A 72,089-nucleotide genomic window follows, 5' to 3' on the forward strand; every position below is an offset into this window, starting at 1 on the left:
TCCTGGATAGACTTGCTGATAATTCCAACCGATATGCCACATTTCCTATTCATTGAAGAATTTTGAAAGACCCCACATATCTCGGTTGAAACTTCTTTCCTTTTCCCGCCGTGAAACTTCAAAGTGGTGCAACCTTTAGAAATACCTTGTCCCCAATTTCAAACTCCAAATCCTTTCGTCGATTATCCGCGTAACTCTTCTGTCGGCTTTGCGCTGTTTGAAGCATTTGACGTATCACCTTCACCTTCTCATAAGCATTTTCGATCTATGGCACTGCAATTGGGTCTAAAACCATTCTTTCTAATATTTCATCCTAGTATATTGGTGATCGACACTTTCTTCCATAGAGAGTTTCGTACGGTGCCATTTGTTTGGAGGAATGATAACTATTATTGTATGCAAATTCAACTAACGCCATTTGTCCCACCAAAATTCAAAATACAAGTCCTTAACATGTCCTCCAGTGTTTGAATGGTTCTTTCTGACTGTCCATCAGTTTGGGGATGATAAGTGGTACTAAAGTTCAACTTGGTCCCCAAAGCTTCTTGTAACTGTTGCCAGAAACGAGACACAAACCGCAGATCTCTGTCAGAAACAATGCTTACAGGGAACCCATGCAATCTCGCTATTTCGCCCATGTACAGTTGGGCCAATTTTTCCAAGGAGTATCTCATATTTACAGGCAAAATGTGAGCAGACTTGGTCAACCTATCAACTATTACCCAAACGGCGTCATGACCTTTCTGAGTACGAGGTAATCCTGACACAAAATTCATTTTAATATGTTTTCATTTCCACTCAGGGATTTCAAGAGGCTGTAGAAGACCTGAGAGTTTCTGATGTTCAACTTTCACTTGTTGGCACACTAAACACTTTTGGACAAACTGAGCAATTTCCTTCTTTATTTTATCCCACCAATACAGTCTCCTCAAATCCTAGTACATTTTACTACTTTCGGGATATATTGTATACTTAGGTCGATGTGCCTCCTCCAAAATCTCTCTTTTTATCACTTCATCTTGCGACACCATTATCCGATTCCGAAATTTCAAAATACCCTCGGAACTCACATTAAAGTATGAGATTTTTCCTTTTTGCACCTTTTCTACCCATTTTTGTACCATTTGATCATTCTTCTGAACTTCCTTAATTCGGTCCAACAGATTAGATTTTACCGTGATATTTCCCAAGATCACTCTCTGTCGGTCCAACCGTGGATTCCATTCACTCACTTTTTCCAATAAATTCCATTCCTTGACCATTAATCCAGCTACTTAAACTTTCCGACTTAAAGCATCCGCTACAACATTGGCCTTCCTTGGGTGGGTAGTTAATTGTACAGTCATAATCCTCAAGAAATTCCACCTATCGACGCTGTCTCAAGTTTAGTTCCTTCTGAGAGAATAGATATTTCAGACTCTTATGGTCGGTATAAATCTCAAAAGTCACCCCATATAAGTAATGCATCTACTTCTTTAGGGCAGGGCAAAATTACTGCGGCCAATTCCAAATCATGAGTTGGGTAATTCTGCTCATGAAATTTTAATTTTCTAGAGGCATAGGCAATCATACTTCCATTCTGCATTAGAACACATCCCAATCCTTCTCTTGAGGCGTCAGTATATACAGAGAAACTGTCCTTTCCATTTGGTAAGGCTAAGACTGGCGCCGAAGTTAACCGTTTCTTTAATTCTCGAAAACTAGTTTCACACTTAGAACTCCAGACAAATTGACTATGCTTTTTCGTCAGATCAGTTAAAGGGCCAGCTAATTTGGAGAAATCTTTAATGAACCGATGGTAGTACCCGGCTAAACTTAGGAAACTACGGATCTCAGTTGGTGTTTCTGGCTGCTTCTACTCAAATACGGCTTCTACTTTCACTGGATCTACAGAAATGTCATTTTTAGATATTACATGCCCTAGAAAAGAAATTTGCTCTAATCAAAACTCTCACTTGTTAAACTTGACATATAACTGGTGTTCTCTCAAGGTCTGCAAAACTATCATCAAATGTCTTTCATGATCCTCTCGAGTCTTAGAATATACCAAGATATCATCTATGAACACCACGACAAATTGGTCCAAATAAGGTTTAAAGACTTAATGCATTAAATCCATGAATGCAGCCGGAGCATTTGTTAAACCAAAAGACATCACTGCAAACTCGAAATGTCTATATTTGGAATTAAAAGTAGTTTTCGGTATGTCCTCCTGCATAATTCGTAGTTGATAATAACCTTGCCTCAAGTCCAACTTAGAGAAAACCACTGCTCCTTGTAACTGATCAAACAACTCATCAATGTGCAACAAAGGATATTTATTTTTCACCGTGACATCATTTAAGCCGCGATAGTTGATACACAGTCTCAAACTACCATCCTTCTTTTTAACAAATAGAATAGACGCTTCCCAAGGTGATTCACTTTTTCAAATAAACCCTCGTTCTAACAAATCTTGTAACTGCAGTTTTAGTTCCAAAAGTTCGGCGGGGGCCATTCGGTATGGTGTTTTTGCAATAGGAGCGGTTCCAGTACCAAATCGATTTTAAATTCTATTTCCCTCTCTGGCGGCATCGACTTCAATTCATCGGGAAAAACATCAAGAAATTCATTTACTACTAACAAATTCTCCAGTTTCACTTTATCTCTAGAAGTATTAATCAAGAAGGCTAAGTAACCCTGCGCCCCTTTATTCAATAATTTCTTGACTCGAATTCCCGAAACAAGTGCAGACGAAACTAATCTACCTCTCACATCCAATCTTAGAATTGCTTCCCCAGGTATACAGAACTCTACCACCTTAGTCTTGCAATTCAGCAGAGCATTATAACAAGCGAACCAATCCATGCCTATAATCACATCATACCCCTTGAGGTCTAAACTTATCAAGTCTACAACCAACTTCCGTTCTCCTACCCAAATCTCACAATTTTTGTAAACCATGTTCGTAATTAAGTTTTGATCCCCAATAGGTGTTCTAACCTCCAAGTCATAGGGTAATTTAATAGGACTTATATCAATACCACATATGAAGGCAGGATTCACAAAAGAATGGGTTACTCCAAGGTCAATTAAAAGCTTAGTTAAGCGGTGGAATACAAGGATCGTACCTTCCACTACCTCGGATGATTCAGGGATTCGCTGATGGTCCAAAGCAAAACCCTAGCACAGGCTTTTGGTCTACTCCCACTGGCAGTAGGTTGTTTAGAGTTTGACTTCTCTGGCTGCACACCCTCATTCCCTTCACGGAGTTAACAGGACAGGCTGCGATCTGATGCTCGGAACTACCGCAACGGAGATATTTCTTCATTTTTCGCCAGCAAGTATCCTCGGTGTGGTTCGTCTTACCACAATACCCACAGTTCACTCGAGGAGTTGGTGTAGGACCTTCTTGGGAGACAGTCCTTTGTTGTCCTTTCCCATTGTGAGCTGCTCTGGATGGAGCTCCTCTTGGTGTTCCTGAGATACGAACTCCACTCGTACCTCTTCCAAACTTAGGAGGTAGTACATTCTAATCTCCTCGCCCGGTAGTACTGCTAGATGCACCTCGTCTCTTTGCTTGAAAAGTCTGAACCTGAAATCAGGCCTGCTCCACTCGTTGAACTTTCTCCAGCGCATCTTTAAACGTATCAATTTGGGCTACAGCTAAGTCTTTTTGAATTTTCACATTCAATCCATATACAAAGCGCCTTATGCGTTTCTGCTCATTAACCACCAGTTTCGGAGCAAATTTAAAAAGTCTGGTGAACTGGGTCTCATATTCCGTCACACTCGAAGTGCCTTGGCGCAATTTGATAAATTCATCATCTCTTTTCTCCAGAATTAAGGGCAAAAGAAACTTCTCGTTAAATTCCCTTGTGAAGTTAAACCAAGTACGTGGAATTTGCTCCCTGTCCTATTTTGCCCTTACTACATTCCACCAGGAACGGGCTGCACCTTCCAACTGAAAAACTGCGAAGGTCACTTGTCTCTCCTCAGTATAGTGCAATGCAGCAAATATATCCACTATTCTTTCAAACCAGTTTTCGACAATTTCGGGATCTGGTTCTCCAAGAAATTTTGGAGGAGCAAACTTTTGGAATCGTTTCAAGGCCCTGTCTTCACCTACTTCAGGGTCCCTTTGCTGATTACGAGGTACTTGACCTTATTGGTCAACCAGTCGAACTAACAAGTCAGTCATACAGTTGATAGCCGTAGTTATCTGGTCCCTTTTTTCACCTCCAGGTCCCTGGTTCTGATTCACCATAGATCCTTGTTCTCTTCTTGCCTAGATCCACGTCCACGGCCTCGACCACGTTGTTGTCTACACTCAATTATTTCTCACCGGTCTAGGGTCCATGAATTATAACTAATTGTGTAAGCAAGTATTGGTATATAATAGGTATTTGTGCTTAATCAAAAGTCAAAGGAAAATAAAGTCAAAATCACGACAAGCAAGTGAAAACACAAAACAGTTAAATACCAAATCGAAATAAAATCAAAGTCAAAGTCAATATACATTCAAGGGCTAATATTAGTTATTTACAAGCCAACAAGGCCAAAATATCAAGCACAAGCCCCAAAATTACAGACACAAATCATCAAGTCATGTCATACAACCACCGAGTCAAACACATCCGCCAACGTTACTATGTACAATGGTCAAAATCACCCAAAATAGTAACCTAGTAGTCAAGACTTAGTTCGTCGGTGGGACTAGCTGACCTCCCATCCTGGGCAGGTTTAGCTCCTGCCTCGCCTCCTATATTAGAAGCCTCATCGCTTAAGTTCCCAAATAGGTCATCACAAATATTCAGGATCGACTCAGCTCTAGTTCTTACTTTTATGGTTCCCCAAACCAGTCGCTCCTGGGCCTCCACAACTTGGGGAGGCCCAGGAGCGACTGGTTTGGGGAACCATAAAAGTAAGAACTAGAGCTGAGTCGATCCTGAATATTTGTGATGACGCAGAGATCATCGATCATTTCTTAACCCTCGATTACATCATCCTCAAGTTTCTTAATCCGGTCGGCTTGCATTTTTATAGTTTCCCTTAGTTGATTCACTTCAACTTCAAGCCTAGCATTGTCCTTCGCTAGCGCCTTCCTTTCCTCCACCATAGCCAAGACTACTGGGTTAGGATAGGCGTAAGTATGGCAGCACTCGCAATGCCGATGGCGGTTAGCTGGACTCTAGTGTATGATAGCTCCTCCGGGCCTGATCTGGTACCTAATCATCAAGAGTATCCCACGGGGCGGCTCGCCAACCTGATTATCACTAGGGTCACTAGGTCCGTCCGTCCTACACAAAGTATAGATAAAACTTAAGTACTCTTCAGGAAAAATGATCAAATGTAATCTTATAGTCAAAAATTTCTAATACGCCTAGGCCAATTCAAACCTAAGTTCTGATACCACCTGTGATAGCTCTACCTCTCTTCAGGGCGAACCCTAAGAATTAGCGAACTGCCTGCCCAACTCTCACCGGGACTCAGTTGACTAATGAACCAGAAATCCAAGAAAACTAACGAAATATCTTCAAAAGCAAAGGGTACAACCTTTTATAAAAATATAATCGCCTCGCCAACATTCCAAACTTAAATATAAAGCTAAAAGTCAAACTTACCAGTCCACACTTAATTTGTATAATATGCGGCAAACTTACAAATTCAAACTTACAAGAAGCAAAAGTAAAGTCTTCTAACAAAAAGGATACAAGCCAAAGTACAAGTTCAAAATAAAAGTGAAAGTTATGAAAGTTCTCGACCACAGTTCCATCCCAAATCTGTTAAGGAAAACAAAAGGAGTGGGGTGAGTTAAAACTCAATGAGGTTCCGAATAAACAGGTAAGCACATAGCCAATTAATGGCGTAATATAAACAAGTAACCACCGTATTGTACTATAATAATTAAATCACTGTTTAATTCAAGGATACGGGTGGCTTCCAACAGCCAAATCTACTTGAGTTTGATCATAACAAGAATTCGCTGACTCTCCGCCAACGTTTGCGTTCAAAGAATATAATGTCCATAGAACACCACTTACTCCAATTTTTGTCCACCAGTCAACCCCCTTACCAGGCCCAAACACCACAAACAGTAATCAGGTAATACTCGAGTATACCAGATCCAGATTCAGTAAACAGTCCTCAGGGTTTATCGGCCTTCTCGACCAAACCCTTGCTGGTTCGATACAACCGACTCACTTATGAGGTTGGGTACCCAAACAGTCACAGTAGTTGATGGGATGTCACCCAAACAACTCACATACAGTCAAATATAGAGAAATCACATCTTATAATAGCAGTATACAGAGCCTCAATGGAATCGAAGGAGATCGAGTGTGATAAAGTACGCGCTTGCCTCAAATTTGTCAAAACAATTATTTAGCTCAACCAATCACAGATCAAGTATTTAGATATTTCACATAGACAGTTAATAGGCAATAGAACACTCACCTGTCAAGCAAATGCAGAGTTCAAACGTCAAGTTCCTTGTTACGTTCACCTCCGTTTCCCAATCCTAGGGCAACGAGTGAAATCGTTAACAGTCTAGGTTCATTTCCAACTCAAATGTAAGCTCATTAGGTGACCAAGTAAGTGGTTAAATCTACTCAATTCAACATGTAAGTTAGGCCCAAATGCAGTAAAAGGTCATAAGAAAACAAGTTTGATAAGTGCAAGAAAGTTGAGCAAAAAAAAAATCTCATTCAAGTTCAAAGTAGTCTTCACGGGTAAAACAGTCGCGCCCGCGCAGTTTCAGGAAAACGGTCATATCTCACTGTAAGAAAGTTGAAATCATGTGCTGTTAATGGCATTGGAAACTACACTCGAAGGGCTTTCCAACGGTATAAAATTCAAACTCTAGTTCCTCTCCTATCAATACCAGTGATTCGGGGAAGTCGGCTGATTTTTTAGTTCTGATCAGCTTGGAGCCCTAACAAAGTCACTCTATTTCTTCTTGCCAACTTCATTTGTTTTAGCTCAAATTCACCCAATTCAATCTCCTAGTTTTTATATACAGGGGATCAAATTATCTAGCACCATTGGAGCTCAAAATACAACACACATAATGATCAAGTGAACCAAAACAGTCTATCTAACAAAAAGAACCAAAACAGTCCACTACTTGCCCAAAAACCACCACTTTACTTGCTTCATTTCCATCTCAACTCACACATAAACTTAACCAATGTTTAGCCAAGTTTCCTAGGCTTAATTAAGGTGCAAATGAGTCACAAAATCAAGGAGAAACCTCCCACTTCAAAGCCGATCAGCCAAGAGAAACAAAACAGTCCACTAGTTCACATGCAACTCCAACTTCCATCCTTTCATTAAGACTAACTCAAACAACAATCCAAGAGTTATCCCTAACTTGAAAAGGATTCAAAACATGTTAATACATCAAGAAAACCATAAACAAAGGTTAAACAATTAATCAAACACATGGCATGCTAACCAACCAACCCTACTACCACTTGTTTAGTTCAAGAAATTTAACCACAACTATCATCCATACAACTCCTAGTTTGCTATCAAAGCTTTAAACACTTGATATAACACCATAAAACTAAGAGTTAAGGATCATATACCTCTCTTATATGAAGCTTGAATCACCAAAACAAACCACCAAAACTAAGGCTCCAAGTTTGAATCACACACTAGGGTTGAAAGTTGTTCACTCCACTAACTCAAGTCCTTCACTTTTGATTTTTTGCTCAAGATCAAGCTAGGGTTAGAAAGCAAGAAAAATGGAGTTTCTCTCTTCCCTTGGAAGCTTCAAAGTGGCCGGCCATAGAGGAGAAAAATGGAGCTAAGTTTGGTTTAAATTTCCTCTAATACTTTGGTCAAAAAGGTTGAATGGCTAGGGTTTTGCCACTTGTGTCAATCTTGGCCATTCTCCCTCTAAACTTTGCCAAATTATGTTTCTATCCTCCAAATGTTTCCAATGTCTTACTAACACCCCTAAACTATCATATAAAGTCTCAACCACAATAAAAAGGATATTTGGTCATAGAGTATGTGGTGAAATAAAATAATACCAAGTTAGGGAAATGTTTTAATTCAAGTAAAAGGTAATGAAATGCAATGCAAGGGAAATGTTATAATACATGTAGAATGCAATGCAAGGACATGTTATAAGTGATTTAGTCTTTGGGTAATGCAAGTAGTTTAGGAGAAATTATATTTTTAAGTGAGGGTTCTCACAGCCTCCCTAATTGGTTGGTTGTTCAAACTTTCTATAATGGATTCAACTACCCAACCAAGATCAACACAAATGTCACCGCTAGTGGAATTTTAATGAAAAAATCAACTGATGATGGTTGAGTTTTGATAGAGGAAATGGCTTCTAACAATCATCAATGGGCAAATGAAAGAAATAATTCAAGAACATCGGCCGGTTTATATGAAATTGATAATTTCAACTTTTTAAGTGCTAAATAAAAAAACATGTTTAATTCTCATATGGATAATATTGAGATGTTGTTAAATAAACAAGGGGGAGGTGATTCGAATTCTCATGTAAGTGTAGTTTATTATTCAACATGTGGTAGTAATCATGATAGTGCTAATTGTTTTCATGTGGAGCAAGTTTATAATGTTAACAACCATAATCGGCCACCTCAAAATAATCCTTTTTCAAACACTTACAACTCCAGTTGAAAAAATCATCCTCATTTAGGGTGGAGAATCACATGCATAAAAATCTATCAATCCATCAGATTTTAAAACAAAGCCACTTGAATCATGTGTTTCAACTTTAAAGGCCAATTTTGAAAAATATGTTCATGAAATAAAATAAATATTTGATGATATTAAAATAAGCATGAATAACATGATGACTGTAATTAGAGATATGCAAGGCCAATTAGGTACTATTGATAATTGTATCAATTTGAGACAATTGGGTGAATTTCAAGTAAAACGGAGGTAAATCTTAGAGAACATGTGAATGCAATCACTCTTAGAAGTGGTAAACAAGTAGAGGATAATCACCTTGGTAAAAATTAAAAAAATGATAAAAATGAGGGTAAAAATGAACAAGAAGGTGAAAAACATTATGTTCAAAATGAATTTGATATGTTTTCTTCTCATATTTCTCATAAGAATGCTACTAACTCCATTCATTTTTCCGATAAGATGAAGCAAAGCAATAAGGAGAAGGAATTTGAGAAATTTGTTCAAAAGTTTAACCAAATTAGAATTAGTTGATGTTATTTACAAATTCCCTCTTATGCTCGTTTCTTGAAGGATATTACGTCAAGAAAGAGGAAAATTGAAAATCATGTGACAATAGCATTAACGGAGGAATGTTCAGCATGCATTCAAAACAAACTTCCAACAAAACTTAAAGATCTAGGGAGTTTCACTATATTTTGTACTATTGGACATTTGAATTTCACTAATACTTTATATGATTTAGGTGCAAGTGTATCATTGATGCTACTCTCTATTGCAAGAAAGATTGATTTGAGGGAGATGAAGAATATAAATGTTACTCTTCAATTGGTGTATAGATCCATAAAGCGTTCGATTGGTATAATTGAAAATGTCATCATTAAAATGAAAGTGAAATCATTTTTTATACCGATTGACTTTATTGTGTTTGATATGGAAGAAACATGCATTTACCTATTATTTTAGGTAGACGTTTCTTAACCACCGCTGGAACTTTAATTGATGTTCAAGAAGGTGTAATTTAATATTTAGAGCAAATAGTGAAGAGTTAACCTTCAATTTTAATGAAAGTAAGGATCTTGATTTATGGCATGAAAAAGTTTTTAAATCTAAATAGCTTAATGTTATACAAGAGTGGCATAAAGAAAGTTATCATATTTAAACTCTTGATTCTCATACTTATAACATGCCTAATATGAAGAATAAAGGAAAAAAATCCTTAATCCTAAAGTTCAAGTGGATAAGGCAAGAAATCAAGTAGACTTTGGGATTGTTTAAAATATTTTTCAAGAAATGCTCATACATATTGTGATCATGCTAACTCTTCTTTGTTTAATGATGAGGATGATTTGGAGATAGGGCAAACTCAAAACATGATGAATTGAAAGAGAAGTTTTAGTTCTTGGGAAGAAACTAGTTCCTTTTCCCTTCCAAAGTGAAGTTCAAGAAGAAACACTTTTGAGTCAAGCCAACAACTATAAACAAAAGCGCTAATTGGGAGGCAACCCAATGTTTTAAGTCATTTCTTTTGTTTTAGTGTGTTTTAATGTTAATTAGAAGTATTAAGTTGTGTTTGTTATGTCTCTTTTATAGGTTTCAAAAGTTAAGGCAAAAGTTACTTTTTGAAGGTTAGCAAGAAATAAGAAAAATGAAGAACTCAATCCCTTATTTTGCATTTTAGATGTTTTTGATTCATTATGAAGGGTTAGATTGGATGTTTAGACCATTTGAAACTTGTTTGAGGCGTTACATTTCACAAAAAATGGTCGGAATCATGTTTCTGCAGAGGTTGGAAATGAATGAAACAATGAAAAAGTGCAGTTTTCTGTACTTTAATTGTAGAAACCCAGAGATTCGTGAGCCTTGCGGATCCTTGGTACCACGCGGATCCTGAGGAGTTCTTTCTAAAAAAATAATTTTTCCTCCTTTCTCCTTTCCTTTCCCTTCTTAGCCACACTTCAAGTTTGTAACTTTTGCATCATTTGAACCTTCAATTAGTTTGTTTACCATTTTCCATGATAGAACTCTATTACTAATTACTAATGGTTATTATAAGGAACTTTTGTACTCCTTAACTTTCATTTATGTAGGGAATGGTTGCAATTCAAGAAAGATGAAGTCATGGAAGGTTGCAAGCAAGAGGTCAAGTCACTATAGAATAAGTATTTCTTTTCTTCTTACTTTTCCTTTTCACACATTGAGGATAATGTGCACTTTAAGTGTGGGAGGGAGGTTTATTACCTTCTTAATTGTGAAAAATGGTTCAATCCCTTCTTAAGTGTGAAAATGGTTCAAATTTTTTCAAATTTTGTCAATTTTAAAAAAAGTTTCGTAACCATTAGTAGTCAATTCTCCATTTGAACTGAAATTGATGTGTCTTGAGAATCTTATTTCTTATTTGACTTGAAAATAACTACTATATGACCAAGATTTTTGCTATGAAGAAAGTATATCTTGTACCAGGCTCGTCTCCGCCCAACAGAGTGGTTTTGTCAAGGGGCGACAGATCGCGGACAACTTTTTGCTGGCGCAAGAGTTGGTGTCGGATATCGGGAAGCCGTCCCGCGAGGGAAATGTGGTAATTAAGCTGGACATGATGAAAGCCTATGATAGAGTGTCATGGTGCTTTCTTTTGCAGGTGTTGCGGCGGTTCGGATTTTCTGAGACATGGATCGATGTTGTTTGGCGGCTGGTTTCCAACGTTTGGTTCTCGGTACTGATCAATGGGGTGCCGCAGGGGTTCTTCCGATCCACGCGTGGGTTGAGGCAGGGCGACCCATTATCTCCAGCCTTGTTTGTCATTGGGGCTGAAGCCCTCTCTAGGGCTTCGAACGCTTTGGTTGAGCAGCCCCAATTTCACCCATATAAGGTTCCCATTGGCTGCCCGATTGTCACACATTTGTCTTTTGCCGATGACGTGGTCATTTTCACCAGCGGGTTGAAGTTTTCTTTGAGTCTCTTAGTGAGGGTCCTAGAAGATTATTGTGCAGTCTCGGGTCAGAAGATTAATAAGCAAAAGAGCTATTTTCTAGTGCATCCCCAGCTCTCCCCGCACCGCTGTAGAATTATCAGGCATTTAACTGGATTTCAGAGGAGGGGCTTTCCGATCAGATACCTGGGTTGCCCGTTATTCATTGGTCGACGAAAGAAGGAGTACTTTGGAGAGATTTGCAAGGGCATTGTCAACTGAATCTTATCTTGGAAGCAGCGAATTTTGTCGCCAGGGGGAAGAGTGGTGCTTCTCAAGCACGTTCTATCCTCTCTGCCAATTCACTTATTGGCGGTAGCGTCGCCTCCCAAGGGAGTCTTGCGGGAGATGGAGAGAGTTATGGTTGTGTTTCTGTGGGGTGCGTCAGAGTTTGGCCCGCGGTTTCATTGGATGAAATGGGCAGACCTATGTCGGCCATATAGCGAAGGGGGGTTAGGCCTCCGGCGGCCAACTGAGGTTTTTCTAGCATTCTCCATGAAGCTATGGTAGAGTTTCAGATAGGGTCGCTCTCTTTGGGCCGCCTTTCTTGCGGCCAAGTATTGTAGAGGTCAGCACCCTTGCCTGGCGGAGGAGAGGATAGGGAGTTCGTACACTTGGAGACGGATGTGTGCAGTCTAGGGTTTAGTGGATGACAACATCGGTTGGATTGTTCGGTCAGGGACAATGTGTCACGGCCCCATTTTCCCCTAAGGCGAACCAGAGGGGTCAACGGGCTGCCTGCCCGGCTCTCGCCGGGACTCAGTCGATCACTACAGTTCTCAATTGAATTTCAAGATATAAATATCAAATATACATCCAAGGTTCCCAAACTTTACATATCAAAAGCGAAGCGTCCACGCTTCCGCAGCGCCACTCTGATCCTTGATCACAATTAGTATACAGGAGGAAGTCCAAAACTAGTCTATTACACATCCAATCAATTCTAAACGTTCTAAACGTTCAATACAATCCCAATATGACTGATTACACAAAAGGAAATCCATGTTCAATCCATACATGAGCTAATCCATGAATAAACACTACAAGCCCTTCCTTCGCCTTGAGCCCTGTGGAGGGGAATAAAACATTTTTGGGGTGAGCTAGAAGCTCAGCGAGTAACCAGTAAAATCAGTAATCAAATCTGTTTAACAATGGTTCATTTCAGTGATGTCGTAAATCAAAGGATAAGTCTAGAAACAATTACAAAGTTTACAAAACATTCAATATGGGTATCAATAATTCAAGAAACATGTACAATGGAAAGAGATAGTAACATTCGTGCAAAGGATACATTCGTTCTCCTGTCATTTCATTGCATTTTTGGTTTCATTCGTGCATTCATTCACCCCGTCCCTGGCTTTTGGCCAGGCTCCACCAACCTACAAGGTAATACTCGAGTATACCGAAACGTTCACCCAAGTTCCTAGTCGCTCGACCGAGTCCGCTTCTGGCTCGAGACGACCGGTAACAAGGGGCAATGGCCAGTTCAGCCCAAAAGGCTTACATTCATGCGCAAGTAGCATTTAATCACTAATCATTGAAAATTTCATATTTATTAAGGTCGAGTGCGATAAAGTACACACTCGCCTAGAAAACTCGTTTTAACAATCATTGAAAGCAAAATCAATAATAACAAGACACTAATATGCAAGCACACATGATATGTAAGAAAACAGTTCCAAAAGTAACTTTGAAAACAGTTCAAAAGTAGATAATGCAGGAAAGCGGTTCAAAAGTAAATTTGGAAACAGTTTGAGGTCACTCACCTCAATGGCTCAGAAATCATCCATCATATAACATTGCCTTGCTCAAATCCAAGTCTTATATCACAAACTCAACGCAAACGAGTTCCTTCAAAGTTCGGACAGCACTTCCCCTGAATTTATTAACTTTTCCAGCCATCATGGCTTCATTACTTCCTCAAATCAGTCCCAAAGGTACACACACAACAACAAGTTCATCCAATAGCCATTCAACAAGTAGTACTAGTACAAGTCCAGCTAGGGAAAAGTTTGGAAATGAAAGTTAAGCTCAAAACCAGAAAAACAGTTTTGACGTCATTTTGCGGTAATGGTACCAAAAGCACTACGATGGTCGGATGAAGGTGCAAGATCCACCGTTTCGAAGCTAAAAGACAGGGCTACAACAATGTAGAAGGCCACTCAGTCCAAATCCCAGCACAACTAAGTCAAATATGCCAAATAACAAACCAGAACCGTAATTGCAGGTTTACAAATCACACTATGCTGTAATTAGTCCAACTCAGTCTATACAGGTCCAAATGCATTGATTCCAAAGGCATGCGGTAGCTAAGACATCAAGCTACATTTCATCAGAAGAAATAAACATCCAAATCCAAAGAAATTCCAGTCAAAACAGACGATTACAAGCGCAGTTCGCACATTCTGATCACCCAGATCAGCAACAGTAAAATTGACATATCTCACTCTACACTACTCCAAAAGACCTGAAATTTTACAGGCATCTCAAAAACATCAATACCTACAACTTTCATGTTTTAATAAAAGGCCAATTCGGCCTCTAACCATATGATCCAAAACCGGACAGAAAAGGGGGTTATGAAACCCTAACTTTTCACAATTCAATCCAAACCCAAAATTGGTTGTAATTTCCTACCATACACATCCACTAGAGTCATAACCCCTTATTACCAACCATCATAAACATCCACAAGACCATGATCACATTAAACCAGAAAATTCCTCAAAAAAATAAAAACTTCACCAATTCATTCCAAACCAAGAAATAAACCACAATTTCCAACACTATAGCCACCATTAGGCACAAATTAAACATCATTAGGTGTAAGAGGAAATGTAATCATCACTTACCTAGTAAACAAGAGAAGAGGAGTTGTAGACCACCTTAGCTCTTCCAAAAACTTCACCAAACTCACCACTAACACTAAATGGAAAGATTGTATGGAGTGGAAACTAGTTTGTGTGATTGATTTGGATGATTTGAGCTAGTGGAAAGCTTGAAGATTGAAGAAGTTTTCTTCCTTCTTGGCAAGAGAGAGGGCCGGCCACAAGGTGAAAGAAAATGGTGATTTTTTGTGAAATTTTTAGATATTTAACCAATTTTGGTCAAAAGTCAAAAAAAGGTGAATAGTGTTCTTACGTCAAAACCAATCACCAAGTGACACGTGGCACTTCATTAATGCATTCCTATCCTTTCTTTTCTCTCTCATATCAATCATTCACACACTCTACTTATCTCTTAACACCCGATAAATTTTACACAGTATCCGAAACTTAACCTTATTGGCCGAATTTTTCTGAACTTTTCACACTAGTAGGTCCCACGTCCATTATCTATTCTTAATTTCTCAAAAACTCTCCAATACTAGAAAAATCATTTGAAAACGATATTTGCTCATAAACTTTATCTGGGGAATTTTTTCTAATCAAGAAAATGTAGAAAAGCGGGCGTTAAACAAATAAACCCTAGAAAAGTAAAAAATTTCCGGGTTCTCAAACTCATTTTTTTTCGGGGCGTCACACAATGGACTTCTGGCATGATAACTGGATAGGGTCCGGCCCACTGTGTCACCGAGTGGAGGTCTTCCAGAACTAGCGGGTAGCGGATTTTGTTAATGGAGGGGAATGGAATGTCCGGTTACTCTCCCAAGCTCTGCAGCCGGAGTTGGTTTGGCTAGTGACAGCGATCACGCCTCCAACACTTCAAGGGGAGGATAGGATGGTGTGCATGTTAACTCCCAATGGGGAGTTCTCGATTGCCTCAGCTCTGTCGCTTGTTCGCTCTCATTCTAATAGGTCTCTCGGCGCCGCTTGCATTTGGCACAGGTCCTTGCCAATAACAATCTCTTTTTTCATGTTTCGCCTAGTTTCAGATAGGCTGCCCCTACTTGAGCAATTACGACGCTTTGGAGTCCAAGGTCCTTCTCGTTGCTGCTGCTGCATCGATCCCCAGGAGGAACGATTGAACCATATGTTTTGCACAGGGGAAGCTGCCCGACAAGTGTGGAAGGTGTTCGAAATTCAGGAAGGAAGGTCTTCTCGTATCAGCTCGGCTCGCCATATGGCAATCGCGTGGTGGATACAACCTGCTCCGCATCGGTATTTTGCATTTGTCTATCGCCTCTTGCCTTCTCTAATATGCTGGGAATTGTGGAGAGCAAGAACTAGTGCTTTAATGCAAGGGGGTGGTCAGATGGGGGAGTGGTGGTAGCACGGACCTTGTCTCGGATCAGGGATCTGTTGCACTTATAATTTTCTTCTCTATCATGGGCCCATGGCTCTTGGGGGAGCTTGCACGCCGACTTGGAAGGTCGACCAAAACGGATGATCATTAGGCCTGTAAAGTGGGTGGTCCTGTCAGCAGGTTATAAGGTTAATACGGACGGGTGTTCGCTTGGCAATCCAGGGATGAGTGGAGGGGGAGGGCTGTTGCGGGACTCCCAGGAGGGATTTCTCTTCGGCTTTTCCTGTTTCTTTGGTGTCATCACTAGCCTGCACGCCGAGTTACAGGCCTTGGTGTATAGGGTAAAATAGTGTGTAGTGCAGGGCTATATGAATCTGCACCTGGAGGTGGACTCCCTAACTCTGGTTTAGATCATATCAGGGGATTATGCGTGCCCTTGGCGTTTGCAGGTGGAGTTGGATGATCTATTGCGGTTTCAGAGTTTGTTTCAGTCAATAACACATTGCTTTAGAGAGGCAAATAAACCATCAGACAGGCTAGCCAAGATGGGTGCGACCCGGGGAAGTGATGCATTGTTTGATTCCTTTGTAGAGCTACCCCCTATGGCTCGCGGTGATATACGGATGGATAGGTTAGGCTTTCCAAGCTTTTGGAGAAGGATCTTGTAGCTTGCTCTTTTTGATGCTCTTTTTGATGTACTCGTTTCTGGTATGAAAAAAAAAATAAATTTTGCATAAAACAAAAAAAAAAGTATATCTTGTAAAGTGGAAGCAATTATGTCTTGAATTTTGCATGCTTGATAAGTTTTTTATTTTAATTAAATTTCATATTTTGAATGATGAATATGGTCAATATTGGCATTACTTTGCTATGATCATTCTATATTAGGGAAGCTCTTAAATAAAGAAAAAAAAGAAAAAAATTATTAAATAAGTATTTACTCTAATGATTCTTAAATCTTAGTAACCAGGAGTATTCATCTATAAATATCGACTTTCATGTAAAATGACTCTTGAATTATGAGTATGCAAAGCAATTCTAGTTAGTGATGAAATTATGTAACTGGGGTGTTTATCTACCAATGTCGATTTTCGCATCAAAAGATATTTTCACTACTTGAGGAAACTATTTGTTATGGATTAAATAAATCTCTCTTTTTTAATAATAAAGATTATCATGGAATTTGTATGCTTTGACTTGACCATATGAGTTGTTAAGAGTGAAATTGAATTGAGGAGAGGAAATGAGTTGATAAGTCTTAATTCTTGATATAATTATCACTCCTTTACTTGGTAATATGAGTATTTGTGGTCGAATGAATGGTTGTATAATGGAGGTTTACCTTGTTATTGAGGAATTGAATTTGAAAGATATATGAGCACAAAGGAATATATTTGAACTATTGTGACGGTCGGTAGTTCTTAATTGCTTGAGGACAAGCAATAGTTCAAGTGTGGGGGAGTTTGATTAGCCATTATTTTACCTATTTTTAGTTAGGTTTTAAATTATGTTTTTGGTTTGTTTTAAGTTAAAATGGAAGAATTGAATTCCTTTATAAGTTACTTTTTATAAAAGTAGTATTTCTTAACCAAAACATGCAAAAGTGTGGGATGATATGCAAAATTGTGTTGTTTTGTAGGTTTTGGTATCATAGGAAGAGATTCAAGTCAAAGAAGTTTGGTCTTCCAACAGCTTCCGAGGGATGTTAGAGCTACTATACTTCTAGATAGTAGGGAAATTCCTTTTGTTCGAACACAAATTGTGAGAGAGTAGAACCCTGGGTTCTACTTTTCGCTACATCAGTGTAATTTGGTCTTCTTAATAAAAAAAAAAAAAAGCACATTTTGTGGCCAAAAAAAAAAGTCAAAAGGAGTTTCACACCTTTGACACACTTTGGTATTTTGGGCTACGAGTATCTGATTGAGGCGATTCTTAAACCATTTTGAAACTAAGACATAGCTCTACAATTCATGTGCAGATATTGAAATCCAATTCTTTGAGTTTCCTGGTCAAAAAGTCAAAATACAGAGATCCAAAAAGTCAAAATTTATGTCAAAAGCTGAAATAGTACATTTACCAGTCAAGGGTATTTTGATCATTTTTCCGCTTACAGAGATCCAAATGAAATGATTAGTGCATTAGAAAGTTAACTCATAGAGTTATAACTTTCATGTTTTGAGAAAGAGCTAATTTGGTGTCAATCATCAAGAAAATTGCAGTTGAAATTGGACCAAAAACAGAATAAAGTTGAGTTTTTAACTGAATGTGCAAAACTGAGCACAAAGAAGATTCATGAGGCAAATCCGCGAGGTGTAGGTCGTGGATCCACCTTGCAGATCCCCGAATCGCAGCTGCAATTTGCTCTGCAACTTGCATTCAATTCACACAACATTTTTGACCAATTTGTCTGCAAGAATTCCGACTCGAACCAGCCAAATTTGAGTTGGAGAAGTAAAAACAAATTTGTGACTACATTATGTGCTTATCTTCTCAACCAAAAAGATCTATCAATGCTCCTTGTGAGGACCCGTAAATTTTTCCTAGTTTATTTTATTTTATTTTATTTTATTTTCGCATGAATTTTCTTTATTTTACTTTACTCTATTAAATTTTCAAAGATTTTTATAAGTGAGTATAGGTTTTAAATCATTTTTCTAGTATAAGTTAGTTCATGATAAGTTTGAAGTGCATTACAGACGTGGGACCCGTTAGTGCGCTAAGTGCGATAAATTTTTGCCGATTAACTGAAGTTTTGTAAAAAGGAATATTACTGTACAAGATGCTAGGAGACAATTAGAGGTTAGCTAGATAGATTAACCATTGGGAGAAAATAAATAAGTTTAAAACCTAAAAGGTGCCAAGCGTCGCGACCCGATTGGAGTAGGACTTTGACAACTTTCTTCACCTTTACTAACTACAAAATTCGACCAACATCATCTTCATTTATTGCTTAAGCTGGCCGAAATATTGAGGAGAGAAAAGAGATGAAAACTTCATCTTGTTTTTCAATTCCAAGCCCAAATCTTGAGTTCCAACCATTAACATCTCAAAGTACTCCATAAAAACTCCTAGCTAGGAAGGATTAAAGAGGTTGGTGGAGTGGTTTTGGGAAGGGAAGCACTAAGCTATCACTTTTCTTGGGGTTTTAAGGTATTTTGCGAAGAACTTCCCCTTTACTTCAATTAATTGTTAATTAGTGGATTATAGTTGTTAAAAATGTTGTTTTGTGGAAGATTTCATGGTTTGAGCTAGAGTTAGGTTAAATTTCAGTTTTTATGGAGATTTTTCTGCCCACATGTGATGAGTAATGGTTGGTCATAGAATGATAGCTTTATATTGTGTAAAATGAAGCTTTGGTATGCTAGTTTTGGTTGCCTAAAGAAATTTCAGCTAGGGTGCATAAATTTCAGTTTTAGGGTTTCCAATCTGCCCTGTTTTTACACTGTATGTTCGTCCATGTTAGAGGCCGAATCAGGCTTAGGTCAAAATATGAAAGTTGTATTAAATGATGTTAACTAGTTTCCTAAAAAATTTCACCTCAATCTGAACACTGTATCTGTGAAATGACCGAAATACCCTTGACTGCCCACAAGCCTTGTTTCACGGACAGTTTTCTGTTTTCTCTGAAATTTTGATTTTTGACCATGAAAATGCATGATTTTGCTTTGGAGGTCTTCATAAGAAATGTAGGTATATGTCTTGGCTTCGAAATGCCATAAGATTCGTCTCAATCCAATAAGTGTAACTTTAGTTGTGGTTATCATGCCGAAGTGTGCGTGGAACTTGATAATTATAGAATTTCCTTAACTTGACATGATATTCGTAAGCTAGGGCTTGGACTTGAGCAAGGAAACAATTTTTTATGGATGTGGAGCTTAATTGTAATTGGTTTTGGAGCTATCAATTGGCTCAAATTGAAGGGTATTGTGGCCCTAATTAGATGTGTTTTACAACCTATGATTTGTACGTGAAATTGTGGTTGATTTGAGATGAGTTGATGTCGATTGTAGGATGGAAAAGTAAGGAAATTTAGGGGAAAATGCTGTCCAATTTTCTAGGCCATTTGGTTCCTTTAAGTTTGAAGTTGCATTTTGGTAGAATGAGGGGTTTTGGGGTTGTTCGTAACCCTAGCACCCATTGTTATCCTTTTGCTCAAAAGTCACATTTTATTCTTTTGTACTAGTAATTAACTCGGAGAGACACCCGACTTGTAGTCGAGCTTCATGTATGTATTCCATTTACTTGGGTGTGGTTGTGGAACCATAATTGTTTTACCTTGGTTATTTTAGGGTTTCTTGGCGATTGAAGCCACTTTGGGTGAAAACTTTTGAAGTATCTGTACTTGCACTGGTGAGTGTACCACTCCCCTCATTTGTTGCTAAACTGGGTTTCTGTACATGTAATCTATGATTTGAATGACTGTACTATCTGTTCATTCTGATTGAGACGAGCGTGTATTTTATCACACTCGTTCTCGTATCTGTATGCCAATTTACTGTGTACAATTGACTCTGTCATCTGTGCTTAATCTGTTGTCTTTTGAAGGGTTGAGTCCAACGACCATTGTGTGACCTCTGAGCGCAAATCCTGTGGCTAGTTATTCGAGTCAAGCCAGCAAGGGTCTGGTCGATTAGATAACGAACCACGGTAGTCTGTTTCTAGGAAATCTTTGGATATTGGAGACTCCGGATTTCTGATATACTCGAGTATTACCACTTCTGTTTTTGTCGAGGTGTTCGGACCCTGTAAGGGGTATGTTTGGTGGACGAAATTTGGTGTAAAGTGGGGTCTACGGACATGATTGTTCCCTATACGTTGACGGAGAGTCAACGGGTTTGGATCAAGCACTGCAATGGAAATTTTGGGCTCCCGAGAGCCACCTGTATCCTTTCTATCTAAGGTATTTGTTTATTTCCCTATGTCATATGCATATGTGACAAATTGAACATGAAGTTCCATGATTCTTGATTGCTATTGTTTTGGTACCTCATTAAGCGTAAGCTCACCCCCTTCCCGTTATCTTTGTTTTCCTTATAAGGGACAAACTTTGAAATCATGGTTTTGGAAGAAAGAGGTCGAGCTAGTGTATATGTTATTTTGTGAAGCTCTTTTGCAGCCGAAACCCTAATTGTATTTTGTGTAGTATGAATACTTTGGCTTGTACTTAGTTAATTCGTTCAAAACTTCGATTGAAATACATGTATAAGTGTGTAATCTTATCTATTGAGTGTATTCATTTGAGATGTTACGCTTCTATGGCTTTGGTGAGTGTTTCTTATAACCGTTGGTGATCGGGCGAGCGCGGCATTTGAAAAGGAAAAAAAAAATTTTGGCAGAAACTGTTCGTGAAATCCGGCCAAGTATTCGGCCATTTCTTGGCCAGATTTGCAGGGGAATTGGAAAAAAATTTGGGCTTGAGCTACTGCCTCCAATCTGGCCAGGAATTCGACCGGATTGTGACGTGGCGGTTACTGTTCATTTTCAATTACATTTTCGTTCTTCATTATTTGCGGTCGTCGCAGTGTTTGAATGCTGTAATATCATTCAGAATGTTGTAGCTTGTGTGTTTTCGGCTTGTAAGTCCCGGCGAGAGCTGGGCAGGCGGTCCGTCGAACCCTTTGGTTCGCCTTAGGGGGAGGTGGGGCTGTCACAGTTGGTATCAAAGTTGCTTCGCGTGGTCTCTGCGCGGAGTGAGCTTGGGCCAAGTGGTGTTTTGGTCCTAATTTTGGTGAATGTGTTTAAATGATTAAGTGTTCTCCTTGGGTGTAAGTTGTGAACCATGCATGTTATAAGTGTAAAAATCTTTATCATGGAACTTGAGGAAGATAGATATGTATGTCGGGTCGGAATCTTTAATATGGATGATTTACTCTTGGGACCGGCCGGCTCGAGTTGTGAATTATCTTATTTGAGATTCTTGTACCCGGCTACTAAAGAGATGACAGCCTAGGTTAGAAGGGACTTGGGCGAACTAGAAATGTGATTCTATGGAACTTCGTGTGATTTGTTCGGGTGTCATTAAGTATGATTAATCTTGAATAAGATATAAATTGTATTATTCTCGTAGATTATGGACGGAACCCTAGAGGGGGAAAGTTTTTCGTTGGTTGCTTTTGTATCTTTGGCCTAGTTGGTATATAGGACTTTGATGACCCTGATACTTTCAAGGAATTTCCTTTTGCTTGTATCTGACTGACTGCTACCGTTTGATTTGTTTGATAAAGTTGTGTTATATATATATACTTTTGATCTGTGTATACCTCTTATTACTTGCTTATGCATATAATTATCTTGAATGGTATATTCACGCTTCGACCCTAGATTGATTAGACGAATTGAGGGTACTCGTAGTGGACGTGGTCGTGGGCGTGGACGTAAGCAACTCTCGAATGAAAGGGGTAACCGAGAACCAATATCTGAACCAAATCCTGAACCTAGGCTTGACCCGAATGCTCAAGTAGCCGCTGCTATCCAGCATATGACCGATCTGCTAGCCCATGTAGTGGAACACCAGGGCCAAAACCCTAATCCTCAACCTGGAAACCCTGGTAACAATGTAGAGGGCGAGGATAGAGCCCTCGAAAGGTTTCAAAAGTTCTCCCCACCAAAATTTCTTGGAGGATCCGATCCAGATGTGGCTGAAAGGTGGTTGGAGAAAATGATAGACATGTTTGCGGCTTTACACTATACGGAGGTGAGACATGTCACTTTTGTTGTCTTCTAGTTGGAAGGGGCCGCCCGTTCTTGGTGGAACGTAATTCGAACGAAATGGGAAAGAGAACAAACCCCGAGGTCGTGGGCGAATTTCATGAGAAAATTTAACGCCAAGTTTTTCCCTCCTTTAATCCAAGAAAAGAAGGAAGATGAATTTATTCGGCTTCGCCAAGGAACTCAGACCGTAGCCGAGTATGAGAGTCAATTTATTCGGTTATCTAAGTTTGCACTCGAACTAATTGTAACTGAGCAAAGGAGGATAAGGCGTTGTGACGGCCCCACCTCCCCCTAAGGCGAACCAGAGGGTTCGGCGGGCCGCCTGCCCAACTCTCGCCGGGACTCAAAATTTCAAAACAATAAAATTAGATAAACCCACAAGCATACTATTCACAATATATCTAACGCCAAAAGAGTTCTATTTACATCTTCAAAAGTATCGAGTCAAATCACTCTAATACATTAAAATAACAACCAGCAGAAGGTAGACCCTATGGAGGGTTCTTATACAAACCACCAAAACAAAACAAACATCCCAACTGTCCGACTGTTACAATCAAACCTAACTATACTAATGTGTGTGACAAAAGTCCCCGCGTCGGCCCCTGCTAAGGAAAACAAAAGGAAAGGGGTAAGCTATATGCTTAGTAAGTAAACAGGGGCAAAAGCGTAAATTCCACGTATTAACAATTGCACAGTAAGAGTAAAGCAAAAGCAGAAAAGTCATCACATAATAAGGATACAAGTGGCTCCAAAGCCAAGTCATTTGCCATGCGTGATCTCCTGTCGACACTCCGTCGACCATAAATAAGGTCCGTAGAACTTCACTTGTACACCCACCGTACACCTTATCACTCTCTCTGGCCAGGCACCTCACAAACTTGCTCGAGCGAACGAAATTGAGCTTGGTTCACAAGCTCGGGTCACAAACTTGGTCCACATAATCGGTGAACCGGATTAACAAACTTGGTGACATCAAACCAGGTTGGACTAACTTCGACCAAGCCCTAACCGGCTCGAATAGTCCATCTAGGTCATGAGATCGAGCCCCAAACTCACAAACTTCACAAAATTTATTCAAAATTTATTCAAAAGTCACCCCGAGCCACAAGCTCAAGGGGTTTAGTTTCAAAATGATTCATATACATATGTCATGTACAAATGTGTACGCAAATTAGGGTTTAGGTCGAGTGCGATAAAGTACACCCTCGCCTAGGTACCCTTTTCATACATATCGAAACACATAAGAAACTAACACATAAGAGCGGCCTGAATACTTACACAACGAACAAAAGAGCAAAAGTACGAAATTCGTGCCGCGAGGAGTAGCTAGTAGGCCCCACCGGCTCCACCTAGCTCACCAACGTCTGAAATTGAAGATTGTGTCACAATATATCACAAACGGCTACTAACATACTTAAAACAAGCAAAATGGCAAAATTGGCACATGCAAGTGCGGAAACGGCAAAATGGGCGCACGCGCCCGCGCGGAACGGCAAACGGAAATGGCCAAATCTGCCTTCTCAAACCGTTTTGATCAAAAGTTAGACTAGGAATGTCGGATCAAGGTACATGAGGTACCGTTACGAAGCTAAGAGGAAGGGATACAATTTTCATGAAGACACCTAAATCTGGATCTGAACAGAAATAGGTCGAAAGTATGGAAAATCGTTCCAGAAATTTGCACTTTAGAGTGACGGACAGGGTATGTTTACTGGACCATAACTCCCAGCTCACAAATCCAAATCAGGAAATTCCAAAGGAATTAGAAAGCTGAGACATAAGGCTAAAACTTTGATGTTTTGGTCAAGACCTGAATCCACTCAGAACAGAACGAAAATTAAGTGCCAAAGTACCCGTCAGAACTGTCCAGATCAAAGGCAGTTCTGACGATCAATCTTGTTTTAGTCATAACGGAAACTACGGAACTTGGATTTCGACGCACTTTATACTATTTCGAAGCTAAAACCAAGATCTACATACTACCAAAACAGGGTTCCCTAAGCATACACAAACAATAGAGGAAACCAGAAAAATCCGGAAATGATTTAGCTTTAGCCCTGAAACAAAACAGTTTTTGTCCTCATTTTGCGGTAATGGTGCCAAAGGCACTACGATGATCGGATGAAGGTGCAAGACCCACCATCTCGAAGCTAAAATACAGGGATACAACATTGTAGAAGGTCACTCAACCCAGTTTTGAGTGGAACCATGTCAAAAATGCAAGATACTACATCAAAAACGTAAAACAGATTCACCAAAATGCATTCTAGCGGGAACATCATAACTCAGGCTCTCCAAGTCCAAATCCAGAAATTCTAAAACCAGATGAAAGCTAAGAAAAAGGGCTAAATATCATCAGAAGGCCTCAACAACCAATTCGGAAGCAATTCCAGCCAAAACAACCCATTACAGACGCACTTCTCAATTTCGGGTAAAACCAGAACAGCAATAGTAATTTCGACTTATCTCATTCTACACTACTCTGATTGACCTGAAATTTTTTAGGCACCTCTAAAATTTCATTCCCTACAACTTTCATGTTTTGAACTAAGGCCAATTCGGCCTCTATCTAGGACCTAAAAATTCGGACAGAATGCTCCCTTAAGAACCCTAGGTTTTTCAATTTTCTTCCAAAACAGAAATTGGTTGCAATTAATCACTTTGTCCACCTCCTAGAGTCAATATAGACCATTTCCAATCATCATAGATAGCCACACAATCATGCTTATAGTAAAACAGAAAAATCCCCAAAAATAATAAAACTTCAAATAACCCATAAATTTGCATCTTATACAACCACTAAGCATGATTTAAGCATCAATTAAAAGAGGAGGGTGGTTCTTCACAACTTACCTTTAAAACAAGAGAGAGAGAGCTATTGGTCACCTTATCTTTCCAAAAAACTTCACACAACAACTCACTAACACTTCCTTAAGTGGTTTTATGGAGCAAAATCAAGGTTGGATGGTTGGTTTTGAGGATTTGGAACAAGATTGAAGTGTTTTCTTCCTTATGCTTGAAGTAAGAGAGAGAGAAAGAGAGCAAGAGAGGGCCGGCTTCTTCTTGATGTTTTTTGAAGATTTTTGGTCATTTTTAAGCTATATTAAGTCAAATGGTAAGAATAAGAATAGTGGTCTTACTTCAAGACCAATCCAATGGTGACACTTGTCACCTTTAATTAAATATCTACCTAACTTGTCTCTCTCATATCAATTCAAATTGCAACCTCTACTTATCTCTTAACACCCGGTAAATTAATTCCAGTATGCAAAACTTAATCTAGTTGGCCGAATTTTTCTGAACTTTTCGCACTAGTGGGTCCCACGTCCAGTATACGCTCTTAATTTCTCAAAATCTATTCGATATTAGAAAAATCATCTAAAAACTATATTTACTCATAAAAAATTATCTAAAAAATTTTCCGGATACAGAAAGTGCAGAAAACAAACCATTGAAGATAAGAAAACCTAGAAATATAATAAAACCTAGAAAATGGAAAAATTACGGGTTCTCACAGGCGTTTTGTCCAGGGATTAAATGTTGAGATTCAGAAGGACCTGGCTGTAGCCCAACTTTGTGCCTTTAGTGATGTTGTGGAGAAAGTCCAGCAGGTTGAAAATGCGAGGTTACAGGTGAGAAACTTCCAAGCCAAGAAAAGGAGCTTCCCTGGGAGTAGCTCGGAACAAGAAGATAAGAGTACACCCCCTAAGATTGGAAAGGAAAACGGGGAAGTACAACAACCGGGGGTGTCGAGTGGTGTCTCACAGGAGGGATCGGTCTCTGTTACTCGTAGTCCATGTGGATATTGCAGAGGGCTAAATCACACGGAGGCAAATTGTTGGAAGAAAGAGGGAAAATGCCTGCGCTGTGGGAGCGCCGATCATCGGATTGCTAACTGTCCAACTCTACTGCGCGAAGGGAAAGGGATCCAGCAACCAACTAAGACTAACCCTGGACAGTCGAAAGGGGAAGGGACTGGATCAAAAGTACCGGCTCGGGAGTATTCCCTAGAGCACCATCAGGCCCCTGACTCGTCTGAGAACGTAGAAGGTACGATCCACTGGTTACCTTAGATTTTAATAGATCCCGTTGATAAGAAAATTTCGAGAACGAAATTTCTTTAAGGAGGAGAGAGTGTGAGAACCCGAAAAGTTTCCCTAGTTTTTTTATTTTCGCATGAATTTTCTTTATTTTACTTTACTATATTAAATTTTCAAAGATTTTTATAAGTGAGTATAGGTTTTAAATCATTTTCCTAGTATAAGTTAGTTCATGATGAGTTTGAAATGCATTATAGACGTGGGACCTGTTAGTGCGCTAAGTGCGATAAATTTTTGCTGATTAATTGAAGTTTTGTATAAAGGAATATTACTGTACAAGATGCTAGGAGACAATTAGAGGTTAGCTAGATAGATTAACTATTGGGAGAAAGAAGATAAGTTTAAAACCTAAAAGGTGCCAAGTGTCGCGACCCGATTGGAGTAGGACTTTGACCAACTTCCTTCACCTTTACTAAATACAAAATTCGACCAAGATCATCTTCATTTTTTGCTTAAGCTGGCCGAAATATTGAGGAGAGAAAAGAGATGAAAACTTCATCTTGTTTTTCAATTCCAAGCCCAAATCTTGAGTTCCAACCATTAACATCTCATAGTACTCCATAAAAATTCCTAGCTAGGAAGGATTAAAGAGGTTGGTGGAGTGGTTTTGGGAAGGGAAGCACTAAGCTATCACATTTCCTGGGGTTTTAAGGTATTTTGTCAAGAACTTCCTCTTTACTTCAATTAATTGTTCATTAGTGGATTATAGTTGTTAAAAATGTTGTTTTGTGGAAGATTTCATGGTTTGAGCTAGAGTTAGGTTAAATTTCAGTTTTTATGGAGATTTTTCTGCCCACATGTGATGAGTAATGGTTGGTCATAGAATGATAGCTTTATATTGTGTAAAATGAAGTTTTGGTATTCTACGTTGCCTAAAAAAATTTCAGATAGGGTGCATAAATTTCAGTTTTAGGGTTTCTAATCTGTCCTATTTTTACACTGTATGTTCGTCCATCCTAGAAGCCGAATCAGGCTTAGGTCAAAACATGAAAGTTGTATTAAATGGTGTTAACTAGCTTTTTTCAAAATTTCAGCTCAATTGGAATACTGTAGCTTGTGAAATGACCGAAATACCCTTGACTGCCCACAAGCCTTGTTTCACGGACAGTTTTCTATTTTCTCTAAAATTTTGATTTTTGACCACGACAATGTATGATTTTGCTTTGGAGGTCTTCATAAGAAATGTAGGCATATGTCTTGGCTTCGAAACGCCATAAGATTCGTCTAAATCCGATAAGTGTAGCTTTAGTTGTGGTTATCATGCCGAAGTGTGCGTGGAACTTGATAATTATAGAATTTCCTTTGCTTGACATGATATTCGTAACCTAGGGCTTGGACTTGAGCAAGGAAACAATTTTTTATGAATGTTGAGTTTAATTGTAATTGGTTTTGGAGCTATCAATTGGCTCAAATTGAAGGGTATTGTGGCCCTAATTAGATGTGTTTTATAGCCTATGATTTGTATGTGAAATTGTGGTTGATTTGAGATGAGTTGATGTCGATTGTAGGATGGAAAAGTAAGAAAATTTAGGGAACAATGCTGTCCAATTTTCTAGGCCATATGGTTCCTTTAAGTTTGAAGTTGCATTTTGGTAGAATGAGGGGTTTTAGGGTTATTCGTAACCCTAGCACCAATTGTTATCCTTTTGCTCAAAAGTTACATTTTATTCTTTTGTACTAGTAATTAACTCGGAGAGACACCTGACTTGTAGTCGAGCTTCATGTATGTATTCCATTTACTTGGGTGTGGCTGTGGAACCATAATTGTTTTACCTTGGTTATTTTAGGGTTTCTTGGCGATTGAAGCCACTTTGGGTGAAAACTTTTGAAATATATGTACTTGAACTGTTGAGTGCACCACTCCCCTCATTTGTTGCAAAACTGGGTTTTTGTACATGCAATCTGTGATTTGAATGACTGTACTATCTGTTCATTCTGATTGAGACGAGGGTGTACTTTATCACACTCGTTCTCATATCTGTATGCCTATTTACTGTGTACAATTGACTCTGTTATCTATGCTTAATTTGTTGCCGTTTTGAGGGTTGAGTCCAAGGACCATTCTGTGACCTCTGAGCTCAAATCCTGTGGCCAGTTACTCGAGTCGAGCCGGCAAGGGCATGGTTGATTAGATAACGAACCACGGTAGTCTGTTTCTAGGAAATCTTTGGGTATTGGAGACTCCGGATTTCCGGTATACTCAAGTACTGCCACTTCTGTTTCTGTTGAGGTGTTCGGGCCCGGTATGGGGTATGTTTGGTGGACGAAATTTGGTGTAAAGTGGGGTCTACGGACATGATTGTTCCCAATACGTTGACGGAGAGTCAACGGGTTTGGATCAAGTACTGCAATGGGAATTTTGGGCTCCCGAGAGCCACCTGTATCCTTTCTATCTAAGGTGTTTGTTTATTTCCCTATTTGATATGCATATGTGACAAATTGAACATGAAGTTCCATGATTCTTGATTGCTATTGTTTTGGTACCTCATTGAGCGTAAGCTCACCCCCTTCCTGTTATCTTTGTTTTCCTTACAAGGGACAAACATTGAAATCATTGTTTTGGAAGAAAGTGGTCAAGCTAGTGTATATGTTATTTTGTGAAGCTCTTTTGCAACCGAAACCCTAATTGTATTTTGTGTAGTATGAATACTTTGGCTTATACTTAGTTAATTCGTTCAAAATTTCGATGTAAATACATGTATAAGTGTGTAACCTTATCTATTGAGTGTATTCATTTGAGATGTTACGCTTCTATGGCTTTGGTGAGTGTTCCTTATAACCGTTGGCGATCGGGCGAGCGCAACATTTGAAAAGGAAAAAAAGAATTTTGGCAGAAACTATTCGTGGAATCCGGCCAAGTATTCGGCCATTTCTTGGCCGGATAGCTGGCCGGATTTGCAGGGGAATTGGAAAAAAATTTGGGGTTGAGCTACTGCCTCCAATCCGGCCAGGAATTCGACCGGATTGTGACGTGGCGGTTACTGTTCATTTTCAATTTCATTTTCGTTCTTCGTTATTCGCGGTTGTCGCAGTGTTTGAGCGCTGTAATATCATTCGAAATGTTGTAGCGTGTGTGTTTTCGGCTTGTGAGTCCCGGCGAGAGTTGGGTAGACGGTCCGCCGAACCGTTTGGTTAGCCTTAGGGGGAGGTGGGGCTGTCACAGTTAGTATCAGAGCAATTTCACGTGGTCTCTGCGCGGAGTGAGTTTGGGCCAAGTGGTGTTATGGTCCTAATTTTGGTGAATGTGTTTAAAGGATTAAGTGTTCTCCTTGGGTGTAAGTTGAGAACCGTGCATGTTATAAGTGTAAAAATCTTTATCATGGAACTTGAGTAAGATAGATATGCATGTCGGGTAGGAATCTTTAATATGGATGATTTACTTTTGGGACCGGTAGACTCGAGTTGTGAATTAACTTATTTGAGATTCTTGTACCCGGCTACTAAAGAGATGACAGCCTAGGTTAGAAATGACTTGGGCGAACCAGAAATGTGATTCTATGGAACTTCGTGTGATTTGTTCGGGTGTCATTAAGTATGATTAATCTTGAATAAGATATAAATTGTATTATTCTCGTACATTATGAACGGAGCCCTAGAGGGGGAAAGTTTTTCGTTAGTTGCTTTTGTACCTTTGGCCTAGTTGGTATATAGGACTTTTGATGACCCTAATACTTTCATGGAATTTCCTTTTGCTTGTATCTGACTGACTGCTACCGTTTGATTTGTTTGATAAAGTTGTGTTATGTATATACGCTTTTGATCTGTGTATACCTCTTATTACTTGCTTATGCATATAATTATCTTTAATGGTATATTCGCGCTTCGACTCTATATTGATTAGACCAATTGAGGGTACTCGTAGTGGACGTGGTCGTGGGCGTGGATGTAAGCAACTCTCGAATGATAGGGGTAACCGAGAACCAATATCTGAACCAAATCCTGAACCTAGGGTTGACCCGAATGCTCAAGTAGTCGCTGCTATCCAGCGTATGACCGATCTGCTAACCCATGTAGTGGAATACCAGGGCCAAAACCCTAATCCTCAACCTGGAAACCCTGGTAACAATGTAGAGGGCGAGGATAGAGCCCTCGAAAGATTTCAAAAGTTCTCCCCACCAAAATTTCTTGGAGGAGCCGATCCAGATATGGCTGAAAGGTGGTTGGAGAACATGATAGACATATTTGCAGCTTTACACTGTACGAAGGAGAAACAGGTCACTTTTGTTGTCTTCCAGTTGGAGGGGGCCGCCCGTTCTTGGTGGAACGTAATTCGAACGAAATAGGAAAGAGAACAAACCCCGAGAACATGGGCGAATTTCATGAGGAAATTTAACGCCAAGTTTTTCCCTCCTTTAATCCAAGAAAAGAAGGAAGATGAATTTATTCGGTTTCGCCAAGGAACTCAGACCGTAGCCGAGCATGAGAGTCAATTTACTCGGTTATCTAAGTTTGCACCCGAACTAATTGTAACTGAGCAAAGGCGGATAAGGCGTTTTGTCTAGGGATTAAATGTTGAGATTCAGTAGGACCTGGCTGTAGCCCAACTTAGTGCCTTTAGTGATGCTGTGGAGAAAGTCCAGCGGGTTGAAAATGCGAGATTAAAGGTGAGAAACTTCCAAGCCAAGAAAAGGAGCTTCCCTGGGAGTAGCTCGGAACAAAAAGATAAGAGTACACCCCCTAAAATTGGAAAGGAAAACGGGGGAGTACGACAACCGGAGGTGTCGAGTGGGGTCTCACAGGGGGGATCGTTCTCTGTTACTCGTAGTCCATGTGGATATTGCAAAGCGCTAAATCACACAGAGGCAAATTGTCAGAAGAAAGAGGGAAAATGCCTGCGCTGTGGGAGCGCCGATCATCGGATTGCTAACTGTCCAACTCGACTGCGCGAAGGGAAAGGGATCCAACAACCAACTAAGACAAACCCTGGACAATCGAAAAGGGAAGGGATTGGATCGAAAGTACCGACTCGGGTGTATTCCCTAGAGCACCATCAGGCCCCTAACCCGTCTAAGAACGTAGAAGGTACGATCCGCTGGTTACCATAAATTTTAATAGATCCCGTTGATAAGGAAATTTCGAGGACGAAATTTCTTTAAGGGGGAGAGAGTGTGAGGACCCTTAAATTTTTCCTAGTTTATTTTATTTTCGCATGAATTTTCTTTATTTTACTTTACTATATTAAATTTTCAAAGATTTTTATAAGTGAGTACAGGTTTTAAATCATTTTCCTAGTATAAGTTAGTTCAAGATAAGTTTGAAATGCATTATAGACGTGGGACCCATTAGTGCTCTAAGTGCGATAAATTTTTGCCAATTAATTGAAGTTTTGTATAAAGGAATATTACTGTACAAGATGCTAGGAGACAATTAGTGGTTAACTAGATAGATTAACCATTGGGAGAAAGAAGATAAGTTTAAAACCTAAAAGGTGCCAAGTGTCGCGACCCGATTGGAGTAGGACTTTGACCAACTTTCGTCACCTTTACTAAATACAAAATTTGACCAAGATCATCTTCATTTTTTGCTTAAGCTGGCCGAAATATTAAGGAGAGAAAAGAGATGAAAACTTCATCTTGTTTTTCAATTCCAAGCCCAAATCTTGAGTTCCAACCATTAACATCTCAAAGTACTCCATAAAAACTCCTAGCTATGAAGGATTAAAGAGGTTGGTGGAGTGGTTTTGGGAAGGGAAGCACTAAGCTATCACTTTTCTTGGGATTTTAAGGTATTTTGCCAAGAACTTCCTCTTTACTTCAATTAATTGTTAAATAGTGGATTAGAGTTGTTAAAAATGTTGTTTTGTGGAAGATTTCATGGTTTGAGCTAGAGTTAGGTTAAATTTCAGTTTTTATGGAGATTTTTCTGCCCACATGTGATGAGTAATGGTTGGTCATATAATGATAGCTTTATATTGTGTAAAATGAAGATTTGGTATGCTAGTTTTGGTTGCCTAAAGAAATTTCAGCTAGGGTGCATAAATTTCAGTTTTAGGGTTTCCAATCTGCCCTATTTTTACACTGTATGTTCGTCCATGTTAGAGGTTGAATCAGGCTTAGGTCAAAACATAAAAGCTGTATTAAATGGTGTTAACTAGCTTCCTGCAAAATTTCAGTTCAATCAGAACACTGTAGTTTGTGAAATGACCGAAATACCCTTGACTGCCCACAAGCCTTGTTTCACGGACAGTTTTCTGTTTTCTCTGAAATTTTGATTTTTAACCATGAAAATGCATGATTTTGCTTTGGAGGTCTTCATAAGAAATGTAGGTATATGTCTTGGCTTCGAAACGCCATAAGATTCGTCTCAATCCGATAAGTGTAACTTCAGTTGTGGTTATCATGCCGAAGTGTGCGTGGAACTTGATAATTATAGAATTTCCTTTGCTTGACATGATATTCGTAACCTAGGGCTTGGACTTGAGCAAGGAAACAATTTTAGATGGATGTGGAGCTTAATTGTAACTGGTTTTGGAGCTATCAATTGGCTCAAATTGAAGGGTATTGTGGCCCTAATTAGATGTGTTTTATAACCTATGATTTGTATGTGAAATTTTAGTTGATTTTAGATGAGTTGATGTCGATTGTAGGATGGAAAAGTAAGGAAATTTAGGGGAAAATGCTGTCTAATTTTCTTGGCCATTTGGTTCCTTTAAGTTTGAAGTTGCATTTTGGTAGAATGAGGGGTTTTGGGGTTATTCGTAACCCTAGCACCAATTGTTATCCTTTTGCTCAAAAGTCACATTTTATTCTTTTGTACTAGTAATTAATTCGGAGAGACACCCGACTTGTAGTCGAGCTTCATGTATGTATTCCATTTACTTGGGTGTGGCTGTGGAACCATAATTGTTTTACCTTGATTATTTTAGGGTTTCTTGGCGATTGAAGCCACTTTGGGTGAAAACTTTTGAAGTATCTGTACTTGAACTGGTGAGTGTACCACTCCCCTCATTTCTTGCTAAACTGGGTTTCTGTACATGCAATCTATGATTTGAATGACTGTACTATCTGTTCATTCTGATTGAGACGAGTGTGTACTTTATCACACTCGTTCTCGTATCTGTATGCCTGTTTACTGTGTACAATTGACTCTGTTATTTGTGCTTAATCTGTTTCGTTTGGAGGGTTGAGTCCAAGGACCATTCTGTGACCTCTGAGCTCAAATCCTGTGGCCAGTTACTCGAGTCGAGCCGGCAAGGGCACGGTCGATTAGATAACGAACCACGGTAGTCTGTTTCTAGGAAATTTTTAGGTATTGGAAACTCTGGATTTCCGGTATACTCGAGTATTACCACTTCTGTTTCTATTGAGGTGTTTGGGCCCGGTAAGGGGTATTTTTGGTGAACGGAATTTGGTGTAAAGTGAGGTCTACGGACATGATTGTTCCCTATACGTTGACAGAGAGTCAACGGGTTTGGATCAAGTACTGCAATGGGAATTTTGGGTTCCCGAGAGCCACCTATATCCTTTCTATCTAAGGTGTTTGTTTATTTCCCTATTTGATATGCATATGTGACAAATTGAACATGAAGTTTCATGATTCTTGATTGCTATTGTTTTGGTACCTCATTGAGCTTAAACTCACCCCCTTCCCGTTATCTTTGTTTTCCTTACAGGGGACAAATTTTGAAATCATGATTTTGGAAGAAAGAGATCGAGCTAGTGTATATGTTATTTTGTGAAGCTCTTTTGCAACCGAAACCCTAATTGTATTTTGTGTAGTATGAATACTTTGGCTTGTACTTAGTTAATTCGTTCAAAACTTCGATGTAAATACATGTATAAGTGTGTAACCTTATCTATTGAGTATATTCATTTGAGATGTTACGCTTCTATGGCTTTGGTGAGTATTCCTTATAACCGTTGGCAATCGGGCGAGCGAGGCATTTGATAAGGAAAGAAAAAAAAAATTTTGGCAGAAACTGTTCGTGGAATCCGGCCAGCTATCCGGCCCTTCTTGGCTGGATAGCTGGCCGGATTTGTAGGGGAATTGGAAAAAAATTTGGGGTTGAGCTACTGCCTCCAATCCGGCCGGATTGTGACGTGGCGGTTACTGTTCAATTTCAGTTTCGTTTTCGTTCTTCATTATTCGCGGTCATCGCAGTGTTTGAGCGCTGTAATATCATTCGGAATGTTGTAACTTGTGTGTTTTCGGCTTGTGAGTCCCAGCGAGAGTTGGGCAGGCAGTCCGCCGAACCCTTTGGTTCGCCTTAGGGGGAGGTGGGGCTATCACACTCCTCATATCTCATTCATATGAGCATCATTTTAGCAAGAGATAGTACCTTATATAGTAGAGTAGAAGAAGAGATAGAAGTAGTTAGCTCTAGTTTCATAGTGAGAGTTTCTTTTTTTTTTTTTTGTTTAAAAAGCTTTGAGAGAGAGGTGCAAACACTCTTGTATCAAACTTATTTGAGAGATCAACTTGTGAAGGAATTTAAGAATCAAGGTTCAAGATATTGAATAAGAATTCTTCTTCCTAAAAGTTGTCTCTTCTTCTTATTTGCCATACTTTGTTACAAGTTTGTTTCAAGCTTAGATGTTCTTAATATGATATCCAGCTAAGTTTTTTCATATCTTAGGGTGAAGATGAACTTGTTATAGTTTTGATTTGAAATAATTAGAGGATGATTATGCTTTTTTCATTATTTGTTAGTTTGAGAACTTGTGCTTATACTTTATAGTTGTTTGGCCATCAACTATGAATGATTTGACACTTGTTGAGTAATGAAAGTTGCCTTCAATAGATCTAAAATCTTAAACACTAGCTTTATTCTCACAAACGTAGTGAATAATGTTTGGTTGAATTCATATAATAATTTCATTGAACTTATTTAAGTTGTTTCTTACTTTTTCTCTATGAACATAAGTGAAGGATGATTGAAGAAATTAAAGGAATTGGTGAAAGAAATTACTAGAGAAACTAGTCAAAGCGATTTCTATTAAAATTTCCATTGGCGAAAGCAAGGACATGCAATTGGAAGTTATTTCTTGACAATTTATGAAAGCATAAAGTACAATTACCTTAACTAACTTCTAATCTTGATATAACAAGAGATTCCAATCCTTAGGATCCGCTTACTTCATCTTTAAACAATTATAATCTAACTTGTTTTTATTTTTATTTACTTTCTTGCAACATGCCACCTAGATGGTTGGTTCTACCACCTAATGGCCGGTTTTACATTTATTCCTTATGTTATATGATCTGTTGTACTGTCTAAGCTAACTTCTAACTTTTATAGCTGGTTCTACCGCCTAAACTAACATATTTCATGGCCGGTTTTACTGCCTAACTAACTTTCTTAGCTTTTACTTCTTTATACTTTGATTGTTTAGATAATAAAACAAGTGATTAGACTCAAGTGATTGTCAAATTCTAAGTCCTTGTAGGATCGACACCTATTATCCTTATACTCAAGAAACGAGCCGTGCAGTTGCAGAAATAGGGTAATAAAGTTTTAAAATTTGTAAGGTAGTGAAATACCCTATCATTATACTTGCAAATGTAACTTATATTTATGAAGTAATTGTGTAGCCTAAAAATACCCAAGTAGTTTCAAGAATTATTAACTTTTCTCCTAACTACAATTCTTTGTACAACTAATATTTTTCTATTATTCCATAATTCCATTTTTTGAGGGCAAAGTAAGGTTTTTGGGAAACATCTATTTCTCTTGATTGTTCAAATTAGAGGGAAGCAACGGCCTTGAGTTCAATTGTTATGTCTTGGGGTAACACACTGAGACATTGGGCATTGAAATTTATAAAAAAAAAATCCACAGGGACGCGAATCATTTTAAGAAGACCATTTTTATGCACCTCAAGCTTATTGGATTCTCAATTGGTGCTAACTTTATGGTCACCACCTTGAGGATTAGAAGATTTTGTCTACTCTCCTTCGACACTATCTGTATTGGAACTAATCTCAACATTTCATGGGTACTAATCTCATGTGACTCAACCTATAAACTTAAACAATGCAACCAAAACCATAATCTATTAACTAACCACACATAATCAACTATATAGTCCACTAATGATTAGTGTTTGGTTTAGTTATTTCCTACATACAATAAAACTTGAGGGAGTTGCATGAGATTACAAAATTAGTTTAGGGAATAAATGTACTCGTCAAAATCCAATATTCTTCAAAAAATCTATATGAGGAAACTTTGGACAATAGTAGCATGTAAACGAGAAGTAGATAAAGAATGTCTTCATTTTGTCTAGTGTCCTATTTAATTAGAATTGGAAAGAATAGGAACCACAATTATAATTGTCAAAATTGTAGAGATTGCTTTGGTTCAAAGCCTAGATTTTAAAAAGACAGCATTATCCCATATGATGAGATATCTCGTTGAATCAAATGCGATAGTTTTACACCAACGAACTAGAAAGAAATTGTTGTGACAAGGGAGAAGGTTGAAGGAACTTCAAGATGGCACGGGGATAGGAAAATGGGAATACTAATCTCTAGTATTATGCAACATTATATCTATATTATTTATTTTCAGAGAGAAATGTAGCTTTAATTTCCAATATTTGGCTTGTGTACTGAATTGATCTCTTGTATTTCAACCGAAACAAATATGGTCTCCAAAATTTCTATTTTTAAATAGATTTAGGACAATTATGAAAATTCAACCATCATAATGGTCAAAAAGAATATTTGCTAGTCAACATTTTTAACTATATATTTTAGGTTCCCAATATTTTGATTTTGAGCCATAATAGTCCCTTAAGTTTTAAATACTAATATTGAAGATTTTAAGATGATATTAGATGCGAATTGGATTCAAATTGCGTTAGCTGTGTATTAGAAATTTTAATGATAAAAAAAGAAAAATCTAAATACACTTCTTTTTCTTCTCTTTTTATTTCTTTACATCATTTATTTATGTTACTAATTTATTAGACATTTCTTCTCTTTTGCATAGTTGGTTTCAAATTTACCACAATACATAAATTTTATGGATGCTTAATTTATAATGGATTTTACCATTTTTCACTTATATTGATAATTAATCACTTAACTAATTACCCTGTGAAATATAAACAATTTGATTGTCAAGTAAAAATTTCTTTTTCCTCATTGGCATTTTGATAGTTTATCAATTATGTTTATGATGAGATTTGTATTATGCATAATTCTTTGAATTATTCAATACAATTATCAATTTAGACAAACATAAATTTAAATACATTAAATATTTATTATTGGAGTATTAGAATTTAATAGAAAGGAAATGCAAGAAAAATAATAGGAAGAATTTTCAAAAATCCCTAAGGGCACTTCAAATTGATACTTACCCTTGTCTTTTAATGGCAAACTCTATAGATAAGGAAGGGATGTCAGCCCTAATTTAATAATTATAAATAATAAGAAAAGAGAGGGGGATATATGACCTTACTTCCAGTACAATTAATTAAAAAACAAGAAATAACGGGTACTACTCCCTTACAATGAAAGATCTAATTATTGGAAAACTGACACTATTAAGTTTAAGAAGGCTTTGAGATCTCTTAGGGAGTTCTAATACTATTGAGAAATAGCCGATATCACTTCATATTGGTACTTAACCTTACTAGTAATTATAACCTTACTGGTAATTACAATTCCTAACTACATCCGTTTAAAGCTTACATTTGCCTAAAAAAACCTACATTTACAAGTCATACCACAATTTGTGTAATAGAATTTAAAATAAAGTTATGTATTAATATTAGGATTCTCCTTTTTTCCCACTAATAATTTTATATATTATCTGGGTGTTGTCATTAGATTTTAATTCATTTTAAAAAGAGGTTCCTTTTTAGGCTAGAGATAGTATTGTGCAGATGTGAAGTGTTTTTAGGGATTTTTATAGGGATTTTGGAACACATTTACTGTATATTTAATTTAATGTTATTTTTATTTTATTTAAAAAATTTAAATAAATAACTATTTGAAACACAATTGATCATATTAATCAAAACTTCAAACACTAGGGACCAAAAATGCAAATTCTAAACTTTTTACTGACTCTCAATTGATTTTGACCGTTAGCTCTTGTGATATTTCGTTTGTCATCCTAAATCTGCTTAAAATAAAAAATTTTATGAATCACATTTATTTTAATCGAAATATTGAGAACCAAGTTAGACACAGGCCAGACATTAGTGATAAAAAATATATTGTTCCCTTATTTTCGAAACACTGCCAAATTTTTAGGACCCAAATTGCAATTCTGTCTTGACAATCTGTTCAAAAAATCCTGATCTGCAATGCATCTTAACAACTATGCTTCATCGAACATGATCCACTCCGTCCAAGGCCCAAGACTAGACTTGACTTTATTGCAGTAGTGATTAAGTACAAAGTCAATTTAATTTATAACTTGGACAAGGAATGACGATAGATCAAGCTGGGAATTTTGCCCCGCTGATTCCCCGATCAATCCGGCGTTTCCCGAGACATCCGTCAATTTACACAAGGCTTGACTTGTCTCTTTCTATCGTGTTGGAGCATTGTCATGTGCTATTTTCTTTTCTTTTCTTTTCTTTTCTTTTTGGTTAAAGAAGATGCGTAGATATATTAAGAAAAGTAAATCAATGAAATGCAATATAATTCCCCTCAAAAAGAATATCAACTAAAAACCAAGGGAATGACAGTGGAACAGTCATTTTCTACATTTGGCGGTTTTTGTCCTAACATCAAGGCTCAAGAGTCAAGACTAGAAGTCAAGTGGAAATGCTTTTGCTCGAAGATTTAATAATTAAGAGTTTGTCTTTAGGCTCTAAATGAGCACTCGTCAAGAGGAGAGTTTGGTGTTAGTTTTTTTAAAATTAAAAATTTTTTGAATGTAATAAAGACAATGAATGCGGGCGCAAGTAGTCATACAGTAAATTTCGTAAACTAAGATGCATTAACAAGTAATTAATTGGCACCCGGTAAAAAAAAAACAGTAATTAGTACATTACCAATCCCAGAATGAGATCCCATTTGTCCATCTATTTAAATAAGTTACCTTGATGATTTTATTGTTAAATTACCAACTAAAAGAGTAGTTAATTGGGAGGAGAATAGGAGAACATGTAACTCAATGGGAGGTTTATGCGTTCTGTCACAACAAAGCATTAAAATCAATAAAATAAATAAATAGTTTCATTAAGATTTTAGGTTCCCGTCCTTATAGTTCCAGCCCCTCTCACTCTTTCGCCATCTCCACCATCTACTTTTTGTATGTAATATTCTTCAGAGTTACTTTAATTTTGCCATGCATCCATCAATTTCAAGTCCATGAGGCTGCTTTGCAATTTCTCCCAATTTCAGAAGCCGCAAAAGATTTTTTAAGAAATTGTGAGAAGGAAAAAATTAGAGATATTTGGATCTTCAGATGTGATAATGACACATGCCACTTACGTAAATGTCATGTTCCTTGCAACTGTAAACCTACAAATGTCTATGTAATAAAAGCACTCTAAAACGTCATAGCCTATATCCTTATCATTATCCTTATAATATATAAAAATGAGTCAAGGGTAAAGATAGTTTTTGGGTTTTAACGACAAGGATGGGACTATTATGAAAATATGAGAGTGTTTGAAGTGCAATCGGAGCATTAAATACAAGTTATTATAACTAATGCTATCCATCATAATGAGATTTTTTTTTTGAACTTACAAATGCCAATGTCTAATTAGCCACACATCACTAATTTACAAATACTACACTATTAATTAAAATGTAAGTACGAATGAAATACAATTTGTATTCATTGAAACCTATAAATACTATGAGCTTGCCGAACGAATGTCCTAAGATTATGAATATGCCCCCTCCCCCCCCCCCCCCAAATTAGGAATTAAGAAAGATATACATACATGTTTTTGCATCCAATTTCACAAATAGGATGGGAGATTAGGCCCCAGTCATTATCTTTTGAAAGAGTTTAGTTAAATGGAAAAGTGAATAAATACAAAGGGGTAATAAATACAAATAAGTACAAATGAAAATGTGCCTCACTCATTGTGAAATAAGTTCATATTAAAAAAGTGGTTTCAACTGATAGGTCCTTAGCCAAAACTTAACCAGTCAGTCAACAGAATCACCACATAATGATTTTTTTTTTTTGACAAGAAATTCACAAACAACACTTAAATTAATCCCACAAGATACAAACAAAAGGTAATTGCTACACCACATAATGATATACCTGACCCAAAATAATGCAATTTTGAGTTTGTGCCTTCAATTGTTCTTTAAACATATAACATCCTAAAATTACAATTAATCCAAATTAGCTATCAATTGCAATATTAAGGACGTAAATGATGTAGCAATATAGGACAATTAAGATACCATAAAATTTATTTTACGCGTTTATTTTCCATTCAATTTCCCTAATAGCAAGACAGCTCGAAACTAATTTGGTTTTCTTAATAACTTTAACAATATAGGTGTCCAAAAGCATGATTAACTAATGAAACGAGCAGAATTTTGAATTATATTCTAAAGGGGATTTGTGCTTGTGTACAAAACTTATTATGACAAATATGTGCATTTCATACACAAGTAAAAAATCCTCTTTCCACTAAATCTTTTCAGAATTTTGTCATACTTTTTTATTTAGTATTTTCACAAGCTTTTCCAATAAAATTTGAAATCGATACCAAGCATGAAGTCTTTGAAATGCCATTTATCCAAACTAAAATCGTTTGAGATCTATTCTTTAAGCCAACTAATACATGGCCTCTATACCTACTCAGAGACCCATAAGCACGCATGTACTTAAAATTCTGTTGTGTGTATAATTTTGTATATTACACTTTACCATATCCAGAATAAAAAATTTTAAAATTTCCTGACATAATTTGAAAATGAAAAATTTAATTAGTAGGGCCCATTCATTCAAAATTCCCCAATCAATCAAGAAATTGGTGTAGTGAAGATGTGGAGGCTTTGTGGCAGTTGAACTAAAATTTCCAACACAAACTATCCAACCAATTATTCTACCTTCCATGCCAACAAGCAACCATCCCACCATTTTTTCCCAACTCTTATTTACATACGATCATATTGGCTAAGCCATGGCTACAGAAGAGGACTTCAGTTTTCCCACCACCACCGATACACCGCCACGATTCATCGAATCGCCACGCTTATGGCGGACAACTTCTCTAGCCTCACCCTCTCATGAGACCCCAAAGGGAGAAGACGATGCAGAAGACTTCAAATACTTGTGTTATTGTCCATCAAATAACAAGAAGTCCAAATCTGCTTTTCAAAGGAAGAGCTTCTCACACATAGAATGTGGGATGAAGACTAGAAGGCGTGAAGATGGAAATTTTGGCAGTGATCACGAAGATGATGACGATAATCAAAAAGAAAAAATGGACATGTTATGGGAGGATTTCAATGAAGAATTTTCAAGGAATTCTAAGTCGTCACCATCATCAATGGCCGATTCTGATCATCAGCATATGTCTATGATGAAGATGTTAAATTTTGGGTGTGTACAACCCCCGTTGAAGTTGTCTAGACCAAATAAAAAGCCAAGTCTATTGGAGTTCATGAAGGTCTTGAAGAAGAGGTTCCTACTCCAAAATTCTCACCGTTCCACCAAGAAAACTCAACGGTGAAACTAATTCTTTTCTTTTTTTCCCCCTTCTCTAAACTAAATTTATTATTATTTTTTGGTTTGTTCTTTCTGTTGTACAAATCAATATACAGAAATTTAATGGCAAAGTCAATGATATCCCCTTTCTAAATTGATTTCATCTTCTTTAACTAAAATTAAGTTCATGCAAGTTCAGCTATGTATTAATTTGGGGAATTCTCAATGGCTAGGATGAACATAAGTTCTAAGTTTATGGATATCTACTATTCAAAATCCAAAAAAAAAAAAAAAGAATTTGCAATTAAATATTGTTTACTTTGTAGAAATAAAAAAAATAATTACTTGTAAAAATGACAGCTGACCGCTATGTGTTTCATAAATGATGCAATATATATGTGAACATGACGTACGTGAGGGGACAATATTTTTATTATTAAAAAAATCACTTTGTTATAACTTTTAGGGATAGTTTCAGAAACCTCCCTTAAGTTTTCTTATAATCTCACTTAGTTCCCCTCAAATTTATTTAATTACATTGACCTTCCTCGGTGCTGTAAAATTACTACAATATCCGTTACTTATTAGTCATAATTTATTTAAAAAAAAAAAAAAAAACTCTACCACCACACCTTGTAGTCTTCCTCAATCAACCAACGGCTTGACCATAGACGGCCCCTTCCGTCTCTCTTTCACCCTCCTCTTATCCTTCTTCCTATAATACCGAATGCCAACAACCAAAGCATCATGTTTGCACACACCAATTCCCTATTCCGGTGTTTGTTCCCAATCCTCAACTCTTTTTCCTTGTCGTTATACATCAGACCATATTCTTTATTCGTCTATTTTCCTTAAATCTTCACAGATTTAATTGCAACTTGTGAGTTGATTTTATTGTCAAGCTAGATGGAGAGGCAGACAATGGTAGTGATAAATAAAAAATCATAATGATGGCTCGATTATAAAGAGCTGCTAAATGTGGGTACGCTCATGTACACGCCATTCAGCCAAAAAAAAAAAAACAGAGTGAGAGAAACCATTAATTTCTAGGATATTAGTAGTGTTTTTTAAGTTTTTGTGTTTAGTTTGCAATTTCTAGTGGTCATTTTTCTTCAGAAATGGAATTTGATCCCTACACTAGGCATCGATGGATATTGAATTTGGTCTTTTATTTTCAAGACATGGAAGCGTTGCTCTTAATCTCTGTATTAGTGGTAGTGGGTTAGATTTTTTTGTGAAAGAAAGTGCAGCACTGGGATTCGCTTTTGAGGTGTGAGATTGCTCAATATAGCATTGATTTTAGGCAAGAATTGAGGTTGTATGCAAGCTTTTGTGTTTTGGTAATTTCAGGCAGTAGAGTCAATTGCAATTGCTTGGGTTCAGGGATTTAGTTGTAGTATTTGCTCTACTGGTTTGTAAGATGGTGATTTTGCGGTGGCTATGGTAAGTATTATTTAAGGTGATGACTTATAGGTAGACCATTTGTTTCATCCTTGCCACTGTAGCCAAAAGGGTATTTCAGGAAATTAAAAAAGTATCCAGATAATTGGGTCTATATTGTTATCTAAACAGTGAAATAGGGGATTTAAGTGTAATTTCAAAAATTTGAGGGGACTGCTGCCGGCAATTGTCCCTTAGGGGCGGTTTGTGAAATTATCCCCAACTTTTATATTGTCTAGTTTCTTTGCGTCCTCAGTGGGTAGATTGTCCAATATTATACGGCAACTAGGACCAATCTCAGCCCAGATGGATAAGGAAAAATGAGTTTATGTGATTCGGAACTCGGACGCATACAATTGAAACCAAGAGAGAGCTGGCATGGAGGAATCTGAATGCTTCCAGATATTAAAAAGGAGACGAGAAATAATACACAAATTAATTCACCACGTCAATGTCATGCAATTGGAATTTTTCATTTTTTTTTTCCACAAGGCATTGAAAAGCATGTTTCAACTTCCATCCACCCATGGTTCCACTCATTTCCGTGTCATTAGCTGTGTATGGAAGTCAGTGTTGCAATCATTGAAATAATGCATTTGAAAGCCGATAGGAACTTTCCAAAGGCCTTAGAGAGGTCTATAAATTTCAGCGGTGTCTTCGATCACGTGTCAACGCACACAGAACAGAAGGTAGGCCAATTGTCATTATCTGCCGGGGAATATCAGAAACCTTGCTACTGAAAAAACAATCCCCCTTATGGTAAAAGCTTGGTATTATCTAAGTAGGTGTGGCTGTACCAGTTGTGTTCTGTCATGTTGTTATCATGTTCACATTTAAAAAAAAAAAAAATGCTCAATCTGCATGTCATAATCTTCTTATTAACGGATCAATTCAACCTACTCATTTAAATCCATTAAATATTTTATACATAAGAACCGCTGCAACATGAACCCGTTACACACTTCAGTGCATGTATTCATGGAAGTCATATATTATTGCTGTTGTATAGTTTTCAATCACAAAATGCACAATAAAGTCTTCAAATTTTAAACCATAAAATAATGTCTAAAACTTGAATATTGGCTTGCAACAAATACAAATTCAATATTGAAATAACGATACAACATAAAACATGGAACTTAAGAGTATTCAAAGTTTTTAAAGACATAATATGCAATAAAGTCTTCTAAGTGTAGCACAAGCTTCAAGGTTTAGAGTTTTCAATAAAAACAAAGTCAAATACTTCCATACAAAATAAGACATAAAACTTATTATTTCCAAAACTTCTAAATAAAATCTTCACCCAAGCCTGTGCAACCATTCACTTTACAAGTCTTCATTCTTTCTCTTTCAATTTGATAAAAAAAAACAGAGAGAGAGAGAGAGAACTTACTACCAAAATAAAGATGAAAAACAAACAAAAATCATGATCGTTTAGTAATTAAATATACGGGTTGGCTTGTCAACCTCCAGGTTGATCCAATCTTATCAATTTATATTTGTGTTGTTAAAAGGTTGACCCAATGGCGACCTCTTATATTTGGGTCTTGTTAAACTTATTAATTGTAAGGAATCATACAAGTATGAATAATAGGCAATTTAAGTTTTTGGTTTCTTAACAGCTCGTACTTTGATTAATTCTATACAAGGAAGAATTAGCTTAGGAAATTTACTTCCATGATTATAGTAAATCTCCTTGAACGCTAATCCAAGAATGTGTGTGAAGTCCTAGCAATCTACCTTAAGTTGTCCAAACGTTTAGCCTCTATTGGTGATCCACACAAAATCTGTAGCTAGAATCCTTTTAGGTGGAAATTGTTTAAATTAGAAAAGTACTATCTACTATCAAGACCTAAGCACTCAACATGTTCTTGAAGAAGATGAAGAAACACTTAGGGTTTATTAACCCTAAAATCGTCCAAAGGTGAAGTGAGAGAATTCGTTGATTTCTTTCAGTAACCAACCAATTTTCCTTAGTATTTCTCTCATCAGATTTTCACAAAATTTCACACAACTTGATTTCTGTTCATCGGTCTTGTTAGCTTGATCCATGAGAGTATTTTTAGACAAATAGGTTATTTGAATACTTGTGGAAACGAGAAGCTAGTTTCCATTTGGTTTCAACTTCTCTTTATTCTAATACAACTCATATATTTGGAAGACTTAAATTCATTTACACCATAAGTCCCTCAAATTTAATTTATCTTACAAATTAAACTATGAGTTATAAAAACTTATCGATCGTTCAAATCCGCATTTGAATTTCTTTTAATCTAGCTAAAGAAATTATTAATATGTGTAACCTATTAGGTTCTCATACACGTTGCCAATAAGTATAAGTAATAATTCTAAATAACTAAAAACAAGAGAAGTTAAGCAGATAACATCGATAAGCTTAATCTTATAGTTCAAGATTGGTATCTAGCAATGCATTATAACTATCCAAGTGATAGTAATAGTCAAGTAGATGACTTCACCCATTTTGTGAACATTTCTTGTGTAATTAATATCCTTTTACCATACTTATCTCATATTAGTCTTACTAGCTATTTGGTTGGGGGGGGAATCCCTGTGACGCCCCGAAAAGTATGAGTGTGAGAACCCAAAAATTTTCTAATTTTCTAGGGTTTATTTTTTTAATCGCCCGCCTTTTCTACATTTTCTTTATTAGAAAAATTCCCCAGACAAAGTTTATGAGCAAATATAGTTTTTAAATGATTTTTCTAGTATCGGTTAGTTTTTGAGAAATTAAGAGCGTATTTTGAACGTGGGACCCGCAAGTGCGGTAAATGCATTATATTTTTGACAACTTGTTGGAATTTTGTATTAAGTGATATTATTTTACAAGGTGTTAAGATATTTGTATTGGAGAGACAAAAAGTTAAGTTTTACACCTAAAGGTGACATGTGTCACCTTCTTATTCAAAGTTGGACTTTGACTAATTTGCATCACCTTTACTAAACCTCAAAAATTGACCAATTTCTCTCCATTTTAAGCTTGTCTTGGCCGAACCTCTTGGAGTAAAAATACAAGAGAAGCCTTTCTTGTCTACTTCTATTTCTTGCTCAATCTTCAAATCCAACCAATAAAACTCCAAATCATTCCATAAAATCTCTTTGCTAAGTGGTCTTGAGGTGTTTTGTGGAGTTGTTTGGAAAGCTAAGGTGACTAGTTGCTCTATCTCTTGTATTGCTAAGGTGAGTTGTGAAGAACCACTCTCCTCCCTTAATTGATGCTTAAATCATGATTAGTGGTAGTATGAGATGCAAGTTTATGGATTATTTCTTGGTTTTGGTTGAAGTGATGAAGTTTTATTATTTTTGGGGATTTTTCTGTTTTAATATGAACATGGTTGTGTGGTTATTTATGATGATTGGAAATGATGCTTAAGGACTCTATGAGGTGGAAAAAGTGAGTAATTGCAATCAATTTCTATTTTGGAAGAAATTTCAGAAAATTAGGTTTTGTGAAGGAACATTCTGACCGAATTTTTAGCTCCTAGTTAGAGGCCGAATTTGCCTTGGATTAAAACATGAAAGTTGTAGGGAATGACATTTTAGAGGTTCCTACAAAATTTCAGGTCAATCGGAATAGTGTAGAATGAGAAAAGTTGAAATTACTATTGCTGTTCTGGTTTTACCCGAATGTAAGAATTGCGCCTGTAATTGGTTGTTTTGGCTGGAATTGCTTCCGAATTGGTTGTTGAGGTCTTCTGATGAAATTTATCCCTGTTTCTTAGCTTTCAGATGGTTTTGGAATTTCTGGATTTGGACTTGGATAGCCTGATTTATGATGTTTCCGCTAGAATGCATTCTGTGAATCTGTTTTTCCGGTTCTGGTATAGTTTCTTGCATTTATGACCTGGTTACACTCGAAACTGGGATGAGTGACCTTCTGCAATATTGTAGCCCTGTCTCTTAGCTTCGAAACGGTGGGTCTTGCACCTTCATCCGACAATCGTGGTACCTTTGGTACCAAAACCGAAAAATGACATCAAAAACTATTTTTCTGGTTTTGAGCTGAACTTTCATTTTCGGACTTTTCCCTAGCTTGACTTGTACTAGTACTACTTGGAGCTTGCTGAATGGCTATTGGATGAACTTGTTGTTGTGTGTGTACCTTTGGGGTTGGAATGAGGAAATAATAAAGCCATGATGGCTGGAAAAGTTAGCAAATTCAGGGGAAGTGCTGTCCGAACTTTGAAGGAACTTGTTTGCGTTGGGTTTGTGATCTAAGGCTTGGATTTGAGCAAGGCAATGTTATATGCTGGATGATTTCTGAGCCGTGGAGGTGAGTGACTTCAAACTATTTTCAAAGTTAATTATGAACCGTTTCCTGCATTATTTACTTTTGAACTGTTTCCAAAGTTACTTTTGAACTGTTTTCTTGTCTTATTTACTTTTGACCTGTTTCCAAAGTTACTTTTGAACCGTTTTCTTGCATATCATTCGTGCTTGTATGTGAGTGATCAGGATTTCTGTGTAACTCAATACAAAAATGAGTTTACTATGAATGGGCACTTAGGCGAGGGTGTACTTTATCGCACTCGATCTAAACCCCATTAGTTGCTATTAATACCTGTGAAATATGATTTTTATGATTTGTTATAGAGCATTCATGGCTTGTGAATATTTGCAAAGCATTTATTGCTTGAGAGCATTTATTGCTTGAACCAGAGCATTTATTGCTTGAACTAGAGCATGTAAGTCCCAAAGACAACCAAGAGGGGGGGTGAATTGGGTTATTCAAAATCTTAATCAGATTTAGGCAATTTTTGCTAAATGAAAATTACCTTCTTTTCTAGTGATGATCAACCAAGTAGATTAGAAGACAAGAGCAATATTGATCAGAAACACAAGTATAGACGAGCAATGAGAATTTTATTAAACAGAAAAGTAAATTGGGGAATCAAACCAAGTGTCTACCAAGCTATCCTCAAACTTGAAGACCACACACTAGGAAGAGCAACTTCTCTTTGATGGAAGACGATCAACTAGATGTACAATGGAGGGAGCACTTCCTCCTTGCCCTAAGCCTCACTTAGTCAAGCTAGGAAGTTTTACAATTCACTCAGAAAACCCTCAACAAAGCTACACTAAAGATCCTTTCAATCACAAAAGAAATGCTCACCAGAAATTCACACCACTTTAAAACAAATCTAGCTTTGGAGACTATTTTCTAGCTAAAATATCTCTTGAGATCTTGTAAACAAAGTGTGCAAAAGTCCTCCTTCGTTCAGAACAGTTTGTTTTTAAAGGGGAACAGAAATGAGCTTCATTAAAGCTTCCAACGGATAGAAGGCAGATGAAGGGTCAGCTAGCCGTTGGGGCTTTCGGACGTCCGACGATCAAATCATCGTCCGAACCAATCGTCCGAAAATAGCCAAGTTGAAGTTCGGACGTCCGATGAGATTTTTGTCGTCCGACAGCACAGCGTCCGATCGTAGGCCGAGAGCTAGCAAGTTATCTTGGAATTTTTCGGACGTCCGATCTGGTTGATATGCGTCCGAGGTGTGCGTCCGATCCTTCCGGACGTCCGACAGTTTCCTTTCGGCCGTCCGACCTGATTGTCCTGTTTTTGCTTCTCATTTTGGTTGTCTTGCATTTCATGACATATTTGAACCTGATTCTTGGATAGACAAAACACTTGTATTTGAAGGAGGTTAGATAAACATTTCAAAGTACCAAGAATGACAAACTAGACATACTTAAAAGACAGTATCTTTGATCGGAACAAAACAATGACTAAATTCATTTATATTATTTCAATCTTGTTTGCCACATCCAAAGCATCGTAGACTGGAGTCAATCAAACATATGCTTTCCTTGTTCCATCAGGCCTGATCAATCTTGGTCAGTATAAACGAACTTTTGTGATCATCAAAACCAAGAATAACATTCTCCCCCTTTTTGATGATGACAAAACAAAAGTTTGAAATGAAATTTTATGATTGCAATGAAAACTCCCCCTTTCAAAATAGACAAGAACTCCCCCTGTCTTAGTGAATCACAAAATTTGAAAATTTTGAAAAACTCCCCCTCACAAAGCTGCCCATCCGAGTTAAACAATTAAGCATATCAGCCACTCCAAATTTAAACAATCAATCCAACATATCCTAACATCACCAATCATCAATCATGCCAACATCACCAATTATCAATCATCACTCAATCCAATCATTTCTCCCCCTTTTTGTCATCACAAACGGGCAACCAATCACATCAACATATCCACAAATTCACAAATTTAGACAAGTTCACACATCAAAACTTAGACCATCAATCAGAATAGACAATCCACAAATTCATTACATTCACATAAGCAGAATAGACAATCATTCATCAAAATATTCAGACATCCATCAAAACAGTACTTAAACATCCAAAACGAAACTTAAAATATCCATTACATTACATATTCATTGTTGAATACCACGAAAACATAAAAGAGACAAACAAAATGCAAATGTCCTAAATGATGAACTAAGTGGATCCAGGTGTCCTCCGAGAGAGCTGATATTGATCAAGATCCTCCTCTTCAGTTTCTTCATCATCTTCAGCAGCCTCTTCAACTGGTGCCTTGCCTTTATCTGATGTAGAGGTGCCATGAGGAGTCACAGGGGTTGAAGAACCAGGATCCGGAATTGATGAACTTGGATCAGTGGGGTGTGACTCTTTGTCATGGGAAACTTCCTCAACAACAGGGGGGGAAACAGGAGGTTCTTTTTGTCTAGGAAGGCAGTTTGTTGCTCAGAGGACATAGTGAGCATTAGACCATGTTCTAGAAGAAGAACATGCTGTTTGAGTTCACGAAGGAGCTCAATTACTTCATCACTGGAAGAGGAAGATGCCTTAGAGGCAGATTTCCTAGGATGAATGGGAGTGAGTGGAATAGATGAAGGATCATGTGCAGCCTTAGACCTAAGTTCACTAGAAGATGCACCCTTATAAGCCCACAGATTATCTTTGAAAACAAGATTTTTCCTTTCAAAATACCCTTTTGTAAAGGCATAAGAAGATGCTTCTTTAGGACAAACACCTAGAATAGGGACTTTGTAAACTCAAAAATCTTTTGAAGAAACTTTCCATAAGATAATTTTCTGCGAGAATCAGTGGCATAGCGAAGTAAGAACTTGCACATGACAAAACCAAAATCAATACGAATTTTTTCTTGAAAACAATAAAAGAGGTACAACTCCATTTTGTTTGCATCAGTTCTATGGCCATCAGTAGGCACAAGCAGGTTTGAAATGATAGAAAAAGCAATTAAATTCACAGGGGCCAGATCATTCAATTTAGCATCAGCAGGTGAGGAAAAACTTCTTTTGAAATAGGTTAAAACATTTTTGGTCCCATCAAAATGATTTGCCACAGTCGGGAGCTCTTCATAGGAAAAGAAATTAGCAATCTTATCTTGCATAAACGTTCAATGGTAGTATTTAAAATGGAGTTCACAATTTCAGAGTCAATGATTAAGTCTACCCCATTAACCCTGGAAAATATTTCAGTTGGGTCAGAACCTTTCCTTAGATTGGCAAAAAATTGATGCAACATATCAGGATAGTAGACATTTGGCATAGAAATAAGATGTGACCATTTCTGGAAAGCAAATAGACTCAGAATGGATTCTAAACCTATGGAGCGAAATTCAGAGGGGTTTACAGTTCTTTGAGGGATGACACCCTTCTGGGATATCCAGGAGTATTTGTCTTTCGCAGCATCATCAAAGAATGTAGGAGGAGGGGCTGATTTTGGAGGCGGTTGAGAAGATGTCCCCTGTCCAGATTCAGGCTGAGAGGAGGGTTGTGGTGTAGGCCGTGACATTTGACCCTTGATAGCTCCTCTTTTGAAGCGTTTGGATGTCCGTTTGACAGTGGGAAGACTCTCATCCTCATCCCTGAGTGGATGCTTGCGTCCGGCAGTAACTTTTCCTCCCCTTAGATTCACCATTGTGCGAAATGTGTGGAATGAGGATGCAAATGATGCACACAGCAGTAGGGAAGTGAATCGCACAGAAATTTTGGGACACAAAGTCCTTGAACAAGATTTGACAGAGCGGTTATGAGAAAGTAGGGTTTTGAGGGAAATTTGGGAATTTCGAAGTGAAGATGATTTTGAAATGAATTAGGAGAAATGAATCGCAATCAATCAGGAAAAGTTTTGTTGAGTCAATTTGGGAATGAGAGCTTCAGAATGGTATGAATTTGAGAGTGAGAAATGAGAGGGTTTTCGTCCGAGAGGAAATAGAAAGAAGAGTTGAAGCAAATGAGGAGAAAGTTGTTTAAAAAATGAGCCGTTGCACTGTCGGACGGCCGAACGAAGTTGTGCGTCCGACAGTTGCGTCCGAACAGGCGCAATTCTGGAAAATGGCTGAAGAACATCATCGGACGTCCGTTCATCTTCTTTCGGACGTCCGAAGACAGAAATTTTAGGATGATTTTTCGATTATTCCTAATTTTGATCTTAGATGAATGAACTGATCTAATGGCAGAGCTTTGGTAAAAATATCAGCAAATTGATCTTTAGAACAAACATAATTTACACATATGTCACCTTTTTGAACAAGATCACGAATAAAGTGATGCTTTATATCTATGTGCTTTGTCCTAGAATGATGAATAGGATTTTTGGTCAAATTTATAGCACTAGTATTATCACAGAATACAGGCATGCAGTCATACAACAATCCAAAATCATTCAAAGTGTGCTTCATCCATAAAAGTTGAGCACAACATGCACTAGCGGCAATATATTCCGCTTCGGTTGTAGACAAAGATATTGCATTTTGCTTTTTGCTAAACCAAGAGACTAAACAATTTCCAAGAAAATGACAAGTTCCACTAGTACTCTTTCTATCCACACGACAACCTCCAAAATCAGCATCCGAATAACCGTATAGTGCAAACTCATTAGATCTAGCATACCAAAGACCATAGTCTAATGTACCTTTCAAATACCTAAAAATTCTTTTTACAGCATTCAAATGTGATTCTTTTGGACAAGATTGAAATCTAGCACACAAGCAAACAGCAAACATAATATCAGGTCTACTTGCGGTTAAATAGAGTAGGCTTCCGATCATACCTCTATATTGCTTTTCATCCACATGATTACCTTCTTCATCTTTGTCAAGCTTTGTAGAAGTGCACATTGGAGTTCCAACTTGCTTTGAGTCCTCCATGCCAAACCTTTTCAGCAACTCCTTGGTATATTTTGCTTGATTTATAAAAATTCCCTCAAGAGCTTGATGTATTTGAAGTCCAAGGAAGAAATTTAATTCTCCCATCATACTCATTTCAAATTCATTTTGCATAGTGGTGGAAAACTCCTTACATAGATACTCATTAGTAGCACCGAAAATGATATCATCAACATATATTTGCACAATAAGAAGGTCTTTCAACACATGCTTAGTAAAAAGAGTGGTGTCCACAACACCCCTTTTGAAACCTTTTTCAATCAAGAACCCACTTAATCTTTCATACCAAGCTCTTGGAGCCTGTTTTAAACCATATAAAGCTTTAGATAGTTTAAACACATGACTTGGAAATTTTGTATTTTCAAAACCGGGGGGTTGATCCACATATACTTCTTGATCAATAAAACCATTTAAAAAAGCACTTTTAACATCCATTTGAAACAATTTGAAGCCTTTAAAGCATGCAAATGCAAGAAGCATTCTAATAGATTCTAATCTTGCTACGGGAGCAAATGTTTCATCAAAATCAATTCCTTCTTCTTGTGCATATCCTTTAGCAACTAATCTGGCTTTATTTCTTACAACAACACCTTTATCATCTAACTTATTTCTAAAAATTCACTTTGTGCCAATGATAGGCTGATTTTGAGGTCTATCAACAAGTGTCCAAACTTCATTTCTTTCAAATTGATTAAGTTCCTCTTGCATTGCCAAAATCCAGTTTTCATCCTTTAAAGCATCATTGACATTTTTGGGTTCAAAAAGAGACACTAAAGCAAAATTGTCAATCAATTTTCTAGATGAGGAACGAGTGTTTACCTTCTCGGATGGATCACCAATTATAAGCTCTTTTGGATGATTTTGGCTGAATTTCCAAGCCTTGGGAAGATCTTTGAGTGAATCATCATTTTTGTCTTCATCTTCCTCTTCTTGATCATTATGAACTTCATTTTCCATTTCAGTTGCTGCTGGTTTAGAACTTCCTTCATTTCCAATTGACAGCTTTTCCATTCCTGCTCGAACACCTACATCATCATCCTCACACGGACTTTTGGAATTATCATCATTGGTTTCATCAAATGTTATATGTATAGCTTCTTCAATCACAAGAGTTCTTCTATTAAAAACTCTATATTCTCTTTTATTCTCACAATACCCCAAAAATATTCCTTCATCAGATTTTTTATCAAACTTACCAAGGTGTTCCTTTAGATTCAAAATAAAACATTTACAACCAAATACTTTGAAATAACCAACTGTAGGTTTCTTATAAAAAATCAGCTCATAAGGAGTTTTCTTTAAGATAGGTCTCAAGAGAATTCTATTCATCACATAACATGCAGTGTTTACCGCTTCAGCCCAAAGATATTTAGGCAACCTACATTCATTTAACATAGTTCTAACAGCCTCTTGGAGAGTCCTGTTTTTCCTTTCTACAACACCATTTTGCTGTGGAGTTCTTGCAATAGAAAACTCATGAGTTATGCCATTATGATCACAAAATTCTGGAAAACCACAATACTTGAATTCTGTTCCATTATCACTTCTAATTCTAACAATTTTTAATCCAAACAGATTTTGCACTTTAGCAAACAATGAAGTGAAATTCTTGAATGCATCATCCTTATGAGCAAGAAATATTACCCAAGTGTATCTAGAATAATCATCTACAATCACAAAACAGTACTTCTTACCACCCAAGCTAGAGATTTGAGTAGGGCCAAATAAGTCAAGATGCAAGAGTTCTAAAGGTTTGGAAGTAGATACACACTTCTTTGGTTTAAAAGAAACTTTTGTTTGCTTTCCAAATTGACATGCATCACATATTTTATCCTTTTCAAAACTGATTTTTGGCAAGCCTCTAACTAGCTCCTTTTTCGAAATTTCCTTTAGTAACTCCATGTTAAAATGACAAAGTCTTCTATGCCACAACCAAGGATCTTCATTTGAAGCTTTAAGACATTTTAAGCTAGAAGAATCAATTTTATCAAGAATCACAATATATATGTCGTTGAACCTCTTACCTTTGAACACAACATTGTATTTGGAATCAATCACAATGCATTCATGCTTTCTAAACAATACATTCAAGTCTTTATCACACAATTGACTGACACTAAGCAAATTATAACTCAAGTTATCAACTAAGAGCACATTATGAACAAAAGTTTCACCATCCTTACCAACATCACCTATTCCAATTGTTTTAGCTTTCACATCATCACCAAATGTCACTTTTCCACTTGATCTTGATTTTAGCTTTATGAACAAAGCGGGATCACCGGTCATATGCCTTGAACAACCGCTATCAATGAACCATTTGGACTTGTGTGAGCATTTTTCCTGAAAAGAGAAAGTGTTTGGTACCCATTTTAATTTTTGGGTCCATAATAGTTAGCATTATATCTAACTAACCACATGCATTTCATCCCTTTGTTCAGATTTCTTTTCACATAGCAATCACTTTTCAAATGCCCTCTTTGACAATAAAAACCACACATAATGGAAGAGTCCTTAACATGTACTGGTTTGACATATCTTAATCCACATTTTCTATATGTTGTGAAACCATGTGCATTTTTGTTGTGTGCAAATGTTCTTTGAAAAATAGTAGGATGTGTAGGTGACATGTTCCTTTTGATAAACTCCTGCTTCCTTGCTTTCAAAGTCTCATCCAAGTTGTCCATTCTCCTTTTTAAATCACCATGTCTTTCGTTCAGCATTTTACAAATATTTGTCCTTCTATCAAGCTCATTCTGAACATCAAATCCGGCTCTTACAAGACATTCATTGTCAGTTTTTAGTTGTTTATTTTGTTGAAGGAGACATGCATTTTCATGAATGAGAAAAGCAATTTTCTGTTTTAGCTGTTTGTTCTTATCATAAGATTCCTTCAAAGCATTATGCAGTTTTTCAACAAAGGATTCAAGATCATCATCTTCTTCATCATCACTTTCAGATTGAGAGTGTATGGGAGTTACCTCATTATCTCCAATAGCCATGAAGGCCATTTGAGCTGATTCTTCCTCTTCTTCAACTTCCCCTTCAGAGTTGCATTCATTCCAAGTAATCTGGAAGTTGTTGAATCTTGGCTTTCGATCAGCTTTTCCATCTTTCATTTTCTTCATGGGGCATTCGTTTGCATAGTGTCCAGGCTGTCCACATTCATAGCATTTGTCCACTTGCTTCTTGTTGAATTCTTGTTTTCCTTTGTTCCTTGCATTTGATGAATAATTTTGGAATTGATTGTTAGGTCCTCCCTTTCTGAACTTTCTTTTATTCAAGATTCTTTTGAAGCCTCTTGTGATGAGAGCAAGATCATTATCATCACCATCCGAATCTTCATCATCCAAGTGAGCTGGATCATCTTCACTTTGAGTAGTCTTTAGAGCAATATTTCTTTTTGCTCTAGCATCCTCTTCCTCCTGCACTTTAGATTTCAGTTTTAACTCATAAGAGGTTAGTGAGTTAATGATAGATTCAATAGGCACAGAACTTAAATCCTTAGCCTCCTCTATTGCAGTCACTTTATTTTCCCATTCTTTGCCCAATGCATTGAGAATTTTTCTGTTCTTCTCTCCCAAGGTGTACTCTTTGCCCAACACCTCGAGATCTTTGATCAAGTCAGTGAACCTGCAAAACATTTTGTCAATATCCTCAAGAGGTTCAATCTTAAAAGATTCATACTTTGTGACCAAGATGGCCTTTCTCTGTTCTCTCACATTGTCACCACCCTCATGGATTTCTCTTAACTTATCCCACATTTCTTTGGCTGATTTACAGCCTTTCACTCTAATTGATTCATTTGAATCTAAGGCACTATAAAGAACATTCATGGCCTTGGCATTCAATGTGAGGTTAGTCCTGTCTTGAGCATTCATTTCAGCTCTCATTTTTGGCCGAAGCAGCCCTGTATCTGCATCAAGAAAGTTAGCTTCATGCGGTCCTTCACTCACAATAAACCATAGTTCAATATCAATAGATTGTAAAAAGATAATCATCCGTTCTTTCCAGCTAACATAGTTAGAGCCACTGAACATGGGAGGCCTAGTAACAGATTGCCCCTCAACAAACATAGCATGACTGGTTGTCATCTTTACTCCAAGCCGTTAGAGCTTAATCTCAAGGAGACCAAGCTCTGATACCAATTGTAAGTCCCACAGACAACCAAGAGGGGGGGTGAATTAGTTTGATTAAAATCTTAACCAAGTTTATGCACTTTTTCTTTAATGAAAATTTACCTTCCTTTTTAGTAATGATCAACCAAGTAGATTAGAAGACAATAGCAATATTGATCAGAGAAGCAAGTTTAGATAAGCAATGAAGATTTTATTAAACAGAAATGTAAAATAGAGAAACAAACCAAGTGTCTACCAAGCTTTACCCAAACTTGAAGACCAAACACTAGGAAGAGCAACTTCTCTTTGATGAACGAAGATCAACTAGATGTACAATGGAGGGAGCACTTCCTCCTTGCCCTAAGCCTCACTTAGTCAAGCTAGGAAGTTTTACAATCACTCAGAAAACCCTCAACAAAGCTACACTAAAGATCCTTTCAACCACAAAAGAAATGCTCAACAGAAATTCACACCACTTTAAAACAAATCTGCTTTGGAGACTATTTTCTGGCTAAAATATCTCACTAGATCTTGTAAACAAAGTGTGCCAAAAATTCCTACTTCGTTCAGACCAGTTTGATTTTAAAGGGAACCAGAAATGGGCTTCATCAATGCTTCCAACGGATAGAAGGCAGCTGAAGAGTCAACTAGCCGTTGGGGCTGTCGGACGTCCGACGATCAAATCATCGTCCGAACCAATCGTCCGATGGCATCCAAGTTGACGTTCGGACGTCCGATGCGTCTTGATCGTCCGACACCGCAGCGTCCGATCGTAGGCAGAGAGTTGGCAAGTCAGCTTGGAATTTTTCGGACATCCGATGCGGTTGATGAGCGTCCGATGGCAAGCGTCCGATCCTTCCGGACGTCCGATGCTTCCTCACGAGCGTCCGACAGAGCTTCCTTCTTGATGCTCTTTATCCTTTCGGACGTCCGACAGATTCCTTTCGGCCGTCCGACGTGAGTATCCTGTTTTTGCTTCTTCTTTTGGTTGAAATGCATTTCATGACCTATTCATACCTGATTCTTTGATATGTAAAGACACTTATAATCGAAGAAGGTTAGATACATTTCAAAATACCAAGAATAGCAAAATTGTCATACTTAAAGGACAGTATCTTTGATTGGAACAAAACAATGACTAAATTCATTCATTTTATTCCAATCTTGTTTGCCACATCCAAAGCAGCGTAGTCAGGAGATAAACGAACATATGCTTTCTTTGTTCCATCAGACCTGATCAAAGTGTTCACTTTCTTGGTTAGTATAAACATTTCAAATTACTTTGTGATCATCAAAATCAAGAATAACACTGAGACGCCCAGTTTTGTTCTTAGATACACAAATTGATCCAATGGTAGGGATTTTGTGAGAATATCAACAATTTGATCTTTAGAACAAACATATTGAACGCAAATTTCACCCTTATTAACAAGATCGCGAAAGAAATGATGCTTTATGTCTATGTGCTTAGTCCTAGAATGTTGTATGGGATTTTTTGTCAAATTGATGGCACTAGTATTATCACAATACATAGGTACACAATCATACACTAATCCAAAATCATTCAATGTGTTTTTCATCCATAATAATTGAGCACAACAAGTTCCAGCGACAACATATTCCGCTTCAGTTGTAGATAATGAAATAGTATTTTGTTTCTTGCTAAATCAGGATACTAAGCAATTTCTAAGAAAGTTACATATACCTGTTGTACTTTTTCTATCAACTCTACAACCTTCGAAATCAGCATCAGAGAATCCACACAAAGGAAGTTCATGACACTTAGGATACCATAGGCCAAAATTCAAGGTTCCTTTTAGATATCTAAGAATTCTTTTTACTACATTTAAATGAGATTCATTGGACAAAACTGAAAACGAGCACATAAGCACACAGCAAATATGATATCAGGTCTACTAGCAGTTAAGTAAAGTAAACTACCAATCATACCTCTATACTTCTTTTTATCAACTTTTGTACCTTTTTCATCCTTGTCAAACTTGGTAGGTGTGCACATAGGTGTTCTGACCTGCTTTGAATCCTCCATTCCAAATCTTTTGAGCAGCTCCTTGATGTATTTTGTTTGATTGATGAACATTCCTTCTCGGGTTTGTACCACTTGGAGTCCAAGGAAGAAATTTAATTCTCCCATCATGCTCATTTCAAACTCTTTTTGCATGATACTAGAAAAATCCTTGCACATGCTCTCATTAGTAGCACTAAATATAATATCATCCACATATATTTGCAGAATTAAAAAATCATGTGAACCTTGCTTTGTGAAAAGAATAGTATCCACAATGCCTCTTTTAAAATCATTTTGAATCAAAAAACCATTCAAACGTTCATACCATGCTCTTGGAGCTTGTTTTAATCCATACAAAATTTTTGAGAGTTTAAATACATGATTTGGATAAATTTCATTTTGAAAACCAGGATGTTGATCAACATATACTTCATGATCTATAAATCCATTTAAGAAAGTATTTTTAACATCCATTTGAAATAATTTAAATTTCTTGAAACATGGAAAGGCCAAAAACATTCTAATTGATTCCAGCCTAGTTACGGGTGCAAATGATTTATCAAAATCAATTCCTTCTTCTTGAGTATATCCCTTGACTACAAGTCTGGCCTTATTTCTTACTACCTCACCTTTGTCATTCATTTTGTTTCTAAAAATCTACTTTGTGCCAATGATAGGATGATCTTGTGGTCTAGTAACTAATGTCCACACCTTGTTTCTTTCAAATTGATTTAACTTCTCTTCCATAACTAAAATCCAATTCTCATCTTTTAATGCATCAACAACATTTTTGGGTTCAAAGTATGAAATTAATGCAAAATTATCCATCAGTTGTTTAGAAGAGGAACGAGTTCTGACCTTCTTGGATGGATCAGCAATGATGAACTCCTTAGGGTGGTTTGAACAAATTTTCAAACTCTTGGAAGATCGTTAGGTGTACTAGTGTCTCTGTCATTGTCTTCCCTTGTTGGACTGTCTTGAGTTTCATCTTCCTTTGAATCATTTTCTGGTAAAGCAATGCCTTGGCCAGTAATTGTGAGTTTCTTTAGTTCTTCTTGAATACCTACATCCAAAGTTATTAAACTCGGTCCGGAGAGGTGACCGACAAAGGAGGTGGGTCAATGGGTCACTGGTTCAACCAGTGGGTGAGTGGTTGAACCAGTGGATCACTAAATATATTTAAATATTATATCTTATAAATTTTGATATAGGATATATGATATAAATTGTAATAAATAATGTCATAATAAATGTTTATTTAATTTAATCTGCTATAGAATATTTAATTCATATAAGAATCAGCAAAACATAAATTTAATTAATAATCCACCAAAATTCAAGTATAAAATTTTATATATTACTATAATTGTCTAGGTTATTTACGAATTTTAAGTGCAAAAAATTATTAATAACAATATTTGTCTTTAAAATAAATTATGTAATATGTTATTTTTGAAATCTATTTTATAATTTATAGAATATAGGGGTCATAAATTTTTATTAAAAGATTTCAAATAAATTTGTTTTGGAGAAATAAAAAAATAAAGATAAAATTAACAAAACATTCATATAGTGTAAGAATGACCATTATTCAACAAGTGACAAAGTGGTCTGGCGGTGAGCTTTCTCATATACTTACCCAATGGTCGATGGGTCGAATCCAAGCAAAACCTTTGAAAGACTATTTTTCCTCAAACTCGATTTGCCCACAAAACCGACTAGGTTTCCAATTTAATCCGGTTGAACCACCAATCCGTTGAAAAGTCAACGGTTCCCCTGCAGAAACGATCTAATTAGCGAACCGGCCCGGTTTAATGGCCGGTTCACCAGGTTGATCGATTGAACCGCCGGGCCAGGTTTAATAACTATGCCTGCATCATCATCTTCACCACTACTTATGGAAATGTCACCATTAGATTTATCAAAAGTGATATATATAGTTTCCTCTATAACCAAAGTCCTTCGATTATAGATTCTAAAGTCTCTCTTATTCTCACAATATCCCAAGAAAATTTTCTCATCAGATTTTTTATCAAACTTTCCGAGATGTTCCTTGATGTTTAAAATGAAACATTTGCAATCAAAGACTTTAAAGTATCCAACAACAGGCTTTTTATCAAACATCAGCTCATAGGAGGTTTTGTTCAAGATTGGTCTTCAAAAAACTCTATTCATGGTATAACAAGCTGTATTTATAGTTTCAGCCAAATTACACTAACTTAGCATGGTTCTAGCAGCCTCTTGAAGAGTTCTATTTTTTCTTTCAACAACCCCATTTTGTTGGGAAACTCTTGCAATTGAAAATTCATGTGTAATACTATTGTTGTTACAAAATTCTGAAAAGTCACAAAAACGAAATTCTGAGCCATTGTCACTTCTGATTTTGATGTTTTCAATCCAATCAGATTCTGAACTTTTGTAAATGGTGAAACAAAGTTTTTGAAAGCATCATCTTTGTGTGCAAGAAACATCACCCAAGTGTATCTAAAATAATCATCAACAACAACAAAATAAAATCTTTTGCCACCTAAGTTGGTAATTTGTGTAGGATCAAATAAATCAAGATGTAAAAGTTATAGAAGTTTTGTAGTACAAACACATTTCTTGAGTTTAAAAGACACTTTGACTTGTTTTCCAAATTGGCAAGCATAACAAATTCTGTCCTTTTCAAATTTGATCTTTGACAGCCCTCTAACAAGTTCCTTTTTAAAAATTTCTTTTAGCAGATCCATATTGAAGTGACAAAGTCTTCTATGCCACAATCAGGGGTCCTCATTTGCTACTTTGAGACAACTAAGGCTAGAAGAATCAACTTTTTCAAGGATAACTACATAAATGTCATTAACTTTTTTTTCTTTGAAAACAGTGTTGAACTTTGAGTCAAGAGCAAGGCATTCATGCTTTTTAAATAATACAAACAGATTTCTATCACACAATTGACTAACACTTAATAAGTTATAGCTCAAATTATCAACTAAAAGAATATTGTGAACAAAGGTTTGACCATTCTTATCAATATCACCGATTCCAACAGTTTTGGCTTTGTTATCATCTCCAAATGTTACCTTTCCGTTTGCTTTTGGCTTGAGTTTGATGAACTGTGATGGATCACTAGTCATATGTCTTGAGCATCCACTATCTAGGAATCACTTTGATTCCTTAACAATGTTCACCAGGTTTACCTACACAAAAGTCCACAAGATAATATTTGGTACCCTTTATTTTTTGGGTTTTTGAGAGTTAGTATTATGTCTAACCATCCACATACATCTCATGCTATTTCTCATATTTTTTCTAACATAACAATTGCTTTTTATGTGTCCAAATTGACAACAGAAGCTGCACATAGTTAATGAATTATTCAAATGAACAGGTTTAATAAATCTGATTTGCCTTTTTCTATAGATAGTAAACTCATTTGCACAATGATTCAACCTTTTCTGATGATTACCAAAATGAGATTTTGTATCATTCCTTTGAAAACAGTTTTCTTTCTTATGTTGAAACATCTGATTAAGATCATCCATTCTTCTTTTCAAACTACTTTATTCATTTTTGAGCATGTCACAGAAGTTTGTCTTTCTATCAAGTTCAGCATGCAAATCATATTTAATCTTTTTCAGGTTCTCATTTTCATTTCTCAGACATTTGTTTTGTCGAAAAAGGTTTGAATTGTCTTGAATCAGAAAGTTAATTTTCTGTTTTAGTTCCTTGTTTCTAACATAGGATTCTTTCAAACTGTTATGCATTCTTTCCATAAAAGAGTTGACATCATCATCAGATTCGTTATCATTATTAGTTTGAGAGTTACAAGTAGTTACCTCTTCATCACTAATGGCCATGAAAGCCATTTGGGCAGACTCCTCTTCTTCTTCGACTTCACCTTCTGAATTGCAGTCATTCCAGGTGATCTGAAAATTGTTAAATTTTGATTTTCGTTCAACCTTGCTTTCCTTCCTTTTCTTTATAGGACATTCATTTGCATAGTGTCCAAGTTGGCCGCATTCAAAGCACTTATCAGTTTGCTTTTTGTTGAGCTCTAGCTTCCCTTTGTTTCTCGAGTTGTTGAACTGATTTGGAAATTAATTGTTGGGTCCACATAGTTAATGAATTATTCAAATGAACAGGTTTAATAAATCTGATTTGCCTTTTTCTATAGATAGTAAACTCATTTGCACAATGATTCAACCTTTTCTGATGAGTACCAAAATGAGATTTTGTATCATTCCTTTGAAAACAGTTTTCTTTCTTATGTTGAAACATCTGATTAAGATCATCCATTCTTCTTTTCAAACTACTTTATTCATTTTTGAGCATGTCACAGAAGTTTGTCTTTCTATCAAGTTCAGCATGCAAATCATATTTAATCTTTTTCAGGTTCTCATTTTCATTTCTCAGACATTTGTTTTGTCGAAAAAGGTTTGAATTGTCTTGAATCAGAAAGTTAATTTTCTGTTTTAGTTCCTTGTTTCTAACATAGGATTCTTTCAAACTGTTATGCATTCTTTCCATAAAAGAGTTGACATCATCATCAGATTCGTTATCATTATTAGTTTGAGAGTTACAAGTAGTTACCTCTTCATCACTAATGGCCATGAAAGCCATTTGGGCAGACTCCTCTTCTTCTTCGACTTCACCTTCTGAATTGCAGTCATTCCAGGTGATCTGAAAATTGTTAAATTTTGATTTTCGTTCAACCTTGCTTTCCTTCCTTTTCTTTATAGGACATTCATTTGCATAGTGTCCAAGTTGGCCGCATTCAAAGCACTTATCAGTTTGCTTTTTGTTGAGCTCTAGCTTCCCTTTGTTTCTCGAGTTGTTGAACTGATTTGGAAATTAATTGTTGGGTCCACCTTTTCTGAATCTTCTCTTGTTGAGTATTCTTTTGAAACTTTTTGTGATTAGTGTAATATCACTGTTATTACCTTTCATGTCATTTTCATCTAAGGAGGCTGAATCATCTTTATTTTGTGAGGCTTTTAGAGCAATACTCTTTCTCACCTTTGTATCTTCTTCCTCCTGCACCTTGGACTTGAGTTTCAGCTCATAAGACATAAGAGAATTAATAAGAGATTCAATGGGCAAGATATTTAGATCTTTAGTTTCCTCAATGGCAGTCACTTTACTCTCCCAATCCTTGGATAAAGTATAATTTTTCTATTTTTCTCACCTAGAGAGTAATCCTTTTCAAGTACTTCTAAGTTCTTAATAAGATCATTGAATCTGCAATACATCTTGTTAATGTTTTCATGAGATTCCATCTTAAAAGATTCATATTTAGTGACCAGAATGGATTTCTTTTGTTCTCTCATATTCTCATTTCTTTCATGGATTTCTTTAAATTTATCCCAAATCTCTTTTGCAGATCTACAGCCTTTGACTCTAATAGACTCATTTAAATCTAAAACACTGTATAATACAATCATAGCCTTGGCATTTAAAGTAAGATGAGTTCTATCATCACCAGTCAACTCACTCCTTGTTTTTGGTTTCGGTCTATGAGTAATTTCATCAATCATAGAGGCATTATATGGACCTTCATTGACAATAAACCACAACTCAATATCAATAGATTGTAAGAAAATAATCATCCCCTCCTTCCAACTCACATAATTTGATCCATTGAACATTGGGGGTCTAGTGACGGATTGTTCTTCAAAAAATATGGCATTGTTGGTTGTCATTTTTACTCCAAAGCCGATTGAGCTTAATCTCTAGGAAATCAAACTCTGATACCAATTGTAAGGATCGAAAACAACCTAAGAGGGGGGGTGAATTAGATGGTTTAAAAAACTAGCCAAGATATGAGTCACTTTTTAAGAACTTGCCCTCTTTTTCTAAAGGACCACACAATGGAGCAATTGATGAGAAAGCATAAGTGCTTGGGAGTAGAAGCGATAGATAATTTATATTGCAAGACAGTAAGTAAAAGGATAGAATAGCAAACCAAGTTTCAAACTCCACTTGAGTTTGAAAATCACTTTATATAGCAAATTTTTTCAAATTGATCAACTTACAACCAACCTGTGACGACCCCACTTCCCCCTAAGGCGAACCAGAGGGTTGGCGGGCCGTCTGCCCAGCTCTCGCCAGGACTCACGCACGCACACTAACCCGAATCCTTCCGAAGAATAACCTAAACTATTACAATATCGCTTCCCTCAAAAAAAGTCAATCACTAAACCACATTAACTTCAGAGGTAGCAGTAATTTAAAACGGCCAGTCAACGGCCCCTAAACATCCCATGCGCTACAACCAGGGAATAGGGTTGTACAAATCGGATATACAAATAAAATTCATACGAACCAGATATCGAAATTAGGTTTTACACTTTTCCAGCATCAAGTGGCAATCTAAAACAAAAGTACATAATTCAAGTTGAAGCATAATACAACCCACACAATAGCCATAATATCCATTACATCCAAAAGAAAAGAAACATAAGTAAGTTCAAGGCTTTCAGTTTCCAGAACCTGTCAAGGAAAACAAATAAACGTGGGGTGAGCTAAAACTCAGTGGTGCCCCAAAACATGCAGTCACGTAAATCAAACAGCGAGTAATAACTTAAACAAATTGAACAATTAGGAAAGCGTATAACAACACAAGGTAGGATACAGGGGCTCTCAGGAGCCATTTTCCTCGCTTGATCACCATTCATCGTAGTTGACCCTCCGTCAACTCTCACTACTTATAGTCCATGTAGATCCACTCATTTTAATCCTAACCCGTCACCGTTCATACCTCCGCTTCGGGCCCGAACTTCGTTTACCGACGCAGTATACTCGAGATATACCCGTAATAAAGTTTGCCGAGGGATTCACCCAACGACGTTATTGTAGTTCGATTCAAGTGCCGAGGGATTCACCTAACGACGTAACTACATTTAGGTTCCAAGGTTATTGTAGTTCGATTCAAGTGCCGAGGGATTCACCCAACGACGTAACTACATTTAGGTTCCAAGGTTATTGTAGTTCGATTCAAGTGCCGAGTGTAACAGCCCCACTTTCCCCTAAGGCGAACCAAAGGGGTGAGCGGACTGCCTGCCCAGCTCTCGCCAGGACTCACGATGCAGACTAGAACTATCTATAGCGATCCGGAACTTACGAACGAGCGTAAACGAGTCAAAGTGGTAAAATAACCCAAAATTTTAAAAAAATGAAATCCGAAGTCGGCCATGAATAGTGACCGACCCGTCAGAACCCAACCGAAATAGCCAACAAACATTCACATCTGAACTTTAGCGTTTACAAATCAAAATGACATACAAAAGTTTTCAAAAGTTAATATATACACACGGTTTGCCAAATCAAAAGAGAAAACGCCCCAAAAGTACACTTAGGATTTTAATACATGAGCTATACAAAAGATATGTTCAACTAGCTCAATTTGGCAGCCATTTGTCAAATCCAGACCAAAAGGGTTTATTTTCCTGTAAGGAAAACAAAAGGAACGGAAAGGGGTGAGCTTGCGCTCAATGAGGTACCAAACAGATAGCATTAAAATCATGGCATTTCACATTTAACAAATCAGATACACATGTCAGATGTAAAGCAAAGGAACCAATGATTCAAATTAGAAGGATACGGGTGGCTCTCAGGAGCCAAATTTCCAGCGCAATACTTGATCCAAACCGGTTGACTCTCCGTCAACGTATATAGAACCAATGCGTCCGTAGACCCCTCTTATCACCGAATTCCGTCCACCAAACACCCTTTTACCGGGCCCGCTCACCTCAAACGAACAAAATGGTAATACTCGAGTATACCCGGAATCAAGGGTCTCAATACCCAAAATCCCCGAACAGACTACGTGGTTCGTTATCTAATCGTCCAGGCCCCTTGCCGGCCCGACTCGAATAACTTAGCCACAGGATTGAGCTCATAGGTCATAGAAATCCGAACAGATGCAGACGCAGATAACAGATTCAAATTTTGCATAGTAAATTGGCATATGAACATACTAGAGAACGAGTGTGATAAAGTACACCCTCGTCTCGAACAAATAAACAGATTGCAGAGCAGAAATCAAGTTAAATAGCAATGGAGGGGAGTGGTACACTCACCGGCTCAACTTCAAAAGTTTTTACTTCAGATTGGCCTTAATCGCCAAGAAACCCTAAAATAATCAAAATAAACCAATTGAAGGTTTCATATCCAAAATCGAGTAAACGGAATGCACAAGTGAGGATCGACTACACGTCGTACGCCTTGCCCAAAAATACTAATGCAAGGGTGCAAAAACATGATTTTCTTGGAAACAGAAGATAACATGAAGACCTAGGGTCAACAACCCAAAAGCCCTTCATTTCCATCAAAAGGCAAATCCAACTTAAAGAACCAAACGGCCTAGAAAATCGGACAGCATTTCCCCCAAATTTCTTACTTTTCCAGCCATTAAGGCTTCATGATTTCCTCAAATCAGTCCCAAAACCTCACACAAAAGTCATCTCATTTCCCAAAAGCCGTTCACTAGGCTCAAAGCAATACAAGTACAAAAGTTAGCTAGGAAATGACCGGAATAAGAGTAAGCCTTAAAACATGCAAACAAGTACAATGAGACTCGATAACGAATCATAAAGCCATGCCAATCATAACCCCAATAGGGTTTCATATACATATATAAGCATAATAGCAAACCAGAAAATCAGAAAATATAACTCATTTGATCAATCAACAAAAACAGGTTCGGCCTCCGTATGCGGTAATGGCACAAAATGCGGTACGCTTATCGGATGAGGGCGTAAGACCCACCATCTCGAAGCTAAAAGACAGGGCTACAACAATGTAGAAGGCCTCTCAGTCCAAATCCTAGCACAACTAGGTCAAATGTGCCAAATACTAAACCAGAATTACCAAAACAGGTTTGCAAAACACACAAAACTGTAATGAACACAACTCAGTCTATACAAGTCCAAATGCCGAAATTCCAAAGGCATAAGCTATATAAGACATCCAGATACATTTCATCAGAAGACACCAACTTCAAAATCCAAACCAATGCCAGTCAAAATAGACAATTACTATCGCAGTTCGTACATTCTGTTCACCCAGAACAGCAACAGTAAAAACGGCATAACTCACTCTACACTACTCCAAATGCCCTGAAATTTTGCAGCCACTTCAAACTCATCAATACCTACAACTTTCATGTTTTGAGAAAAGTCCAATTCGGCCTCTATCTATGACCTAAAATTTCGGACAGAATGTTCAACCAAGAACCCTCATTTTCCAGAAATTCTTCCAAATTCAAAATTGATTGCAATTTCCTATCATATGCACCTACTAGAGCTAAAGCCCCTTATCACCAACCATCAAAAACAACCACACCATCAAGATCATATGAAACCAGAAAATTCATCATAAAATTGAAAACTCCACCAAAACACTTCAAATCAAGAAACAAGTCACATAATCCATCACTTTAGGTCCCATTAAGCACCATATAAGCATCAATAAGTGTAGTAGAATGTTTAATCATCACTTACCTAAGAAATAAGAGAAGAGGAGTTGTAGACCACCCTAGCTCTTCAAGAAAACTTCACCAAACAACCTCTATCACCAACTAGAAAGATTTTTATGGAGTAGAAATGGATGTAAGCAAATGTTTTTGGGTGATTTGCACCAAGTAGTAGCTAGAACTTGAAGAGTGTCTTCTTCCTTCCTTGCACAAGAGGTTCGGCCAACAAGAGGTAAGAAATGGTAATTTTTTGTGCATTTTTGAGATATTTAACCAATTTTTGGTCAAAAGTCAAAATAGTGAATAGTAACTCTTAAGTCAAAACCAATGTAGTGGTGACACTTGTCACCTACATTAATGCAATCTTATCTTTCTTTTTCCTCTCACATCAATCAATCTCACTCTCTACTTATCTCTTAACACCCGATAAATTTTACACAGTATCCGAAACTTAACCTTATTGGCCGAATTTTTCCGAACTTGTCGCACTAGCGGGTCCCACGTCCAATATATATTCTTCATTTTCTAAAACCTCTCCAATACTAGAAAAATTATCTAAAAACTATAATTGCTCATAAAATTTATCTAGAAAATTTTCCGGATACAGAAAGTGCAGAAAACAAGCCATGAAAAATGCGAAAACCTAGAAAATGCAAATTACGGGTTCTCACACTCTCTCCCCCTTAAAAGAATTTCGCCCTCGAAATTTTACCTTTCAAATTTCAAGTAACCAATGGCCTGTACCTTCTTCGTCTTCAGAGTCAGAAGAAACGAGATTCTTCATTCCAGTCCCTTTTCCACTTGACGGTCCAGGGTCGTCTTGGTTGGTTGCTGGGTTCCTTTCTTTTCACGCGCTTTACTCGGCAAATGAGCAATCGATGCTCGCGCGCTCCCACAGCACAGACATCTCCCTCCTCGTTTCCAACAATTCTCTTCAAAATATTGGATTTTCTACAATAGCCACAATATGGTAGAGATTGGGGTCTGATCTCCTTGTGAGATATCCCTCAGTGGTCCTTGTTCCCTTGAGTTTCCTCCCGGCGATCCATCCTTAAGTGTCTCCAGAATTGTCACACCCCTAGCTCCACGACCCTTCTTCGCCAAGGGCCTACCTTGCTCACCCTGTTCTGGCAATTTACCCCTTTTCTTGCCCCTTTTCTTGGCATAGAAGATCGTCCCCTGTGGCCTTACAATTCCTGCCCTTTGAGCTTCCTCTGGCGTCCCCATAGAAGTATTACCTTGTGCCATTGCTACAGTCTCCTTGGAAATCTCTTCGTATTTCCTCTTTAACTCCATGTTTTGGTATAAGAGCTCAAGTTTCTCCGAATACTCTTGCTTCCATTGCCTTTCCCAGTACTCGGTCAGCCTCCCTTGAACCTCTAGTTCATCTCGGAGAACCGAAATTTTCTGATACGGATCAATCCAATGTGTCATCTTACGGAAGTGCTGGAACTCGGGTACTAGCCTGTCGGGCAAAACAATGAGTCATAATACATTCCTAAGTACAAGTGGCATTCTCGATCCTCGTACAGTTATTGTTTCCCTTTTCTTCTCTTGATTCTTGGCCTCGCTTAGTTCCACGGCCACGACCACGTCCACGACTGCTTACTCCTTACATATATATATATTTATATATTTTTTTTTTCTCTCTTTTCTTTTTCCCCTTTCCCCAAGGTAATTCAACGCATAACCACAGTAAAGTGACAAAAGTAATCAAATTCTAGCACACTAATTACACCAATGACATATGCACATATAACACACCATGTATCAAGAAAACGGTTAATCAGATACACCAATACATGCCAAATTAGACAGATAATTCTATGCACAATACTCAAACCACTGTTATGTCATAGCGGTATCAAAGCAAATCAAGAGTAAAGGCGATATAGTCCCAGACCCAATTAAAATAACCCCGTCCGATCCCTCACGTCACTTACCATGCAAACTAGATATCCAATATCCTCATGGACTCATTCCAGCCAAACAAAGCCTATTCATGTTCCCAATATGCAAATCTCACATACTTAACACCGTTTCAACTCTGGAGTACTCAGGCACAAGAATCCGAAATAAGACAATTCACCTCTCGAGCTGGCCAGTCCCAAGAGTAAATCATCTATATTACAGATTCCTACCCGACATACATATCTATCTTCCTCGAATCCCATGATAAAGATCTTTACACTTATGGCATGTCTGGTTCATAACTTACGCTCAAACGAGCACTTAGACATATTCATGAAATCAGGACCATACACCACTTGGCCCAAGCTCATTCCGCGCAGAGACCACGCGAAGTGGCTCTGATACCAATTGTAACAGCCCCACTTTCCCCTAAGGCGAACCAAAGGGGTGAGCGGACTGCCTGCCCCAGCTCTCGCCAGACTCACGATGCAGACTAGAACTATCTATAGCGATCCGGAACTTACGAACGAGCGTAAACGAGTCAAAATGGTAAAATAACCCAAAATTTTAAAAAAATGAAATCCGAAGTCGGCCATGAATAGTGACCGACCCGTCAGAACCCAACCGAAATAGCCAACAAACATTCACATCTGAACTTTAGCATTTACAAATCAAAATGACATACAAAAGTTTTCAAAAGTTAATATATACACACGGTTTGCCAAATCAAAAGAGAAAACGCCCCAAAAGTACACTTAGGGTTTTAATACATGAGCTATACAAAAGATATGTTCAACTAGCTCAATTTGGCAGCCATTTGTCAAATCCAGACCAAAAGCGTTTATTTTCCTGTAAGGAAAACAAAAGGAACGGAAAGGGGTGAGCTTGCGCTCAATGAGGTACCAAACAGATAGCATTAAAATCATGGCATTTCACATTTAACAAATCAGATACACATGTCAGATGTAAAGCAAAGGAACCAATGATTCAAATCAGAAGGATACGGGTGGCTCTCAGGAGCCAAATTTCCAGCGCAATACTTGATCCAAACCGGTTGACTCTCCGTCAACGTATATAGAACCAATGCGTCCGTAGACCCCTCTTATCACCGAATTCCGTCCACCAAACACCCCTTTACCGGGCCCGCTCACCTCAAACGAATAAAATGGTAATAGTCGAGTATACCGGAATCAAGGGTCTCAATACCCAAAATCCCCGAACAGACTACCGTGGTTCGTTATCTAATCGTCCAGGCCCTTGCGGCCCGACTCGAATAACTTAGCCACAGGATTGAGCTCATAGGTCATAGAAATCCGAACAGATGCAGACACAGATAACAGATTCAAATTTTGCATAGTAAATTGGCATATGAACAGACTAGAGAACGAGTGTGATAAAGTACACCCTCGTCTCGAACAAATAAACAGATTGCAGAGCAGAAATCAAGTTAAATAGCAATGGTGGGGAGTGGTACACTCACCGGCTCAACTTCAAAAGTTTTTACTTCAGATTGGCCTTAATCGCCAAGAAACCCTAAAATAATCAAAATAAACCAATTGAAGGTTTCATATCCAAAATCGAGTAAACGGAATGCACAAGTGAGGATCGACTACACGTCGTACGCCTTGCCCAAAAATACTAATGCAAGGGTGCAAAAACATGATTTTCTTGGAAACAGAAGATAACATGAAGACCTAGGGTCAACAACCCAAAAGCCCTTCATT

Source organism: Coffea eugenioides, chromosome 10 (genome assembly GCF_003713205.1).
Source record: "Coffea eugenioides isolate CCC68of chromosome 10, Ceug_1.0, whole genome shotgun sequence".
Classification (NCBI taxonomy): Eukaryota; Viridiplantae; Streptophyta; class Magnoliopsida; order Gentianales; family Rubiaceae; genus Coffea; species Coffea eugenioides.